The 65,521-nt window shown below is 43.6% G+C and overlaps 3 non-coding genes across 3 annotated transcripts; 2 read left to right on the top strand and 1 right to left on the bottom strand.

Annotated features, from left to right (window-relative positions):
• Positions 1 to 33,608: 33,608 nt before the first annotated feature.
• On the top strand, positions 33,609 to 33,681 carry Trnar-ccu. The gene has a single exon. It is a non-coding gene; the product is annotated as a tRNA-Arg (tRNA).
• A 15,554-nt stretch (positions 33,682 to 49,235) lies between these two features.
• Trnak-cuu lies at positions 49,236 to 49,308 on the top strand. The gene has a single exon. It is a non-coding gene; the product is annotated as a tRNA-Lys (tRNA).
• A 14,670-nt stretch (positions 49,309 to 63,978) lies between these two features.
• Trnad-guc lies at positions 63,979 to 64,050 on the bottom strand. The gene has a single exon. It is a non-coding gene; the product is annotated as a tRNA-Asp (tRNA).
• Positions 64,051 to 65,521: the final 1,471 nt, after the last annotated feature.

Genomic DNA, 65,521 nt, shown 5'->3' with positions numbered 1-65,521 from the left:
GAAAATTAATTTAGTAGTATTAATTCAATGATAAAGTTTTATGAGTTGTTAATTATTAGGCTGGTCGGAGACGGGTATCAGTTTACTTTGAATTTTACATAGAGTTCGAATCTGTGCTCAGAATTAAAGGATTAGTGTTATTTCTCTCTCTTGTTTTATGGTGAGGACTAGTCTGGACAGATGCTGTGGCGTTGCCACGTGCTTGACAAGTCCAGACATGTGATTTACCTATCCCGTAATCATTATACTATCCTGTGTAACCAATGTATTCAAGAGATAGTTAAATTACATATTAATGCGAAACACTTGTCATGATTTTATCCCCACGTTTTCAGGAAAGATCCTCAACATGGACCCTAACTGCACGAACTGAAATTTTTTGCAATCTGACATTCCGAAAACAACGCTTCGTTTAATTATGAGGTACAGTTAGTTGTTTTAAAAGACACACACACTGTGTGAAATGCCATAGTCGCCTCAAAAGATTGAACTTTGAGCTGGCGAAGTTTTTCGACTAAAAATGAGGCAATGTTTAATTAAACACTACTTAGCCTAAGAAATTATTTGTTTTTTACTACTTATGTGTCTCCTAAGATCCCTACACTTAACTTTCAGCCTCAATTTCGCAACGCCCTTCTTCAAAATGAGAATAATTTTTCTTTGATTTATCTTACAATTTAACCATTCCCGTTTTTCCACTGTTACAATTGCCTCTCGTAACTATAGTTATGCTCGAGAAATTTGTATTACTTGCAGAAAATAGTAGTCAATAGAAAGAAAACAAGACAATAACTCCTCTTTCTTCCTATTCCCACCATAATCTCCCTCCACACGTCCAACAATGAAACGAGTCTTTGATTTTAATAACGTGCCGCTTGGAAACGTTTCATTCAACCGTCGGATCCTGACGATAACACTGTACGCTTTTGAAACTGAAATTATTTGCCATTGTTAAAGTAACCAGAAATGTATGTTGGTTGCTGTAGAGAAATAAATCTAATTAAACTTAATCAAAATATTTTAATATTAAATTCCTAGAGTAATATCCCATACATGTGTACAAAATTTAAAAGTGCCTGCCGCACACGATCTTTTGCTGGACAGGTAGTAACCCTGCAGATCCCGAGTCACGGCCACTGTTTTGTACGTATCTGCTGTTCTGCATTGCTTCTTTTTTTTACCGCCGGTTGTTCAAAAATACCCTTCTTCTATGATTCAACGAGGAACGGTTATCGCGTCTTTCTTTGTTTAGGTTGGTTAAGTCCATGGAATATAAGGACCGAAGTTGAGAATCTTACTGAGGTAATGCTGTGCCATCCTCAGGGCACCACGCTACCAAGCCTAACCGATCAATACGAGGGTTGGACCTTTATAGAGGCAACTATTTATTTACAATTCGTACAAAATAGATACATGTTTTAAAGTTTTACTGATATTCAGAGTAGTCACCAGCATTGTGTATAACCCGTTCCCAGCGATGTGGAGGTCGTAGGGTACTCTTAGCAGTGCCAGTTGTGTTGACAGGTCGAGCGGTGCGGTCTGTTGCCCGACGAATTTGTAGCATTTCTGAAGAGAATACCGTGAAGTGTTTTCTTCCGTTTAGAAATCGAGTTGAACTCACGAGGGCTTCAGTCAGGGGAGTGCAGTAGCTGGTATAGCACTTAGCAGCCCCATCAGTCAAACAAATAAGTAACAGCTTGCACTGTAAGTGCTTGAACATTGTCCTGCAAAATGATAGTCAAGTCATGCAGAAACTGTCATCACTTCTGTGTCTAAGCTGGTCATAGGTTGTGTTCCCATGTAGGGAAAAGTGTCGGCTTAGTTGTTCAAAAACATTTTCTGAGCGAGAGAGACAAAATATTTTTCAAGAGTACTGGAAAATGCGAGACTTACAGAGGCACCGTGATTACATCGCTGCTAACATGACAACCGTGCAGCCAAGGTACCGCTATCAGAAGGAAGATAGTCGGCGTCGTCTTTACACTGCTTTTCATTTTTATCATAATGGTGGAAAAGCAAGAGTTTGTAAACAGTTTTTGCTGCTACTTTAGATATAAGCGGACGAATGCTCGAATTGTTGAGGAAAAGAGAACTTCTGCTGAAGGAGTTATTTCCACTGATTTACGGGGAAAACATGGCAAACAACCGACTGTTCAAATGGCTCTGAGCACTATGGGACTCAACTGCTGAGGTCATTAGTCCCCCACAACTTAGAACTAGGTAAACCTAACTAACCAAGGACATCACAAACATCCATGCCCGAGGCAGGATTCGAACCTGCGACCGTAGCGGTCTTGCGGTTCCAGACTGCAGCGCCTTTAACCGCACGGCCACTTCGGCCGGCTAAACAACCGACTGTGTCAACAGAAATAAAAGAATACATTTGAATGCAGATCAGCTCAGTTCCGAAGATTCCTAGTCATTACTGCCGTGCCAGAACTTATAAACATTGCATTGAAGGTGGTAAAACAATAAGTGACCTTCATAGAGATTACAAAAAGATTTGCGAAGAAGAAAAGTTGGAGTATGGAGATCACCTCATGTGTTACACAATTTTACCAGAGAATTTAATCTGGCTTTTTTTTTTTTTTTTTTTTTTTACCCCGAATAAGGATCAGTGTAAGCTCTGCATAAAGTCTGAAAATGCATCTAATAAAGAAAAAAAAAAATTTGCAGTGCAATATGAGAACTTGAACGCTAACCACTCGGCTGCCGGCGCTTCCTGGTAAAAAACGGCCACGCGCAGGTATATATATATTTGACGATCGAAATTATCTCGAGATTTTCTCAATAACGCTTGTGAAGTACGCGCTACTGCTTACACATTTTGTTATCCTAATGGAGTACTACGAGTGTACGAAGTTTGCAGTAAATCCGCGATCCAAACGTCGTGGCCTCCCCTTGTGCGTTTGACCGACGGTCGAGTGTGATGGCCCGGAGGCTCGGCACGAGAATTTCGGAAACTGCACGACTTTTCGGGTGTTCCAAGAGTACTGTTGTTACTGTTTTCAACATGTGGCGAAACCAAGGTGAAACCACGTCCAGGCGTCATGGGGTTGGGGCGGCCACATTTCATTACAGACGTCGGACGTCGTAGGCTGGGCAGACTGGCAAAACAGGAAAGGCGGCGACCTGTGTGGCGGAACTAACGTCAGACTTAAATGCTGACCAGAGTACAAATGTATCTCAACACACAGTGCACCGAACACTCATAACGATGGGCCTCCGCAATCGACGACCCATGCACGTGGCAATTTTAACACAACATCGGCAACTGCGCCTGAGATGGACACGTGACTATCCGCGCTGGACGTTGGCGCAGTGGCAGAGCTTTGCATGGTTTGATGAATCCCGATACCTTCATCATGCCGATGGGAGTGCGCGAATCCGTCGTTCTTCCAGAGGAACAGCTCAGACATCTGTAATACGGGACTGAAACAAGCTGGCGATGACTCCATTAAACTATGGAGAACATTCACATTGGCCATGACAGCCAAGAAGCATCGTACACTGGTTGCAGACAACGCACACCCCTTTACGAAGATCAAGTTTCACGACATCGACGCTATTTGTCAACAAGATAATGCACCATGTCACAAGGCTAGGAGTTTGATGGAGTGGTTCGAGGAACACAGTGGCGAGTTCCAGTTGATGTGCTGGACCCTAACTTGGCGGAACTGAACCCGATCGAACGCATCAGGGATATGATTGAACATAGCGCTGGAGCTCACAGCTCCTCTCCTCTGAATTTACGGGAATTAGGTGACTTTCGTGTGCCGATGGGGTTCCAACTCCTTCCAGCGACCTATCAAAGCCTCTTTGCTTCCATGCCACGACGTGTCACCGCTGATATCCGCGCCAAAGGTGGACATACCGGCTGCTGGGTGGGTGGTTATAATGTTCTGGCGGTCAGTGTGTACCAGGACGGCGAGCAGAGATTTGAAACCTGCTCGTCCTAAAAATGGACCCATTGCCTTAACTGAAGCGCCACCTGTCTCGCTGGCAAAGACGTAATGGTTTTTTATAGAGAAGCAGAGGACCACCTTTGCGAAGTATCCAACTTAGTTCACTGTGGATAGTCCTGTGAACCTCGAAGATGTGGTTATAGTTTATTCGAGTGTTTCGCGCATTCATAAAACAAATCTCTTCCTTAATTTTACAAGCAGCGGCAGTTTCCATTCCGGCGCACAGGGTTTCTGGGTTTACAGCAGAGTTACCATTTTCACTTCACACAGTATTTCGACAACTTCTCATGTTGCCTTCGTCAGGTATCGAATGCAGATTTCGGTGACTGCTGTTTGGAATGCAGTCAGTACGAAATCTTCGCTTCTAACGTCCAAAGTTCACAACTAAATGTGAGTGTCCGATAACGAGGTGTTATGCAGCCAATAAAAAGGATAATGCGTAATTTCGGTTTATAGTGCAGTATACTTGACCAAACTGCTTAGCATTTACCTGTGGCCGCTCCAGAACCGACAGGAAATAAGACATTGCGTATTCCAGGAACCAGGAGGAAACCATTACTTGGTATTACCAAGCAAAAGTACAGTACAGAATTATGAGCTTTCCCGTTTGAAGGATTTCTCGATACACGGATCAACTAGCCACAAGAAAGTAGTCTTCCTGGTAGGGACACTTACTTTCGTGCTCCTGGCAAATTTAGTCATCCCCCTACCGTATTAAACAATAATATAGGAAACCGGATTTGACGTCCTGCAAGGAAATTGTCTTTTTCTGATACAACCACCTCTCTGTATGTGATAAGCAGGTGTCCATATTCGATTGTTCTTCCTCGACAGCCGTTAGCCGTCCGCATACCGTTGCTCTTTGTGAGTCACGCAGTTCACAGCCGACTGCTATCAGCGACAGTTGTCAGTCTGCGTAACTGAGGAACAAAATGGTTCTATGTCACATCAGCCTTATGTGTTATAAACAACGAGCTCTTACAAAGAACAGTAAAGTATCCTGAGTTAAGTCAAAATTTAGCGCCCAACGTGGGGCTCGAACCAACGATCCTGCGATTTAGAATGTCATGCCCTACCAACTTCTTTTATTATTATTATTATTATTATTATTTATTATTATTAATTTTTACCTTTGCCTCTAGCGGACGAGTGCTCTACCATTTTTTTAAAGAAAGGTAGGAAAACAGAAACCTGTATTATTCACAGAACCATATTACGTCCTCATAAATTATAACTTACCTGTCAGGAACCTCGATGCCGTCCTACCGCGCAGCATGAAATAACAACAAAGTGGGGCCACCTCCGGCACCCTTTAAAAAAGTATTTATAGATATTAAAACAAAATTCGAAGAAACATTCCATTGCTAACTGTGCTAGTGCTAGTTCTTCCTGGGTCGCATACTCGGCGTAGATTTCCTTAGCAGATCACTTACTTTGTCGGTTTCACAACGGCAGCACCGCCGCTCATCTTTGCGCACCCAGCACACCCCAAGTATATGGCGGGTCCGTAAATACCGTTCCTAGGAAATTGGCATAACAGTCCTTGTACTTCCGTAGCCGCAACAGTTTGTGTGTCCACCTTGCAAGTATTACCACTAATCCAGTACGCTCAGATGTGTTTTTCGATATTTGTAATGGACCGTCATATCTGTGGTCCACGACACAGCGTTTTTATAATGACGCGAAAAATACTTTTCCTCTGGAAAAAATACTATGTCCGAAGAAATTGCTGCATGTAAATGGCTCTGAGCACTATGGGACTTAACTTCTGAGGTCATCAGTCCCCTAGACCTTAGAACTACTTAATCCTAACAAACATAAGGACATCACACACATCCATGCCCGAGGCAGGATTGGAACCTGCGACCGTAGCGGTCGCGCGGTTCCAGACTGTAGCGCCTAGAACCTCTCTACCACCTCGGCCGGCATTGCTATATACAGGGTGTTTCAAAAATGACTGGTATATTTGAAACGGCAATAAAAACTAAACGAGCAGCGATAGAAATACACCGTTTGTTGCAATATGCTTGGGACAACAGTACATTTTCAGGCGGACAAACTTTCGAAATTACAGTGGTTACAATTTTCAACAACAGATGGCGCTGCAAGTGATGTGAAAGATATAGAACACAACGCAGTCTGTGGGTGCGCCATTCTGTACGTCGTCTTTCTGCTGTAAGCGTGTGCTGTTCACAACGTGCACGTGTGCTGTAGACAGCATGGTTTATTCGTTAGAACAGAGGATTTTTCTGGTGTTGGAATTCCACCGCCTAGAACACAGTGTTGTTGCAACAAGACGAAGTTTTCAACGGAGGTTTAATGTGACCAAAGGACCGAAAAGCGATACAATAAAGGATCTGTTTGAAAAATTTCAACGGACTGGGAACGTGACGGATGAACGTGCTGGAAAGGTAGGGCGACCGCGTACGGCAACCACAGAGGGCAACGCGCAGCTAGTGCAGCAGGTGATCCAACAGCGGCCTCGGGTTTCCGTTCGCCGTGTTGCAGCTGCGGTCCAAATGACGCCAACGTCCACGTATTGTCTCATGCGCCAGAGTTTACACCTCTATCCATACAAAATTCAAACGCGGCAACCCCTCAGTGCCGCTACCATTGCTGCACGAGAGACATTCGCTAACGATATAGTGCACAGGATTGATGACGGCGATATGCATGTGGGCAGCATTTTGTTTACTGACGAAGCTTATTTTTACCTGGACGGCTTCGTCAATAAACAGAACTGGCGCATATGGGGAACCGAAAAGCCCCATGTTGCAGTCCCATCGTCCCTGCATCCTCAAAAAGTACTGGTCTGGGCCGCCATTTCTTCCAAAGGAATCATTGGCCCATTTTTCAGATCCGAAACGATTACTGCATCACGCTATCTGGACATACTTCGTGAATTTGTGGCGGTACAAACTGCCTTAGACGACACTGCGAACACCTCGTGGTTTATGCAAGATGGTGCCCGGCCACATCGCACGGCCAACGTCTTTAATTTCCTGAATGAATATTTCGATGATCGTGTGATTGCTTTGGGCTATCCGAAACATACAGGAGGCGGCGTGGATTGGCCTCCCTATTCGCCAGACATGAACCCCTGTGACTTCTTTCTGTGGGGACACGTGAAAGACCAGGTGTACCGCCAGAATCCAGAAACAATTGAACAGGTGAAGCAGTACATCTCATCTGCATGTGAAGCCATTCCGCCAGACACGTTGTCAAAGGTTTCGGGTAATGTCATTCAGAGACTACGCCATATTATTGCTACGCATGGTGGATATGTGGAAAATATCGTACTATAGTGTTTCCCAGACCGCAGCGCCATCTGTTGTTGAAAATTGTAACTACTGTAATTTCGAAAGTTTGTCTGCCTGAAAATGTACTGTTGTCCCAAGCATATTGCAACAAACGGTGTATTTCTATCGCTACTCGTTTAGTTTTTATTGCCGTTTCAAATATACCGGTCATTTTTGAAACACCCTGTATATAGTGCGCCACATGAACGCTATTAACTTCCATGCTAGAGTCCAGACAGCCAATGCCTCGCCGCATGTAGCATGCTGACACATGAGCGAATCCGCTAAATGTATTGCGTACTTTTTGTCATTCGTTGGGTATTCCCGGTTCACTACAATGAACCATGTTGACCTGACTGTTGTAGGTAGGTGCCGGCCGCGGTGGCCAAGCGGTTCTAGGCGCTTCAGTCCGGAACCACGCGGCAGATACGGTCGCAGGTTCGAATCCTGCCTCGGGCATAGATGTGTGTGATGTCCTTAGGTTAGTTCGGTTTAAGTGGTTCTAAGTGTAGGGGACTAATGACCTCAGCTATTAAGTCCCATAGTCCTCAGAGCCATTTGTGGTGTACCGTGCGCCACACAACGTGCCAATTAACTGCTGGATGTTTCCGTTCCACCCTGTTCCGGGCGATCTGTCGAAGAAGCAGATGGTACACGTCCTGCGATGTCGAATGTCGGGACGTCAAACGCTCTCGAATGTAACTGTGTTCAACGATGAACGTGCGCACATACGTTAACGGGGGCGATATATGGCCGACACTGACCGGGGGAAGATGCTATGTCGGTACTAGTTCTTCGATGATCGTCCCCGTAAGCAAGTGAATGCTGTTGTGCCACCGTATTAGCATAGTATTAATATACACGGCACGCGCCTTCTCGTAAATGCTCACTAGACCCAACATCCCCTTCTCGCGCTGGGAGGGTAAGCGTGTTGTACCCTACCTTAAAGAACTATCACAGGCTTACATAGTACCCAAAAGCCGCCTAAATCCTCATAGCCATCGTGCACGTCAAGGGGAGAAGGTGTGTCAGGTGGCACATCATGGGAGCGAGATGAGGGTTGACGAGTGACACTCGCTCAGCATATTCATCGACCGTAGGGCGTTTAGTTGTACTGACGTGCTGACTGAGCAACAGTCGTCGGTAGTTGTCCCGCAGTCGTTCCTGCCGCCTCCTTATGAAAGGTGACACCCAAACATCGGAGGATTTGCACCACAGGTGATGGTCCTTCCGATCCTGGGTCTCGTCCACGCTCCACGTTCATGAATTGTGATTTTCAGAAATTGACCTCGTTGCCAGCTGCCATCCCATACGTCTGTAGCCAATCCAGTGCTGATTGAGTCTCCCCCTCATTCCGGACGAGGAACACCATGTCATCCGCGTATGCTCTACATTAGAATGATAGATGCCGCAGGGAGATTCCGGTAAGACGGCGGCGAAGGCCCTCGGGGCACGGTCATAAGGCGATCGCATATATGAGGATCGACAAGGGGCAACCCTGTCTGACTGATCTAAGATCTTAAAATACTCTGTTCCTCCTCCGTTGATCATCATCGTTGATCTGGCGCGGTGCAACAGCCGCATCACTGCAGTGGCCAATAATGGCGAGACACCCATACTATTCATCACCGCCGCATGTACACATGTAAGCTTATCAGTCCGTCGCTTACATAGAAGACTGCAAACCTTCTTTCCTTCCGGTCTGGGCAAGCTGTGCAGTGACTAGAGTACATGTAAAGCTTACTGGGACAGGGTAAATGCTAGTTACAATGAAGTCGATAATTCGATCGTAATATTGGCACTTTAATTTGATATTCCCCACAACTGACAAAATTAAAAAAAAAGTGAATCTTTGTCCACCCACACACACCTGAGAATGGCATATTAACAATTTGCAGTTACGCGCCCCTATTACCGGCAGCTGCGTTGATAAATACTCGGCACCTCGCGAGGATAACTTCTAGGTCGAGAATATTAGGTAAGTTGTTGGAAGTGGTTAGGCGTTGGTGAAAATTTCGCTTCTGAGCACACAAAGAGCTCTAACCGCAGAACTTTGCACGAAACACGCGTTGTTGCAATGCTGCGATACAGACCGTATATCTCCCTTCGAAGACGATGGCCAAGACGCCGTCTCCAAGTCCGTACCGCTCAATGGCTGAAGGCGAAGTCCTTCCACAATTCTCTCGTCTCCCACTTGTACGAAAACGCGGCGGAAGAATACTCAGTTTCGACCAATGTCGAACGCTCTATCATCGCCGAAATTCCTCCACTGAGATCTACCCAATGATCGAGTAGGTCATAACGCCCCTAGGCAAACGAAATTCTCGTCTTCGCCACGTGTTGCCCAGCACAGATGGCTCCGGATGCCGGGCTATCCCCAACAGCTCCGTATTGTCCCGCGTTTCCGGTGAGCGCTACATGCCGCCCACGGCGGCCCGGCGAGCTACGGCCATCTGCAGACTTTACATTACACAATCCTCAACTTCCGATACTTTTCACCAACGCTTTAAGTTAGTGGCTCAATCATGCAGACATGCAGGGAATACTGCTCTAGGGTGCCTCATATTTATCATAATTCAATAGAGTCATGATCTGATGCCCTTGCCACTCCCTTTATTATTAATAATTTTTAATTATTTATTATTAATACTAATGTTGGTAAGCAAACTTGTGAGTGCCCATGTCCTGGCACTTTACACGCATGATCCTTTCGATCAAAAGCATGATAGAAATCTGCAGCAACCAGTGCCTCCCGGAGGTGGCATGCAGCCGCGAGGGCGACGACGTCACGTTAGTCTCCCAAGGCTGTGTGTACATTACTGATGCCACCAAGCCAAGTCTGATCGGCCTGTATTCAATCCGCCAGAGACGTTTTGATGCGGCTGCCCAGTATGTGCATAAAGATCTGTAGTCACTATTAAGGAGGGTCAAGGGGCGATAATCACAAGGCCGTTTGCCACTACGGGTTTTGGGTATTGGGATCATGAGCCCTTCCGTGAAATTAATGGGAACCGGTACTTCTTGCCGCAGAAGCTCATTAAACATGCATAACCATATCGGTGTCATAATGGTCACAAAGGTACGGTAAAATTTCAACGGGAATCCGTCTGGACCTGGGGACTTTTTGCAGGTACCTCGTGAAATCGCTTCCTTCAGCTCCTCAGACGTAATTTCAGACAACACGTCCGCTTCGCCGTTCACACGCATCGCGTCTGGGATCTCTTTCAGGGCGTTCTCCAGGTCCCTCTGGCCCTCCCCGTCGCTCGCATAGAATCTGCTAAAATGATCCGTAGACGCCTGTACTATTCCCCTTTGTGTTGAAAAGCGACGGCCATCACCGAGATCGATCTCGTGAATTAACATTCTTCGTATTTTCCTTCTTTCCTTTATCACATAGTGCATCGAGGAGAGCTCGTTGGGCAGGCAATCCTGCGACCTCACGCGTATCAACGTACCCGCCATCCTTAGCATCGCAAGTAGTACCAGCTTCTCCTTGACTCGGTGGACGGCTGTCTGGCGTTCTGGTGTAGGAGGTTGAGCGGACAGTTCGCGCAGGGCCGTAAAGTAAAACTCAGTGGTCGTGAGCTGCCATTGAGAAACCACCTTCCCATAACCTATTAACGCCCTCCGTGAAGCTGATTTCGCGCACTCGATCCACCACTGTAGTACAGAACCATAAGAATTTCGTTGACGGAGGCAGCCATGCCACGCGTCCTCCACCATGCGTCGGCATTCTGCATCACGCAGGTGGGAGACGTTCATGCTCCATACATGCTGCCTATCAAGGTTAACCGTATAAATATGACTCATGGTCTGTAAACGCGGTCGGCCAGATTTCTGCGTCCACCGTCGACATCGCTAACGCCTTTGAAAAAGATTCGATCTTTCGGCTTGCGGAATGGCTCGTAAAAAAATGTATATCCTGGTTGGTTGCGATACTCCAGGTCGCATGTATCAACTAATTCCGCCCCGATGACGACCAGCTCCCGAAGTTCTTGGCTAGGAGTGTAGTTAGGATACTGGTCGTTTCGGTCGAGCACACAATTAAAATATCCGCCGAGTATGCAAGCATCGTGTGTAACCTCATGGGCGTAAATATCGCCTCTGTCCCTTCTGTTACCATTGCCTGACGGTGCGCGTATATTGATCGAAGGTATTCCACCTATGGCCACCGCCGTACCACCGGCAGAAGGCAAATACTCTATTCTGTCTGCACGTATCCCTTCCTTCAATAGTATCACAGTGCCAACGCCTCTCTTGTCACACGGGGAACAGTAAATATCGTAACCGTAAAATGCAAGGGGGTGAGGGGGGGGGAGGGAGAAAAGCACTCGAACTTCCTGTTTTAGCGCTGTGCCTAAATCTGCAGCCTTTATCATCTCACTGAGCATCTTGGTTTTTACCTGCGTCCCAATGGTATTGATGTTAACAGACCCTATCCGATAAAATTGCTGCATGGCTGTCAATGTAGATAGGCCACCTTGCGGTCGCTAATTCTTCCGTACACAGGCTGCTTTATTTCTAACGTCCCCCGCCGTCCCCTCATATGGTCTGTCGTTATTCCGTGCACTCTTCCGGTCTTACACCGGGACGCACGGGGTGGCCGTGCGGTCTAGGGCGTCTTGTCACGGTTCACGCGGCTCCCCCCGTCGGCGGTTCGAGTCCTCCCTCGGGCGTGTGTGTGTGTGTGTGTGTGTGTTTTGTCCTTAGCGTAAGTTAAAGTTAGTGTGTAAGTCTAGGGACCACAAATTTCCAAATTTTTTCTTACACCGGGAGAGTGTGTGGGAGCATTTCCTCCACCATCCTCTGTTCCCCGCGGGGGGTGCGTCTTCCGACCAGTCCCCTACCGTTCCATCGTTGTCGTGCGTTGTAGGCGCCGTAGCCTCCTCAGTAGTCTCTTGCCGTCGATCGAACACCTCCGCTGTTTCTGGGGAATCGTCTTCGGTAGGTCGTGTCGCCGTCCTGCTGACCACCCTTGCATCCACGCTAGGCAGTTCTGTCTTCACAGTAGTCTGCTCTGTACCAGAAAACGCCTCAGAGTTGCCTGCTGGATGAGCCGGCCGAAGTGGCCGTGCGGTTAAAGGCGCTGCAGTCTGGAACCGCAAGACCGCTACGGTCGCAGGTTCGAATCCTGCCTCGGGCATGGATGTTTGTGATGTCCTTAGGTTAGTTAGGTTTAACTAGTTCTAAGTTCTAGGGGACTAATGACCTCAGCAGTTGAGTCCCATAGTGCTCAGAGCCATGAAACTTGCCTGCTGGATGAGATTGGTCGTCCTCCACCGTGAGGCGGCGCTTCTTCTGGCGTTTTGGTGATCGCTGTTTTCGTTTCCGAGCCTTGGAATCAGATTTCATCCCGGCCTCTTGTTGGTCGTGGGGGAGGTAGGAATTGTGCACCGTCGAATCATCGACGTCTGTGCGTTATCTGAAGGGGCCGCGAGCGGCACCAAAGAGAGGGCGTCCTGTGACTGCTCCAGGCGGTCCAGCGCAACGTCGATCTTCCGTGGATCGCCACGATCTGCCTGTCTGTCTTTCTCGCGGACTAAGTCATTGCGGAATGCGGCGACATAGGTCATGGGGAACACAGTGGATGCGGTGTGAGTGGTGGATCATCCCGTGGCAGCTGTTAACAACCTTTGTTGAGTACACTCACAAGGGAACCTCCCCATCGCACCCCCCTCAGATTTAGTTATAAGTTGGCACAGTGGATAGGCCTTGAAAAACTGAACACGTATCAATCGAGAAAATAGGAAGAAGTTGTGTGGAACAATGAAAAAAATTAGTAAAATATACAAACTGAGTAGCCCATGCACAAGATAGGCAACATCAAGGAGAATGTGAGCTCAGGAGCACCGTGGTCCCGTGGTTAGCGTGAGTAGATGCAGAACGAGAGGCCCTTGGTTCAAGTCTTCCCTCGACTGAAAATTTTACTTTATTTATTTTCCTAAAGTTATGATCTGTCCGTTCGTTCACTGACGCCTCTGTTCACTGCAATAAGTTTAGTGTCTGCGTTTTGCGACCGCACCGCAAAACCGTGCGATTAGTAGACGAAAGGACGTGCCTCTCCAATGGGAACCGAAAACATTTGATCGCAAGGTCATAGGTCAACCGATTTCTCCACGGGAAAACACGTCTGATATATTCTATACGACACTGGTGACGGCATGTGCGTCACATGACAGGAATGTGTTTTCGACCCACCTAACTTGTACACTTGGCGAATGGGTAAAAAGATTCTTCTACCTTGCCCGATTTAGGTATTCTTGTGGATGTGATAACCACTCCCAAAAAGTGATGAAAACATAAGAGTTTGTCACATAAACTGAAAATAAAAAATTAAACTTTTCACTCGAGGAAAGACTTGAACGTAGAACCTCTCGTTCCGTAGCTACTCTCGCTAACCACGGGACCACGGCGCACCTTGACTCCCAGTGTCCTTGATGTTGCCTATCTTCGCATGGACCACACAGTTTGTATATTTTACTAATTTTTTTCATAGTTCCACACAACGTCTCCCTGTTTTCTCGATTGATCTGTGTTCAGTTTTTCAAGGCCTATCCACTGTGCCAACTTACAACTAAATCTGAGGGGGGTGCGATGGGGAGGTTCCCTTGTCAGAACGTACGTGTCCCTCTTTCCCACATCCAGAGCACACCCTTTGTTGTCCGTCGTAGATGACAATAGCCCTACAACCAGCGATGTACAAGTATGACGGATTTTCGGAGTTCTGTACGTATTTGTCTAACGCCATTGAGGACAGGATACGTTGTGAAACTCGCTCATTTTTCAGCCACATGGGATAGGACCGTTTCGTAAGGATGCAGGGCGTCTGTCGCCAGTTCTTCTGGCACTTCGAATGGAAACTCATAAGACACAGATCGTTCGTAGTCCCATGTCGACGTGTTCAACTGTAACCGCTCCAACATTCCCATCCGAATGACAGAAACGAAGTCCTTGTCAGTGTCGGAGTAATAGTTCGCCACATGCAGTTTCATTAATGAGCTTGACACAGAGCACGCTGCTGACTGTAGATAAGTGTATTCCAACTAGAACGTCAGGTTCGATTTTTTACCTCGTCCCGTAAATAACGTTCTATCTCGTAAGCCTTCGGTCGAGCTTATTCGTTAACAAAACTAAATTTCAATGTCGATTTGCGGAACGACCTCTCGCGCACACGTGCGGCAGGGACGTTAACACCGCCCGAACCGCTGCGCCGCTGAAGACCGACTGAGCTAGCCCGGCTGTGCTAATAAATGGGTTACAACTACATTGACATAGAAAATACCAAAGCCGAGGTAAATCATTTGACGTGCATTCCGTCACTATACACTGAGCGCGAATTAGTTTCCGTCATTGTATGGTGACTGAAAGTGTTACGCCTTAGCCGAACCAATCAACCTGTTACCTCAGTAGCCGGCCGGTGTGGCCGTGCGGTTCTAGGCGCTACAGTCTGGGTTTAAGTAGTTCTAAGTTCTAGGGGACTGATGACCTCAGATGTTAAGTCCCATAGCGCTCTGAGGCATTTGAACCATTTTTAATAACACACTATTCAGGATTCTGTAGCAAGTTCAACTGCATTACAATGTTAGCGAAATGAATATTTCTAAATTCTGCTGTATTTTAACAACAGAAGCAGATTTTAAAGTGGTAACAGGAGAAGTTACGTATTCCTCGAAACTCATCACAGTCCTTCATGAATCAATGTCTCCTCACAACACTCTTGGTATTACGGCTGACAACTCAAGACGAGCCCTGTCGTCTAACATTTCTAGTGGCTTGTTTTATCAGTATTTCAATCTCAGCCAACGTAAATTTCTTGCTGTTTCTTGCCACATTACTTTGCACGTAGGCCCATATACTCAGTCGGATTTAAATGAGCATAATACATATGAAGCCTGATTAATCTATATCCTTTACCTTTAGTCAGTTCGTCGACGTGGTAGCGTGACGTTTTGTCTTGTACAACACTGAAAGCTCCGTTAACTTCGCCTTATACATAGTAGGTTAAACTATGTCATGGAACTTTTCTTTGTTCCCAGAGCAAAATACCCGCTTTTGTTCACTGCATTGTCGCAGCTTCATGGATCACAACAGAGAGGGATGGCGTTTTGTCGATTACTATTGTCGAATTCCGAAAAATGTTTTGCAGCAGAACGTTATCTTCCCAGCCTGTGAACGTGTTCTTGGGCGACTTTTTATTGAAAATCTCATGTTCAGACGTGCTGCACTGTTGTCGTTAATGCAAGGCCAACACAAAACACTTGTTCACAATACCTGACGACTACAGAACACTTCAGTGCCAGAAAATACGACTTTACTACTAGAGCTGGCGAACGTTAATGCCTCTAATGCGTGAAACCACGTAGTACTGTTGACTCTTGGTATTTCAACAGGGGTGCTTTACCAACTTAACCGCCGGCGGTTTGGTAGGGAAAGCCGTCTCGCCATTGGTGTTACATGGACATCGCCGTCACGTCCCCCTCCGGTCAGTCAAAAGTCGTAAATAATTTTAAATGCGCAATAAAATACTCTCCTTCTGCACCTCATCTCGTTCCTGAAGTGGGACCTTATAGACCAACTTTCTGTGCGCAATGGTGACAGACAAATACAATGTCTAAAATTTATACAGCTCGCCAACTTTTTATTTTTTAATTATTTGTTTTGATTCGTAATGTTTCTTTTTTGGACAAAAAGGCCCTAAGTTTTGCAGAGGATTCGGAAATCCGTCCCGATATACCTACATTTTGGAAAAAAGAGCCAAAAGTTCTACGCGTAGGGTCATGTCCTTACGGTTGGCAACTAAGATGGCAAGATACAATTCACTCATTGCGGTGCTTGTCACGCTGATACCTGCTGCCTCCGCCCACTGCGGCCTCTCAGAAGTACCTGCCTGAATGCCTGCCCTGAACAAAGGGACAGGCAGGTGCTCACAAATACAGTTGCAAAGTTCCCGACAGAGAGCAGCTTCTACCGGTCAGGTTCACCTGCCCAGTTCAGTAGATTCGGTACTAGATGCCTCTGGGAGTGGCAAAAGCGCACGGGAGACATAATTATTGGTGGTACTTCCCTGTGACGTCACTATGACGTATGAATGCCCACACTTGACCGTTTGGGGTGTCTATCGACTTTCATGGTCGTATCGAGTTCTAACGAGTGGGAGAATCGATACGGGATTTCGTCGTTATAGTTAAGGTTCGTATTTCGTTAAGTTTTAAATTATAACGTATGACCTTCAGATACTGAGCATATCTCGTAAACGCATCGTTACTGGTAGGATTTATTACAATTAAATGTAAGGCAAAGACTTATCAGCGGTTACAGTCTTCGGCAGGTATCCGTGAAAAGTAAATTAAGAAATTGGGAGTGAGTGCGATGGCATAATAGGGAAGTCAGGTTACGAAGAGAAATGTGACTAGTGCGCGAACTGGAATAACACAAAAAAGGTCCTTGTACATCCAGTTTCTCTCACTTTCGCCTTTATAAAGGTTCTCAGACCATCTTATTAATTTAATGAAAATATTTTATATAATATTCGATGTTACGCACAAATAAGAGCGCTCTCTCATAGAAGTGAATTGTCATTGTCAATAATTTACAAATTAAGCATGAAACATAGAAATGATAGTAATATCCGAAAGACGTTGATCATCTGGTAAAACAAACGAGGCACCAATTAGAAACAGAAGCATAAAAAAAGACGGTCACATTTGAAAAAGAATTAAAGGTAATGCAGTCTCCGCCGTATATAAAACAATTTACGACCTAGTTATTGCAGGAGTCTTCTTTTCCAAACAAGAACATCTCAATGTTGGCCTACATATGGTACAGGAATGTTCTTGCTGCTGTTTTCTGTCGTTGTTTCAGTAACTGTCAACTGCAAAGTAAAAACGTTTTTCTTGCAGTAAATTGTAGTTTTTCGCACAAATTAAAACATAATTCAAATAACTGGGACTCTTTTACCAGTTACAGAGCTTAAATTTAAGTACTTTTCGTAATACTACGTAAATAACGAATATGAAGTTGGAAGGTTCTCACTTTCAGAGAAAGAAAAGATAACAATAGTTTCCAAAATTGTAGTGAATATACCAACTGAGGATATTAGTTGCTGCTTTAATTTATGCGCAAGAATTCCTGTCAGTCACAACGATACTCCGTATTTACGAACCTTTTACGTATTCAGAAGAGCGTTATGGAAGTACTCTCTGTATTATTATCCTGGTGTGCAAAGGACATATACTTTTGTATATGTAAGTAGACAACATTAAGTTATGTATATAGTCCACAAATGAATAAACAGATCAATTAAAACGTAGTCAATAAACAGCTCAAGATGTGACTTACGCATTGGCACGCAACCTATAAATACGGATCCATTTATTAATGATAATGAGGCACACACAATATTTGTGCATGTGCAGCAGCATTACCTAAATGAACACAACCTGGTTAGCCATACACTACTTTCATGCTCGGAAGTAATTAGGTATTGAAAAGAGCAATTAGTTATATTTTTTCTAAGAATAATTAAGTTGGACTCCCAAATGGTCGAAATTGGGCACTGAGATGGATAGTGACGTCACGAAGAGGTGTCACCTCGATGAACCTAACGTCTTCCAGATTGCACAGATAGCTGTATTGGAATGACTGCAGTGCAGAACGAGCACTGACGCGATGGGTTCAAGACAACAATGTAGCAACAAGAGTAGGCACCTGTCTTTCCAGGACTACACGATGAGAAAATCATAGGAGTGTTCGACTAGACGAAAATACGGATGACAACAGCTGAAATCCGGGCAGAGGTTACATGCAGATTGTTACAACGAACCGTTGAGAACAGATTACTGATAGTTCGGTTGAGATATCGAATTGACAGGCGTCGTTTACCGCTGAAACCGTACCACATACAACAGAGACTTGCTGGCGCACAGCTAGAGTCATCCGGGAGATTGTATGTCACTCTGTGAGGTTCAGTGATGAGTCTTGCTTCTGTCTGCTGCGGTCAGATCGGTACTAATATGTCCGTAGACTACGTTGCGTGCGGTAAAAGAAAGCAGCGATTCTCGAGATCCATATCTATAACTTACTAGGGATGATACAGGGGCTGATTTGGCAGTTGTTAAAGGAGCGCTAAATATTCTGCAGTATGTGATAGTAATGGTAGATCCTGTTTCATAACTTTCATCACCACGTGGCATATTCCGTCAGGGTTGTGTAACCCCCCAAACAGCTGTTCACTTCAGGAAAGCTTTGAGGATTTACAGATCCTTGACAGTCTTGAGTCCTGCCCGATCCTCTGGTCCATAGAGAATGGGAAAACTTTTACTTTTTTGTTGGCCTCTGGCTAGCAGTCTTCATGAACTTGGACATCATTTCAGTATGCCAATAAATTCTTCAGGACGATGTTTGCCTTCACCCCACAATTAATGCAAGAGCGTATTATGCACACCTGTAGGGGACACACTTCATACTGCTGTTGGTTAAAATGGCTCTGAGCACTACGGGACTTCTGAGGTCATCAGTCCCCTAGATAGCGATACATCTGGCTGATGTATTAACTTATCTAACCTCTCCTATACATGTACACTGCATAAAATCGAAGAGACTACCAGTATTTTGCTGCAAAAGCTACTCATAATTGCATCATGTCCTCATTAGTTCAAATGGCTCTCAGCAGTATGGGACTTAACATCTGAGGTCGTCAGTCCCCTAGACTTAGAACTACTGAAACCTAACTAACCTAAGGACATCACACACATCCATGCCCGAGGCAGGATTGGAACCTGCAACCGTAGCGGTCGCGCGGTTCCAGACTGAAGCGCCTAGAACCGCATGGCCACCACGGCCGGCTTACACAGCTCAGACTCTCCACTTTTACAAAAGATGATGAAATGATGCGGAAAACATAAACACCCAGTCCCTGAGCGGAGAAAATCCCCTAATCGGCCGGGAATCGAAACCGGGACCCCGTGATTCCTAGGCAGCAACGCACAAAGTTTCATGAACATAGGACTAGTGCTTCATGGGCTATCACCTACCCTATTTGTCAGTCTGTTTCCCGTATCTGGGGATGGACAATCTAACCTTGTTACCTTTGCGTTTCCGGTATAGATATTCTGTGGGCTTCTGAAAACACTGAACTTCAAGAATATGTCACTGCGTATGCTTCTGCGGCCAGAGACAGTTGTCACAAAAGTTTTTTAGTTTGTTACCGCGTCATTATGCAAAAAAAACAGTCCCGGAAAAACCTAACATTGCGACCAATGTTGCAGTGACCTTCTTCTGGATATACTGACAGACCTAAAACAAAGACCACTGTAACCGTGGCCGAAAAGTGTGTTTCTCTACTGCAGTTTTTAACAAATCATATCACGGTATCACACTTAGTTTTATATCATATCAAGAATATATGCCACCACTTCGTCAGATTTATATTTTCTGTTAGACAATGACCAAACACTCCTTACTAAAATAACCCATTCTACTATTTCCAGCATTTTTTTACGATTGCAGTAACATGCCATGATTCTGTTTTGTAACTTTTGATGATTGACTCCTGTGTATCTGGGTGATTTGAACCCGAAAATGACCTTAGTTCTGTTCCATCACCTCAGAATTTTTTGCAAAACGCATTTTGCCAAGTGTAGTATATGTCGAAAACTATCACGAATATGAGATTTAATGAAAGAGTGAAATATGTTTGTTTCGTATAAAAATGTGTGTGAATTCCTAAGGGACCAAACTGCTGAGGTCATTAGTCCCTAGACTTACACACTACATAAACTAACTGAACGCAAAGGGCAACACTCACACCCATTCCCGAGGGAGGACTCGAACCTCCGGCGGAAGGGGCCGCACGTTAGGGACATAGCGCCTCTAACCGCGCAGCCGTATCAAAGTATAACTTGCGGCTTATAGTTGACAATAATATAATAGAATATAGAAAATAAAAAACTCCCTATTTTAGTCGCCGTCTCGACATCTCTTTGGGCCAGCCGAGCTTTGTTTCAGGCCTTTCCGTGCATGTGCTCCTCTGGGATCATCTCGCTAAAAGACCCAGCAGTAGTCCGCCATCATTGTACTATTCCATCCTCCTTGGTAACGCTTTTCCATTTGTTTGATGCCCGGATGGGATCTCTTCTATCTTTTCACTAATAGATCCAGATTCTCACGAAAGTAGTCCTGATGTGAATGCAGGAATGAACCTTCAGACTCATGGAACAGTCTAAATTTTGGTACTTCTGCAGTATAACCTCAACAGTAGACTTGAAATTCGAATCCTTCTTGTTGCCCAGTAATTTGGTTACTTAGTCTTTAAAGGCGATCCACGGTTCTTTTTCATCAGCTTTCATTTCCTTTTCAAAATTGCCATATTTCCGAAGTTTTCTTATGTCCGAACCCGTAAGTCGCCCTTTTTTATTTGTGGTTGACAAGACTGGAAATTTGTTACAAATGTATTGGAAACAGCCTTTTACCAAAGCTTTCACAAATTTCTTCATCGATCCTAATTCAATAGGTAAAGATGGGAAGGAGAAATTTCGTCAACACGATGACAGGTTTTTGGAGCACATTTTTTACTCCAGATTGTAATGAAGATCGCTGTCGCCAATGTGTCTTTTTCCAAAGATTTTTTTTCCTGCCTCTGCTATCCCACTCACATAAAAAAAAGGAAACTGTGTACCCGCTTTGCTGTCCAAGGATCATCGATATTGCTTTGAGATCACCACACACAATGCACTTATGATCGTCGTATTTAATTTTCTGGAGAACAATTGTAAATTGATGTACCGTTCTTTTAAGTGTGTAGAACGCGGTGTGGGTATTGACGCAATCTGTTTCCATTGTGAAGCAGGAAAACTTAACGGCTTCGCTTCGACGAATCGATTAATAGTCTCCAGTCAGAGCATTCGTACGGAATGTTGAATGTCTTTAACGCACACATTAATGCAGAACACATAAGTCTCCTTTTTCCGAAAAGTACGGAATAAAATATTTTTCTCTGTACATGAACAAGAAAAACGAAGCGCCATCTGCGAACAAATTCTTATCTTTAAGCCTTGAACTGCTCAATTTTGAAACCTGTTTGGTCAGATGTAAGTCGCGAATCAAATTTTTCTGCCTCTAGACTGGTTTGCAAAAAAGCTGACGTGATGGGAAAACTGTCAATTTTGGATTGAGCACACAAACATTACATACATAGGAATCCATCATCAAAACTTGAAAAACATGATACAACTGAAAAAATGCAGGCTACTTAACATTTGACTGCCTCTAGACTGAAATTAACACCAATTGCGGGCTATAATAAGTCTCCCTGGCGTAAATAAACAGCTGAAAATTGCAGACCATTATCCTTATCAGTTTCCTGCAGTACTCGAAAGCATATTCTGTGTTCGAACATAATAAATTTCCTAGAGACCGAAAAAATCATCTCCACGAATCAGCACGGCTTTAGAAAGCATCGTTCGTGCGAAACCCAACTTGCTGTTTTCTCACATGATATAGCCTACTGCGAAACTATGGATGACGGGCAGCAGGCTGATACCATATTTCTAGATTTCCGAAAAGCATTCGACACGATACCTCAACTGCAGACCGTTAACGGAAGTATGTGCATACGGAATAGGCTTCCAGATATGTGAGACTGGCTCGAAGACTTCGTATGTAGTAGAAGCCAGTGTGTTGTCCTCGACGGCGAGTGTTCATCGGAGACCAGGGGTAACATCAGGAGTGTCCCAGGGAAGTGTGATGGGACCGTTGCTATTTTCTATATAAGTAAATGATCTGACAGACAGGCCAGCTGCTGTGATGTACAGGAAGGTGTCGAAGATAAGTGACTAGGTTGATACAATATGACGTAGCAAAATTTCTAGTTGGTTTGTGAGTCGCAGCTGGCTGGCTCTTAATGTAGAAAAATGTGAGTTAATGCGGATGAGTAGGAAAAACAAACCAGTAATGCATTAGTAGTATCCTACTTGCATTAGTAGTATCCAATTTGACACAGTCACGTCGTTCAAATATCTGGGCGTAACGTTGTGAAGCGATATGAAATGGAACGAGCACATGAGGATTGTGGTAGGGAAGGTGAATGGTCGACTTCTGTTTATTGGGAGAATTTAAAAAGGTGTATAACTTTGCTTCCGCCGTTTCTCCCCAACATTTGAGGTTTTAATGACACATTTTTGTTACACATGTATCATGCGAAGTATTTTCCATTGCTGGCCACTACTTTCTCCCATCTTTCGGGCAGTGTACGAATCCCGCGTCGAAAAAATTGTTCTTCTTTTGAAGTGATCCACCAATCGATTCAATTTGTGATGTCTTCATGAGATCGGAAGTTTTGGTCAGTCAGGCCATGCGCCATTGATCCCCCCTGCGGGTCCGGGGATTAGAATAGGCCCGAGGTATTCCTGCCTGTCGTAAGAGGCGACTAAAAGGAGTCCATCCCCCTCACGGGGGTAGTTAGCGCCTGCGTCCGGAGACGGACGGTTTCACGACCTATAATCGTGGTCTTTTTGGTTTTTCACTTCTCGTTTCTTCCTTCCTTTTGTTGGTTCCTTTCTTTGCTCTTCTCCACTTCACTGTCTTCCTTACTCTTTCCCTTGACTTCTCCTTGCCTTCTCATTGCCTTTTTCTCCTTGCCTTCTCATTGCCTTCTTCTCCTTGCCTTCTCATTGCCTCCTTCTCCTTGCTTTCTCATTGCCTTCTTCTCCTTGCCTTCTCTGGTCTCCGCCTCGGCGTTTGAGACAGTCTGTCCTCTTTCTCCCTCTCTCTTCTTTTTCCTCTTCTTCCTTCCTCCCTGTGCGTGTCTGAAGGCCGACCCACGCGTTCGCACGCGTAGCCGGTGACGGGGTAACGCGTAAGTCCCCGCCCTGGGTAGACATGTAAGGCACGCGCGTACCCCCTGGTAAAGGCCAGGCCCGGGGAGGGGTGATTGCCTGAGCTGATACCTTCTGACCATGCCGATTGGTCCCTCCGTCTGTTTCTCGGGAGGTGTGACCTGAGGTGTAAACATTCACCTAAGGCGGGAGTGCCCTCTGAGAGGGTCCCCACAAGGAAGGAGCGCGCCATCGGAGACGCTGGCAATCATGGGGGATTCCTCCGCAATGGATTCTACTCCATCGCTTTCGACTTCGACCCACAAACGGAAACGTGACCAGCCAACAGTGACAAAAGTACTACCGCCTGCCCCACAGTTCCTCGTAGTTTCTCGATCTGAGGACGGAAAGGATTTTTCCTCTGTCAACCCTTTCGTTATTCAGAAGGGCGTAGATGCCATAGCCGGATCTGTCAAATCTTGTACCAGGTTGCGTAACGGTACCTTATTACTAGAAACTGAGAGTGCCTTTCAGGCACAAAAACTGCTTCGGGCCACACTCTTGTACACGTTCCCTGTCCGGGTGGAGGCCCACCGCACTTTGAATTCGTCTCGTGGTGTAGTCTATAGTAGCTCTCTCGACGGATTGACTGACGAGGAGCTTCAATCTTTCCTCGCTGAGCAGGGCGTGACGGCTGTCCATCGGGTCATGAAAAAGGTCAACAATGACCTTGTACCGACCCGGACACTTTTCTTAACTTTCGATAGTGTTAAGCTGCCATCGCGCATCAAGGCGGGCTACGAGGTTATTTCTGTTCGCCCCTATGTCCCGACACCTACGCGCTGCTACCAGTGTCAGCGTTTCAGTCACACTCGACAGTCTTGCTCCAATGCGGCTAAATGTGTCACTTGTGACAGGGATGCCCATGAGGGTGACTGTCCACCTCCGTCTCCTCGTTGTGTGAACTGTCAGGGTGACCATGCCGCATCCTCCCGCGACTGTCCTGTCTATAAGGAAGAACGCTGTATCCAGGAAATTCGAGTCAAAGAGAAAGTGTCCACCTCGGCTGCTCGCAAGCTATTGGCTAGTAGGAAGCCCACGCTGCTCCCAGCGGGGAAATACAGCACTGTCCTCGCCTCTCCTCGGACTACCCGGGAGGTAGCAACCCAGACATGCGATCTGACCTTCAGCACCACGGTCGTCCGTTCGGCCAGTGCTAAGATCGCGCGGTCGACGTCTCCTCTTCCTCCCATCACCCCACAGACACCAGCCACTTCCTCAGCTTCTGCTCAGTCGAAGACCCCGAAGTCAGATGCACGGGCCTTCAAGAAGGAACCATCCCGTGCAGACTTCCTCCGTCCCTCGACCTCCCAGCCTTCGACCGGTACTTCCACCAAACGTCCTTCTAAAAAGGCACATAGGAAGCACAGTTCTCCTTCTCCGCCGCGGCGCCTTTCTTCTCCTGCGCCACCCAGCGGTTGCCGCCCCAGGCCGTCATCCGTTTCGCCTGGCCGCACCGCTGGTAGCCGAACATCTGGCCGTTCACCGGCGGAGGAAGCTCCCCCTCCCGGCCATCCTCCCGAGATGGCCGATGACCCTATAGACCCCATGGACGATGACTGTCCGCCTCCTGCTAGCGGCGCCAGTGCTCGCTCGAAGCCAGGCCCTAAGCGGCCTTCGAGGTGACCCCTTCTCTCATCTTCCTTTTCTTACGATGGCACTTATTAACTGGAATATTCGCAGCATTCGCTCCAACCGAGAGGACTTGAAGTTGCTGCTCCGCTTGCATCGTCCGCTCGTCGTAGCCCTCCAGGAAACGAAGCTACGCCCATGCGATCAAATTGCCTTGGCACACTACACCTCTGTGCGTTTTGACCTACCCCCTGTGGTAGGTATCCCAGCTCATGGAGGGGTTATGTTGCTGGTCCGGGATGATATTTACTACGATCCCATCACGTTGCACACCGGCCTGCAGGCAGTTGCCATCCGCATTACTCTCCCCACTTTTACGTTTTCCTTTTGTACCGTTTACGCTCCATCGTCATCTGCCGTTACCAGGGCAGACATGACGCAACTTATTGCTCAGCTACCTGCACCATTTTTGTTAACTGGAGACTTCAATGCCCACCATCCTCTTTGGGGCTCTCCAGCATCCTGCCCGAGGGGCTCCTTGTTAGCAGACCTTTTCAACCAGCTCAATCTTGTCTGCCTCAATACTGGCGCCCCTACTTTTCTTTCGGACACATCTCATACCTATTCCCATTTAGACCTCTCTATATGTACTCCCCAACTTGCACGCCGGTTTGAGTGGTATGCACTTTCTGATACATATTCGAGCGACCACTTCCCGTGTGTTATCCATCTCCTGCAGCATACTCCCTCTCCGTGCTCCTCTCGTTGGACCATCTCCAAGGCAGACTGGGGGCTCTTCTCTTCCAGGGCGACCTTTCAGGATCAAACCTTCACAAGCTGCGATCGTCAGGTCGCACACCTCACGGAAGTCATTCTCGCTGCTGCTGAATATTCCATCCCTCACCCTACTTCTTCTCCTCGTCGCGTACCGGTCCCCTGGTGGACCGCAGCATGTAGAGACGCTTTACGTGCTCGTCGACGTGCTTTACGCACCTTTAAACGCCACCCTACAGTGGCGAATTGTATTGATTATAAACGATTACGTGCTCAGTGTCGTCGTATTATTAAAGAAAGCAAGAAAGCCAGCTGGGCTGCTTTCACAAGCACCTTCAACAGTTCTACTCCTTCTTCTGTTGTCTGGGGTAGCCTGCGCTATCTGGCACTAAGGTCCACTCCCCAGGTTCTGGCTTGAAGGTCGCGAATGAAGTCCTTGTGGCCCCTGAGGCTGTCTCCAATGCCTTCGGCCGCTTTTTCGCCGAGGTTTCGAGCTCCGCTCATTACCACCCTGCCTTCCTCCCCCGCAAACAGGCAGAGGAGGCTAGGCCACCTGACTTCTGCTCCTCGAATTGTGAAAGTTATAATGCCCCATTCACCATGCGGGAACTCGAAACCGCACTTGGCCGATCACGGTCCTCCGCTCCAGGGCCTGATTCTATTCATATTCAGATGCTGAAGAACCTTTCTCCTGCGGGTAAAGGTTTTCTTCTTCGTACATACAATCGCATCTGGATTGAGGGACATGTTCCCGCATGCTGGCGCGAGTCTATTGTTGTCCCGATTCCTAAGCCGGGGAAGGACAAGCACTTGCCTTCCAGTTATCGACCTATCTCGCTTACCAGCTGTGTCTGTAAAGTGATGGAGCGAATGGTTAACTCTCGATTGGTTTGGCTGCTCGAGTCTCGACGCCTACTTACCAATGTACAATGTGGATTTCGAAGGCGCCGCTCTGCTGTTGACCATCTGGTTACCTTGTCGACCTTCATTATGAATAACTTCTTGCGGAAGCGCCCGACCGCGGCTGTGTTCTTTGATTTGGAGAAGGCTTACGACACCTGTTGGAGGGCGGGCATTCTCCGCACCATGCATACATGGGGCTTTCGCGGTCGCCTCCCTCTTTTTATTCGTTCCTTTTTAATGGATCGACAGTTTCGGGTACGTGTGGGTTCTGTCCTGTCCGACACCTTTCGCCAGGAGAATGGGGTGCCACAGGGCTCAGTTTTGAGCGTCGCTCTCTTCGCCATCGCGATCAATCCAATAATGGATTGCCTCCCAGCTGATGTATCAGGCTCCCTTTTCGTGGACGATTTTACCATCTATTGCAGCGCGCAGTGTACACGTGTCCTGGAGCGCTGTCTTCAGCGTTCTCTTGACCGTCTTTACTCCTGGAGTGTCGCCAATGGCTTCCGTTTTTCTGCCGAGAAGACGGTCTGTATTAACTTCTGGCGCTACAAAGAGTTTCTCCCACCGTCCTTACGACTCGGTCCCGTTGCTCTCCCACTCGTGGAGACAATCAAATTTTTAGGCCTTACCTTTGACAGGAAACTTAGCTGGTCTCCACATGTGTCATATTTGGCCGCCCGTTGTACCCGTTCTTTAAATGTCCTCCGTGTTCTCAGTGGTATGTCGTGGGGAGCGGATCGAACCGTCCTACTTCGTCTATATCGGTCGATCGTCCGCTCCAAGCTGGATTATGGGAGCTTCGTATACTCCTCTGCACGGCCATCCATCTTACGCCGCCTCAACTCCATACAACATCGGGGTTTACGACTTGCGATCGGAGCATTTTATACCAATCCCGTAGAGAGTCTTCATGCTGACGCTGGCGAATTGCCACTCACCTACCGGCGCGATATACTGCTTTGTCGGTATGCCTGTCGGCTACTGTCAATGCCCGACCATCCGTCTTATCGTTCCTTTTTTGACGACTCTCTTGACCTTCAATACGGGTTGTATGTCTCTGCCTTGCTACCCCCTGGAGTTCGCTTTCATCGCCTCCTTCAACACCTTCATTTTTCACTCCCTGCAACCTTTCGAGTGGGCGAGAGCCGCACGCCACCTTGGCTCCAGGCTCAGGTCCGCGTTCACCTCGACCTCAGCTCGCTCCCAAAAGAGGTCACCCCCGGTTCGGTCTACCACTCCCGTTTTTTGGAACTTCGTTCGAAGTTCAACAACATGACTTTCATTTATACAGATGGCTCTAAGACCAATGACGGGGTCGGGTGTTCCTTTATTGTCGGGGCACAAAGTTTCCAATACCGGCTCCATGGCCATTGTTCGGTCTTCACAGCTGAGCTCTTTGCCCTCTACCAGGCTGTTCTTTACATCTGCCGCCACCGACATTCTGCTTATGTCATCTGCTCAGATTCCCTGAGCGCCATCCAGAGCCTCAGTGATCCGTACCCGGTTCACCCTTTCGTACACCGGATCCAACGCTCTCTTCAGCAGCTGGTGGACGTCGGTACGCCGGTTAGCTTTATGTGGGTTCCTGGCCATGTCGGTATCCCTGGGAACGATGCTGCAGATGCCGCGGCCAAGGCTGCGGTCCTCCAGCCTCGGACAGCTTCTTGTTGTGTCCCTTCGTCCGATTTTAGCAGGGTCATTTGTCGGCGCGTTGTGTCGCTGTGGCATGCCGATTGGGCTGCACTTACCGACAACAAGCTTCGGGCCTTAAAACCTCTTCCCGTGGCTTGGACGTCCTCCTCACGCCCTTCTCGGCGGGAGGAGGTCGTTTTAGCAAGGTTAAGAATTGGACACTGCCGGTTCAGCCATCGCCATCTGCTGAAGGCTGCGCCGGCGCCGTTCTGCCCATGTGGGCACTTGCTGACGGTTAGACACATTTTAATGTCCTGTCCAGATCTTAACACACTGCGCCTCGATCTTAACCTGCCTAATACTTTAGATGCCATTTTAGCGGATGACCCACGAGCAGCTGCTCGTGTTCTTTGTTTTATCAATTTGACAAACCTCGCTAAGGACATTTGATGATGTTTTTTAATCCTATGCCTGTCAGTCTGTCTTTTATTGTGTTTTCCCTTTTAGTTGTAGTTGTCAACTTGTGCCTCGCGGTGCATTCTTAGAGTAGTCAGGGCGCTAATGACCATTGAAGTTGTGCGCCCGAAAACCACAAAAAAAAAAAAAAAAATGCGCCATTGATCTAAAAAGGTGATAGTAGGAGGGCGGATAAGATAGGATTCAAATTTTAACATTTCAAAGCACGTTTTGACCTCTTTTGCAACGTGGGGTCGAGCGTTGTCGTGCCGCAAAATCACTGTATCGTGCCTCTCGCTGTATTGCGTCCGTTTGTCTTTTAATGCTCTGCTCAAACACATTGAGTTCGATAACGAGCACCTGTGATTGTTTCACTTGGTTTTAACACCTCATAGTACACGACGCCGAGCTGGTCCCACCAAATGCAGAGCATGATCTTGGAGCCGTGAATATTCGGTTTGGCGTCGACGTGGAAGCATGGCCGGATATCCCCACGATTTTTTGCGTTGAGGGTTATCTTAATGAACCCATATTTTGACCCCGGTCACAATGCGATGCAGAAATCCCTTCCGTTTTTGACTCTGAAGAAACTTCACAAACACAGAAACCCCGTTCAACGTCTCCCGGTTTCACCTCACACGGGACCCAAGTTCCTTTTTTCTGAATCATGTCCATAGCCTTGGAACGTTTTGAAATGGCTTGCTGTGTCACTCCCACAAATCGTGACAATTCTCCTTGAGTTTGACGCGAGTCTTCGCTCAACAATGTCTCCAGTTCTGCAGCTTCGAAAACGTTCTCTCTTACACCACTCTACGACGTCAAAATCCCCGTCTCCAGCCACCCTGATTTAGGTTTTCCGTGATTTCCCTAAATCGTTTCAGGCAAATGCCGGGATGGTTCCTTTGAAAGGGCACGGCCGATTTCCTTCCCAATCCTTCCGTAACCCGCGCTTGCGCTCCGTCTCTAATGACCTCGTTGTCGACGGGACGTTAAACACTAACCACCACCACCAACCACGTCAAAATCACCGTTCTGGAAGTGTTGAAACCACTCATGACACGTTCTTTCACTAATAACGACCATATCACAGGTACATAAGAGCATTCGATGAGACTCAGCCGCTGTTTTCTTCATATTGAAACAAAACAGTAACACCTCCCGCAAATAACGAGAATTAGGCTCGTAAACTGACATTTTCAATCAAGAACCACTTTGTGATGCATACACAGATCGACTAATGTTTGAGTGAGGCTATGTTGACCGACGTCCAAGCTAACTGCCTGACGTCTGCGATCTGTTTCTTTCGACCGCCACTTACCGTTGTCGCCACCTATCGGCAAACGGCGGAAGCAAAGTTGTGCACCTTGTAGGAAAATGTGGTTCATCTATAAAGGAGACCGCATATAGGACGCTAGTGCGAGCTGTTCTTGAGTAGTGCCCGAGTATTTAGGATCCGCACCAGGTCGGATTGAAAGAAGACATCGAAGCAAGTCAAAGGCGAGCCTGCTAGGTTAGTTACCGCCAGGTTCCAACAGCATGCGAGTGTTACGGATATACTTCGGGAGAGCAAGTGGTAATCCCTGGACGGAAGAAGACATTCATTTTAAAGAACACTACTGAGAAAATCGAGAGAATCGACATTCGAACGAGACTGCAGAACGATCCTACTCCGACCAAAATACATTTCGCGTAGGGACCACTAAGATAAGATACGAGAAATTATGGCTCATACGGAGGCATATAGACAATAGTTTTTTCCTACGCAACGAACGGTGGTATGTGGAGTATGTATGTAGATGGAGATCACCTTTAAATCTGCTTAAATACTTCACACACAGACCTTATCACATAGCTGTGATACTAGTTCCTGGAACAATTAGTTTCATAGCAGCATTGTTAATATTAGAAATTTAGTCTTTCTTGTGGTCGCTTCAGATAAAGAATTTATTGGTAATTATCTGTTACGTTACTAAGCAGATATCATCGTAATAGCTTCTTAAAATTCTATTAAATTCAGCGCAAGGGGGAAAAATTGCCGATATCTGCGGAAGAGCGAGAATGAGAGTACGTTCTACAACTGCAGCATACTAATTCACACACAGATTGGTATGAAACCTTCTGATTATTCAACTGCGCGGATTTTGAAACGAGAAACATCCAGCTGTCACTGTATCTTAATCTGTCACGAAGTATCGAATCTTCACTAATACCACTTCATCTTTTGCCTTTGCAGATACGCGTTCGCAATGTGACTATTACTACACCACAGTTCTGTTTCTACTAGATTGATCACCCAACATATATTTCAAGTAATTATAAAGTTTTCCTTTGGGGAAGCTGCTTTATATGAACGGTCTAGCAAGGAAGTGTGTAACAATAATTTACACTAGGCTGTGGTTTCTTAGGCTTACTGTTAATTTAAAAAAATAATTTTACCATCAATTTTATTTTTCATATTATGCAGCGCACTCATTGTCTTAGCTGTAAGCGATATCAGGTTGTGCTGGATACAATGGTAATACTGTTTTGTTGCACAAGTAGTACTTTAGAAGATACTATCATCTGCTTCCATCGAAAATAAAGCGTCGCAAATCGCGTAATTTCCAATCTCTTAGAAAGTGGGAACAGACATTGCTGCCGGTAAAAACATTCTGATTAATGCCCAAATAAAATTAAGACACGAACGTATTTGCACCAAGTTCAACTCGGGCCGTGGAGTGCTGAACAATTAAATTGCATATCCGAGACAGCTTAATTTGTACTACACTTTTTAACTATTATTGCGAGCTCGCACTCAATTTTGAAATGGGCATGATTTCCAGATCTTTAATCGCGACACATAATTTGCGTTTATTTAAAAATGATACCCAACACGCGCCATATCTGTTGCAATTTTGAAAGGGAACGACGTATTACTGACAGCCAGGAAACGGCAGTCTCTATTGAGCAGATGTTTGGCTACTTACAGTGAGGCAGAGCATGTGTGAAGTCAGAGTCTCAGTATTCATAATATTAGATATTGCTATGAGTTCTCCGTGTGTAATGATGGAAATACTTTTGTATGCCTAGTTTAGAATGTACCGACCGTTATTACGCATTCAGATTTCCTATACTATCGTTCAGTACATGTTTCGACACACAGTTTCTTTCCCAAAGCTAATGCTTAAAAATGATACTGTGTATCTCTTTGATGGCACTCTACATTTATGGGGAAATGAGTTTATTATTGCATGTTACGTTTTACAGTGGATAATTTATTAAACTTGAAGACAGAGAATGCTCCCTCCCCTCCTCCCCCCCTTTTCCCCTCAGTGCTTCTTGGCCTCGTTTTGTTGCATTTGTGTGTCTGCCGGCGCGGATACAAACGACTGAGGTTGCGATTTCTTAGGCGGCTTTGCGTGCGTGCGTGCGTGCGTGTGTGTGTGTGTGTGTGTGTGTGTGTGTCGCACGTTTCTTCTTATTTAAAAATCCGATCATTTCTTTTAATCAAGTGCAGTTTCTTCGTTTTATTAAAATTAATTCGATGGTTAACCTTCAACAGTACGTTGTTCACTTCCTATTACAAGTGAAGCACTAGTTTAAACGAGAGAACACCGAAACTTTTTATTTTTGCTATAAAACTCCCGTTATATCAACGAAAACTCTCGTTATATCAACGAAAACTCCCTTTGTATCAACAATATATTGCGCTAACGTGATTTAAGTGAGTATATGGGAAAGAAGGGACCATGGGGGTAACAATTTCAACATGTTGTTCCCTATCAGTTATAAACAATGAACTTCTGATTTATGTGAGTCATCTTCGAAAACTGTGACGATTTTTTCTTTACTAGCTTTCTGTATTCCAACGATGTATCAAACTAGCGTGAAGTTACATTTATATATTCAGGAGAAGACCACGTGGGCGTATTAATTTCTTAGTAGTTGCTTGGAGCATTTTATTGATATTTGTGCTTCTTCCAACTTAAATATGCTGATAGCCATAATTCCTTTTATGCACAGTGAATTAACGTCCCTTAATTGTAGATGGGGCTGGATAAATTCATGACCAAAAATATATTACTTTCGTAGTGAACACACTGAAAGGGGGGAGTTTTACCTGGATTATAGACTTGTACGGAAGTGAAACGTGGACGACTCATATTAGTGATCAACGTGTAATAATTTTGTGTTAAACCCTTATCTGAACTATTCGCTGTCATAGCAGGCAAGATGTTAGGTACTGTTATGTGGTATATATCCAACAGTTAAGAAACTTCATTGAAAGATTGTCCTTTCCTACTGCTATAGGCTTAAATAAAAAAATCTTAGATGTGGTTAGTTTTAGTAAGCTAATCAAAGGGAGTAAACTAGTTCTGCTATTTGGACGACACACAGCAGATAAACCGTTACTGAAAAAAGAAATTTTTATAAATTTAGGTGTTACAAAATCTTTTCTGAAGCTATTTGTTTGGAGTGTAGTCTTGTGCAGAAATGAAACTTGAACTACACACATTCCAGCCAAGAATAGAATAGAAGCTTTTGAAATGTGATGCTACAGAAGATGGTGAAGAACAAGTGGACCGATTGGAAAATATATCGAATGGAATTTTGAAGAAAAGAAATTTGTCGCACAACTTGATTTAAAGAAGACATCATTTGATAGGACAGATTCTGAGTCATCAAGGATCGGCAATTCGATAATATAGGGAAGTACAGAGAGTAAAAATTGTAGATGGAGACCAAGATTTGACTGCATTAAGCAGGTTCGAATGGATGTAAGTTTCTGAGAAACTGGGAAGAGGGGTTTGCACGGGCACTGCTGATAACCTGACGTGGAGAGCTGCATCAAGGTTCTTCTTATTTTATGTCAGAAGCTTCACGTATGCTGATCATAACTTAGTGGAACTTCTCTCGAAAATAAATAGCAGCGGCGAGGCTGGTCAGTATTCCATGATTGTCTTTGAAATCTCTCTGTGAACAGGATACGATTTGACTCACGCGTTTCTTGCGTGTTATTCTCTCCTTCAACACAGCTACCAAGGGACAAGCGAAAGCCGCGTACACTGCAGTGGTGGGGAGACACCCGTTACCGTATACAGCTTCCTGCTCTGTCTGACGTCATCCTCGTCTGGAGCACCTTTATCTCGTGAGCCCCTGTGGCCTAATGGATAAGGCATCGGTCTCCTAAACCGGGGATTGTGGGTTCGAGTCCCACCAGGGGTACACATTTTAGTTTTCATTGTTAGCCCGAGAAGCCAAAAATTCTGGCGAGAACATACGCAAAATCTCAGCTGCTCGCTCAGAGATCCCAAGGAAATGTGTATAAATCTTCTCCGAACCCATTCCGTAACTGCACAACCTGCTGCGTGTTCCACTATTTGTGTGTTCAACTATTTTTTCCGCTTTACTCGCAATATCATCTACGTTTACATTTTCAATACTGTTTCTCGTACCTCCTGAATTACAAAAAATTCTGTTTAATTTCGCATAGTTCGTCAAATTTTTTCGACAGTCACATTACTATTTGCCAAAAAATTTGAATTATTACTTTGCCGTTGTCCATCGTGAGATTATTGCAAGTTGAGAAAAAATTTCGCTTTCTTTGCGAAGCACCCTCATTGATGATTCTGTAAACATTTGAATACATAATTACCTTCGATATTTCGATAACAATCCTAGTTTGATGTATTGCAAGTTATTTACATCGTTTTCGTGTCCTATGTTAAATGGAGTTTGTTTTCTTTCTCAGCAGAGATTGGAAAGCAAAAGTTGCGCTGCATATACACTTGTTCCTTTTATCCAGCTTTTCGAAACCTTTGTTTCTTTAGTTGCGTTTGGTTGTTGTGCACTTCACTTTCAATTTTAAATCTGAATTACACGCATCCTTTGTAGGAATACTCAGAGAATAACTGAACTGAATTGGGGGAGCGGGCGGGGTTTATTGGCAACAGTAATGCCACTGCTAACAAAAACTATATTTTTCTTCCTTCATAGGTATAAGCATGTGTCAGTTTTACGTGCTACTGATCTTGAAAACAGAAAGTTAGCTTAATTTTGATGCACCGCGATAGGACACTTAAATTATTGCCCCATACAAACCTGGGGAATGCACTGCAGTTCTGCACGTTGCAACTTTGCTTGAAAAACGACGTAACTGTAAAACTGCTCAGACAGGCGGTCGATACCGAGGTGTTGCGAGGGAAATACATACAGTTGTTGCCCAGTAGTTCCATATTTAGTTTATTTTCCACGTAATATTGGTACAAGCAGATCCCTAATGTATACGCCGAATTTGTACGCAGTGGCACAACTCTGCAGATCACGGATGATTCCTGCATCCTTTCAAGTTGGCTACAGGCGAGGCCATCAATCTTAGCGATCGATAATATGTAAAACTATCACTAATAAATTCAAGGTATCCCGGGAGGAATGGTTTACATTCAGGGATACGACAGAAACGCTCAATCGAAGAAAAATAGTCTAATAAACATGGGCTCTAAAAGACATACATTAAGAGCTGTCAGTACTTGTCCATCTACGCTACTGTGAAACACATTTCTTCTATTCAACAAGTGGTCATAGCTCTTAAGATATGCATTTTAGAGCCCATGTTTAATGGACAATTTTTTCTTCATTTGGTCCATACTACCTACTCCTGAAATCTGGAAAGCAAGTAGAAGTGGTTTGTTTCACAGTATCGAAGAAGGTATGCATTTTAGATTTCATTTTTACTAGACTTGAATCGAATGGTCGTTGCTGTCATATCCTTGAATGTTGACCATTCCTCCTGGGACACCCTGTGTAGCTGACGGAAGAAACAATTTTCTTTCAGTATTTAACATATGACGTGCCTCCTCTGCGTGACAGAAGTGCACACAGCAAGACTGCAAACCGCCACAGATCATACCAGACATGTTCTGTGGGATTCAGGTTAGAAGATAGAATTGGCCATTCCAAACGCTATATATTTGACGAAGAAACAAGTCCTATGATGTCAAACGTTGACTTTCGTAGAATGAAATCATCATCAAGGATGTCATCTTCACACACCTGTACAGACACAATGTGAAGTGAGAGGACGTTGATTCAGTACGCCCTCTTCAAGCCGTCCTGTACAACGCACACATACTGCCTTTTTCCCAAGACATCATTATTGCGGGTGCTTTATGACGATAACAAGTAGCATATCTACTTTACGATTTTCAACGTAAATCGTATGTAAAGACTGGGATCCATCATCGATGTGTTCATGTTGACGTAACCACTGCAGTCAAAAATGTTCTATACAAAGCGGCATCGTCGTGTCGCAAAGAGTCGATGACAACCCTTTTCCGACACTTGAATTAAGAACTGAATGTGACATGTCTTTTAACTAAATGCCGATATTTGATCCAATACCTTAAGGGCTCAATTATGAAATTGAGTGAGAAATTAGTAAGTACGACAGCGTGACTAAAATTGGAGACAACGTTATAGGATATCGTACGAGTCGTAACGCGGCCTAAACAAGTACTGCTCGTCACGTCTTTCATGCGACGTCCAATGTCGACAGAAAGGGTAGTTTTGTTTCTTGTTACAAACAAAATGATTTTTAATGCGGAATTCTACGAGACTGTTCGATAGAGCCGTTCCAAATAGTCTTGTGCGATATTCGTTTTATCAGCATATACAGGGTGGTCCATTGATAGTGACCGGGCCAAATATCTCACGAAATAAGCGTCAAACGAAAAAACTACTAAGAATGAAATTCGTCTAGCTTGAAGGGGGAAACCAGGTGGCGCTATGGTTGCCCCCCTAGATCGCGCTGCCGTAAGTCAAACGGATATCAGCTGCGTTTTTTAAAAATAGGAACCCCCATTTTTATTAATATTCGTGTAGTACGTAAAGAAATATGAATGTTTTAGTTGGACCCCATTTTTCGCTTTGTGATAGATGGCGCTCTAATAGTCACAAACGTGTAAGTACGTGGTATCCCGTAACATTCCGCCAGTGCGGACGGTATTTGCTTCGTGACACATTACCCGTGTTAAAATGGACCGTTTGCCAATTGCAGAAAAGGTCGATATCGTGTTGATGTCTGGCTATTGTGATCAAAATGCCCAACGAGCGTGTGCTATGTATGCTGCTCGGTATCCTGGACGACATCATCGAAGTGTCTGGACCGTTCGCCGGATAGTTACGTTATTTAAAGAAACAGGAAGTGTTAAGACACATGTGAAACGTCAACCATGATCTGCAACAAATGATGATGCCCAAGTAGATGTTTTAGCTGCTGTCGCGGCTAATCCGTACATCAGTAGCAGACAAACTGCGTGAGAATCGGGAATCTCAAAAACGTCGGTGTTGAGAATGCTACATCAACATCGATTGCACCCGTACCATATTTCTATGGACCAGAAATTGCATGGCGACGAATTTGAACGTCGTGTACAGTTCTGCCAATGGGCACGAGAGAAATTACGGGCCGATGACATGCTGATTTCCCACGTGATGTTCTATCGATGTTACTAAAAGATGTTTCACTGCATGACAGAATGGCGATGTACTTCCTACATGATGGATGTCCGGCACATAGCTCGCGTGCAGTTGAAGCGGTATTGGATAGCATATTTCATGACAGGTGGGTTGGTCGTCGAAGCACCATACCATGGCCCGCACGTTCACCGGATCTGACGTCCCCGGATTTCCTTCTGTGGGGAACGTTGAAGAATATTTGCTATCGTGATCCACCGACAACGCCTGACAACATGCGTCAGCGCACTGTCAATGCACGTGCGAACATTACGGAAGGCGAACTAAAACGCTGTTGAGAGGAATGTGGTTACACGTATTGCCAAATGCATTGAGGTTGATGGACATCATTTTGAGCATTTATTGCATTAATGTGGTTCAAAATGGTTCAAATGGCTCTGAGCACTATGGGACGTAACATCTGTGGTCATCAGTCCCCGAGAACTTAGAACTACTTAAACCTAACTAACCTAAGGACAGCACACAACACCCAGCCACCACGAGGCAGAGAAAATCCCTGACCCCGCCGGGAATCGAACCCGGGAACCCGGGCGTGGGAAGCGAGAACGCTACCGCACGACCACGAGATGCGGGCCATTAATGTGGTATTTGCCGGTAATCACGCTATTAACAGTATGCGTTGTCAGAAATGATAAGTACACAAAGATACATGTATCACACTGGAAAAACCGAAATAAAATGTTCAAACGTACCTACGTTCTGTATTTTAATTGAAAAAACCTACCTGTTACCAATTGTTCGTCTAAAATTGTGAGCCATGTGTTAGTGACTATTGCAGCGCCATCTGTCACAAAGCGAAAAAAGTGGTCCAACTAAAACATTCATATTTCTTTATATACTACACGAAAATGTATTAAAATGGGGTTCCTATTTAAAAAAAAACGCAGTTGATATCTGTTTGACCTATGGCAGCGCCATCTAGCGGGTCAACCATAGCGCCGTCTGGTTTCCCCCTTCAAGCTAGACGAGTTTCGTTCTTTGTTGTTTTTTCGTTTGACGCTTATTTCGTGAGATACTTGGCCCGGTCACGATCAATGGACCACCCTGTATTAACGGGAACAGTAAACCACAATGAATGAACACTACTGCAGCACTGACAGGCCACCATGGTCCGCGCTGACTGCTACCACAATGCACCAGCGCTGCTCAGTCGCTGCTGGAGTATGGTTACTCTTCGTGTCTTACTGTCTCTGTTAATACGTACCGCCAAACCGAATATCACACAAGACTAATTTGAAACAGCTCTGTCGAGCAGGCACGGAAAAGTGCCGATTTAAAAATAGTTTTGTTTGTAACGCGAAAAAACCGGCACTTTCCGTCGACACTGGACGTCGCATGAAACAAGTGATGAACAGTTTTTGTTTGCGCAAACGATTTTTCAGGTATCTTCCGACACATCAGAGAAAACACTCCTGACAAAGCTTAAGAGAGACACCATATGTACAGGGGGAGACCGACAAACTACAGGGGCGGATTCCTGGCTGGAAAAGGAGGAATAAAGATACTATGAACACGTGTCCGGAAATGCATCGTTGCCACGGTAGATGGCGCTGACGAATCCTCCTCTGACCGTGAGCGTGCGTTGCAGGCTGTGAGATCGTCGCAGCGTACCGTAACCAGCGGAGTGGTCCGGTATTCGTGTCGGGAACGAGCCGAAATGGTGTTTGAGTACGGCCAAGCAAATGGAAACGGTCGAGAGGCAAGCACGGTTATACCAAAACAAGTACTCTCACAGACACCAACGATATAACACAATACTTGAAGCCCGCTTTGGGCGGTGAGGTGATCATGGGGCCTTTCAGACAGACGAATATGCAGGGAGGCGGCGGACTGTGCGCACAGCAGATCTAGAGGACTGGGTTCGACAGGATACGCAGACGAACCCTACTACAAGCTCCAGACATCCGTCTGTCTGAAAGAACCCATGATCACGCAAACTTCCAAGAAGGGCTTCAAATTTTGTGTGATGTTGTTGTTGTTGTCTGTGACGGTACTTGTTTTGGTATAGCCTTGTTCCCTTTCGATCGTTTCCGTCTGCTTGGCTGTACAATCGCTAATCTCATTTCTACTACTCCTCATTAATTTCGTTTTTGCCGCGCGAGGTAGCCGCGCAGTCTCTGCCGCCTTCTCACGGTCCGTGCGGCTGCCTCCGTCGGACGTTCGAGTCCTCCCTCGGACATGAGTGTGTGTGTGTGTGTGTGTGTGTGTGTGTGTGTGTGTGTGTGTGTTGTCCATAGCGTTAAGTTAGTTTAAGCTAGATTAAGTAGTGTTTAGGCTTAGGGACCGATGACCTCAGCAGTTTGGTCCCATAACACCTTACCAAATAGTTTAAAAAAAACTTTCGTCTTTGACCAATTTACTCTCAGTTCAACTCTGTGTTCATTAGATTGTTCATTCTATTTTGCAATTCTGTAATTCGACAGGTACGAAAGACTGTATTCCTATCTTCTACACCCTTTTTAATCGGACAATTCGTTCTTGGGCTTCCAATATTGATCCTTCTTGGTTCTCTAACATATTATGTACCACCCGCACAGAACAGGAATTTGTGGCCAAATACGCAAGAATTTGTGGCCAAATACGCAAATAACGGTTGTGAAAGTGGTTATTTCGTCCATATTGGACTGTGATTCGGAAACTGCCAATTTTCGTAGGTTATTGCGTAGCGACACCAAACTGCTACATTCAGACTCACAACAGTAGGAATTTGATTCCCTATGATAACAACCATCTGTTCAAGAACGAGTTGTATTATTCGGATTTATACACACATCAAAAAAAGTTTTGCATCATCCCGGTTCCCAGAACTCTTTGAGACATACGTTGACTGTGGATATTGCATCACGGACACAGTCCCTTTGACTGTTCAGAGATGTCACTAAACCCGCACAGAGATGTAAACAACCATGTATGAGCAGCACCTATTAGACGGAGGGAGTCCGACAACCGATCAGTTCCAGTCATTCCACCAGGAAGGAGGTACACGGCTCGTGTTGTCTATAGTTAAAACATGCCTAGACGATCAACACCGCAGTTCGATCGCGTCCGCATTGTTACTTTGTGCTAGTAAGGACTCTCAACAAGGGAAGTGCCCAGACGTCTCGGAGTGAACCAAAGCAATGTTCGGATATGGAGGAGATACAGAGAGGCAGGAACTGTCGATGATATGCCTCGCTCAGGCCCCCAAGGGCTGCTACTGTAGTGGATGACCGCTACCAACGGATTATGGCTCGGAGGAAACCTGATAGCAACGCCACCATGTTGAATAATGCTTTTCGTGCAGCCACAGGACGTCGTGTTACGATTCAAACTGTGCCCAACAGGCTGCATTATGCGCAGCTGTTCTCTAGACGTCCATGGCGAGGTCCATCTTTGCAACCATGACACTATGCAGTGCGATACAGATAGGCCCCACAACATGCCGAATGGACCGCTCAGGATTGGCATCACGTTCTCTTCACCGATGAGTGTCGCATATGCCTTCAACCAGACAACGGTCGGAGACGAGTTTGGAGGCAACCCGATTAGGCTGAACGCCTTAGACACATTGTTCAACGAGTGCAGCAAGGTGGAGGTTCCCTGCTGTTTCGGGGTGGCATTATGTGGGGCCAACGTACGTCGCTGGTGGGGCACCGTAACGGCTGTACGATACGTGAGTGCCATCCTCCGACTGATAGTACAACCATATCGGCAGCATATTGGCAAGGCATTCGTCTTCATGGACGACAGTTCGCGCCCCCATCGTGCACATCTCGTGAATGACTTCCTTCAGGATAACGGCATCGCTCGACTAGAGTAGCCAGCATGTTCTCCAGACATGAACCCTATCGTACATGTCTGGGATAGATTGAAAAGGGCTGTTTATGGACGACGTGACCCACAAACCACTCTGGGGGATCTACGCCGAATCGCCGTTGAGGAGTGGGACAGTCTGGACCAACAGTGCCTTGATGAGCTTGTGGATAGTATGCCACGACGAATACAGGCATGCATCAATGCAAGAGGATGTGCTACTGTGTATTAGAGGTACCGGTGTGTACAGCTATCTGGACCACCACCTCTGAAGGTCTTGCTGTAAGGTGGTTCAAGATGCAATGTGTGGTTTTCATGAGCAATAAAAAGAGCGGAAATGATTATGTTGATCTCTATTCCAATTTTCTGTACAGGTGATGCAAAACTTTTTTTCTGTAACGATGGTTTGTCTGAAACAGTTGGGGTAGGTAATAATTAGGACCGTCTGTTTTCTTCACTTTAGTGAGAAAGTAGTAAAAAAAAAGACTACTGGGTACGTGGCTCTGTAGAAACAGTCGATAACGCACCATTTTATTTAAATTTGCTGCATTTTGCTAAAAACGAGCCCCTTCTGTGCTATCGGGAATCCCTGCTAAATTCACGATGATGATGATGGTGGTGCTGATGAGTTTGTGGGACGCTCATCTGCGCCCATACAAATTTCCAACTTGTACACAGTCCAATCTAGCCACTTTCACGAATTATGATGGAATGATGAAGACACACACACACACACACACACACACACACACACACACAGTCCTCGGGCAGAGAAAATCCCCAACCTTTATAGACTTTTATTTAGAAAATAACAAATTTCGTTTTACAAAAGTTTGCATTTTAAGCTTGTCAGTAGACAATATTCTGTTCTTGTTTTTGTTATTGTCCTGGTAATTGTTTACACTGGTCTCTGTATTTTGCAAGTGTCTGTCAGGCTGTGTTTGCTAGTACTTGATTACGCTGTTTACTATTTTAACTTCAGCATTTTCTGAAGCTTGATACATTACATTTTAATAGAAGGAAGTTGGAAAGAAACATTGATTGCAAAAACCGAGCTGAGTTACACGAAAGAGTAGAGAAATAATAGTGATAGCAAAGTCTTTTTACTTAATGCTAGTTTGGTTAAAGTGATATTTTATGTTGTTTATGTTTGTATGCATTTAAAATCATGTTGTATTTTAACTATTTGCTTATTATGTCTAAATGTTGGGGAGCAAAAGGAAAAACACGCTACGCTGGGCCATGAAACAACCCATGGTGGATTTTGTAAGATCGGACGAGGAAGAACACTCCAGGAAGCGGTGGTCAGATCAAATGTAGCGCTGATTTGACAATGATGACGAGCGAGAGTAAAAGTGACTGGAAGGAGAGGGAGGAGGCTATTCATGGTGGAGGAAAGAGCATATTAAAGCACACAGTTTTAATCTGCCAGGAAGTTTCATATCAGCGCACACTCCGCTGCAGAGTGAAAATCTCATTCTCATATTAAAGCATGTGAACACTACTTGCCTTAACTGTTAAACTGTATTGATATAGAGCTACTCACTGTTCGACACACGTATTGATTGCACACGAGTGAAGATAAAAAAAACAGTAAAAACAAAAACAAGGTTAACGATGGCACTGTAAGGAGAACTTTAAATACGAGAGAAAAAAAACACTTTTCACTGTCACTGCTTACCTTTCGTAACAACACGCATCACTATTAGCGATTTCGGGGTGTGGGAGGGCGTCGGCGGCGGCGAAGAGGGCGTGGTCGTTGTGAGGGTGGGCGGCGGCGGTCACGTCACGTGGCTATTTCATAAATAATCTACAAACTACAACAGTTACTATGTGGTTTCACTTAAATAGCCTGCTGTTATTCTGTTCTTTCACTGAACTATACAGAAAACTAGTTCATTTCATCGACTGAAACAACTCACTAACGGTTGTCAACAATGACATAAACGTTTATACATTCTTAATGGCAAGTAAACAAATGATAATGATCTTTACTTCTCTTAGAAGGGTTGTGTTTCAAAGTACCGAAGATCAACAGGTATTCATAGCTGTTACGGCATGCATTTTAGAGCACATGTTACTGCACTTTTTTTTCTTGTTTTGGTTCATACAACCACTGCCCAAAATATGGAAAGCAAAGAGCCTACAGTAGAAGAGATTTGTTTCACAGTACCGAAGATCAAGAATTGCTCATAGCTCTTAAGGTATGCGTCTTAGAGCCCATATTTACTTGGCCTTTTTTTGTCTCGAATGATCATCCCTGTCATATCCCTGAATATTGACCATCACTTCTGGAACACCCTGTGTATTAATTTTGGTATTTCATTCACCGACGTCCTGATATGGTCTTTCAGTTTTCTGCATAACTGCACCTTATCATTTAGAGTCTGCTTTTATCTCTGCATTTTGCTCTTGTCTTGGGTATACCACCATTTGTTTAGGAAAACATCATTTCATTTCTTTAGATATTTGGTGTATAATTTATTAGAGCTATTCAAGTTTCGCTCCCGTACATAAAATGGAAAGAAACACCGGTACTCATAATTGTTCCGAGAATTTTAGGCTTATTTTGTTCTATTTACGTTGTAAAGTTCGATGGATACACAAATTTAACTTAATGAAACCTATTATCTTATGTTGAAAACCAATGTATTTCGTGTGATACTTTATTTCCAATGTGTTTCAGATTTGTTTCTGGTTCTACTATTTTTTTTTCGTTTACTACTGTATTGTAGACCTAATTTTGTTTTCTGCCTTATGTATGTTGGTTGTTCTGTATAATTAATGAGCTGCAGTTTCTACTTCATTTCGTTATTTGCAGTAATACCTTCTTTATCTGTAAATACCATCGTCAGTACATTGTAGGATTTTTAGGATCAAAAGACTAAAACGACAGAACTTTTTTCCGTTGCAAAAGGATCTTGCTTGTACTAGTATGAAATCCACAGACGATTAACTGCATCCTCGTCTTAAACCTAGGTTGATATGCTGGCTTACTTCCGTCTACAAGTGAAAGGTGTTGCTAACTATCATGGGAGTTATCGACGAAAGACTGCAATGAAAGTTATATGAATGATACGCGCCCTGACCCAAATTCCACCAAGAGCCTTTCAGTCTTGACCATGAAGATATTAAAGCAAGCATCTCGCCAAATAACGGAACCACCTCAACTTGGCGGAACTTTTATTGGATTCAACTGTAACTGATGAAGGGGTGGATAGCAAAGCATTGCTGTTATAATGAACAGAAAGTGGGGCGCCGTGGCCCACATGCATTGTGACACTGGATAAAAGTTATTTGCGATGGGGAATATCGCAGCAGGACTCATTTAGACGAGAATTTTTTCACGATGACTGCAGAGTGAGGAGATCTCGCCTAAAATGGCGGCTGTTTTGTAATTAACAGTTGGTTTGACGCTGCTAATAGCGCAAAGTGGCCAGTCTAAAACGGCTGAGAAAATAAAGATACACATCAGCTTTAGACTGCTCATTGATACACTTACAGATCAGACATTTCGATTAAACGCCTTTAAAGTGTTCGGTTTGAGACTTCAATCTGAGATGACACGTAGCGTTTTTCTCATGAGCGAAGACTCAAGCTGTCAACCAGACGTTGCAGATACAGTGTAGTACAAGGCAAGTAGAAATTTAAGGTGTATGATGCCATGCTGCCACGGATTCCTCCCCTGTGTCAAACCTTTTCATCTGAGAGTAGCACTTGCAATCTTCGTCCTCAGTTATTGGATGTATCCCAGTCTCTGTCTTCCTCTACAGTTTCTGCCCTCTACAGCTCTCTCTAGCACCGTGGAAGTTATTCCCTGATTCATAATACATTTCCTGTCATCATGTCCTCCTCCTTGTCAGTGTTTTCCATATATTCCTTCCCTCTGCGGAGAGCCTCTTCATTTCTTTCTCTTATCAGTCCACTCTTGTACGGTACAAGAAATATAATGAAGCGCAGAATATTACAAAGTTCTCGCAGAATATGATTGACTTACCAGTGTATATGTTTGTAGGTATAACTGTAAATGTTCTGGAAAGGAATCGTGCGTGCGTGTGTGTGTGTGTGTGTGTGTGTGTGTGTGTGTGTGTGTGTGTGTGTGTGTGTGTGTTTTGGAGAGACTGGGAGACTGGGGACTGGGAGAGAGAGAGAGTGTGTGTGTGTGTGTGTGTGTGTGTGTGTGTGTGTGTGTGTGTGTGGGTGGGTGTGAGAGAGAGAGAGAGAGAGAGAGAGAGAGAGAGAGAGAGAGAGAGAGAGAGAGAGAGTCAGTTGGGACATTGACTTTCATATACAGCAATTACTAGATAATGGTTCGTTCATTACTCAGGACTGGACGGACTACGTCAAAATTACACACGTGCGTTAATACTGGTACATAAAAACTGTTAACCGTTTTTCATATAACCTACATGTGTGTAGAAATTTGTTCACAGTGAAGTCATACATAACAAACAATAACAATATTATTTTGTCCATTCATTGCTGAAAAATTCTCCAATAGAGTATAATGGGCAATATTCCTTCTAATTAATCCTGGTGGCAGAAGTTGCACTTCTCGAGCCAGTGTGTTGTACATTGTTAGAGCAACCATTGATTGCTAAGCTATTCTGTGTGCCAGACAGTCGACAGCTTGGTATTTTAACGTTCATCTTGTGTGTTTCTTGACTCAAGCTGATGAGACGTAAACACACATACTGACTGAAAATTGTCATAATTATTCCTGATCGGGTGAGTATAGGCTTGCAGTGCTCCAGTGTTTTGCTTGAAGTGATGATCCTGACAGCTTTTTTGTAGCATTAACATGTTCTTGCAACCAGAAGAGTGGCCTCATAACAACAGGCCATCTTTAATTTGGCTATTAAAATGGCGCATAATACACTGTCATAAGGTACTGGTCGGTTAATACATCCTTTAGTCTCCTCCTCGAAAGGCATGTTACATGGGAGAGCTCGGAGCAAGAAATATAATGAAGCGCAGAATATCACAAAGTTACTGTAGGATATGATTGGCTTATCAGTTTATATGTTTGTAGGTTTAACCGTAAACGTTCTGGAAAGGAATTCTTTCTCTCTTAGTCCTGTGCTTAGTCCTTAGTCTTGTGCTCGTTCATTGATATTTTGCTGTGAGCTGTGGAACCCAGTACTTTGACAGCCTCCATGTAATCCTGGTATCCAGTGTTGCCCAGGCCGCAAATCAGATCTTTTTTTCATTCATTTCTATTTAATTGTCGATGAACCACTCTCTGATGTTTTCAAAGAACATATCTGTTGCTTAAAGAGCTGGTGCAGTAGTTTTTCTATTGGCAAAAAAGTTGGTGTTATTTGCAAACCGTAACTTGTGGTTGGTACAGCCTATATCACCGACATAAATAAGGAGCTGGAGAAGTCCTGTGATGGGTCCCAGCACCCCATGTTTTCGTTCTTGGGAGATTGCTCCTTGGCCGATACTACCTGCCTTCGATTTTCAAGGTAAGACGGAAGAGTTGCCATAACAGTACCTCAAATACACCATTTTAGCTTATTAAGTAGTATCTTGCGCGAGATACAGTTAAATGCATTGCTGAGGTCACAGAGTGTCAGTGCCACATTTCCTCTCTTCTCAGCCCATTGCCTTATCTTCGTAATTAAATCCAGTGTTGCTGTAACTATTGATTTTCATTTTCGAAAACCACGTTGTCTGCCTGGACGAGTTCATTGTCTTACAAATAACTTAGTATCAGGTGTTCCATCATAAACCCCACAATTTTAGCTGAAATAGGGATTATTAAAACAGGTATAAAACTGGGCGCTTCACAAGGGTCACATTTTTCGTAGACTGGTCCTGTCCATGCCAGTTTCATGAATTCTGGGGAGAGTAAACATTTGTTGGATACTATGGCTACTGGTGGAGCAAGCTGCAAAATAATTGTCTTCAGGGCTGTGTAGGACATGCTGCACTGTCTGAATGTTAATATGAATTCACTATTTTTCAATGTTCTTAGAGTGAACTTATTCTAGTTTTTAATAGTGCAAAAATTTACATTTTTTCTGTATGAGCTGTAGAATATAAGCCCCAGTCTGTAATCTAACTTAGTGTTTTTGACTATCCTAACAAAGTAATTATTGAAGATATGACTTCATTAATTTAAGGCAGAGAATGACCTCAATATGGGAGAATTATATGAAGAGTTTTGCATCTGTAAAATTGGTTTACATTATATTTGTGGATGTGTACAAAGTCACTTAGCAAAATGGACTGTTGTTTTAATGAAACATGGTGCAGCAAACCTCAGTGTTCAAGAAGTTTGTGTCCTTTATATTTTATTTATTTTTAGTGCTCTTGATTTGGCCAATTTATATTTGCTCAACGTGAAACAATGGACAAATAAAAAAAAAAAACACATGTTCAGCTTCTTTGATTAAGAGAGAGCTTATGATTAACACCATTAATAATATGCCTTGGCAGCCAGTGACCATGTTCTAATTTACTGTAGCACATTGTAAATATTGCACTAAAATTAGAGAGATTTTTGAGCAATAATTGATGTAGTGGTATCGAGGTACAGTAGTTAAGTGCACCACACTAGCAGTTCGTTAGCTTGGATTTCTTTCTCACAGCTGCCACAGTTTTTCATCATTTTATTTTATCCTTCGCAATAAATTATAAAATTGAAATATATTCAAGCATATTTTATATATATATAAAATTAAGAAATTCAATTTAGCCATGATTACTAACCATGTAACTCAAATAACTGTAGGTCGAAGTAAAAAGACCAAATACACAAGGAATTTTAGTGAAAATAGCTAGATCTGTGATGTACACAATGCACTTCTTTTACTTTCCATGTTTGTTTTTGGGAACATTGATATGTAGACTACAAAGGGAGTAAAACATCTAGGACATATTAATGCACTAATAAAAAAATTATGGAAATAATAAACATACAAACAATGTACTTGATTTTAGAGCATTAGGTAAAGCTAATGCCACAAAAATAGTATTCATGCATTTATTTTTGTCATATTGTAGCACAAAGGTAAAATATTGTTCAAGATGCCACTGATCATGTCTTGCAAGGAATTGTATAATGTCCTGAAAAATGGCTTTACACTCATGAAAGCAGCTAAATCTAACGAAATACATTTTTAAAATTTTGGCTGTCTACTTGAGGAATAAATCAAACATTTTAAGATTAATTTTCCTACACTATTTTCTTAAATTATTCTAATTAATGATGTAAAATGTGTAACCTTATTGTTGAGTGTCTAACCTTCATATTTTCTGATGTAGTGTTGACAGTTCTTAAACATTTCAATGTTTTTGTGAAATTTCTCTTATTTATAAGCTTGTTTGCCATATTTCATTGTTGAAATGGTGGCTACCTAAGTGTGTGTGTGTGTGTGCGTGTGTGTGTGTGTGTGTGTGTGTGTGTGTGTGTGTGTGTGTGTGAAAGAGAGCAATTTCCTATGAGAACTTGAAACAAAACTATGCAGACTTATTAAGATAATGTTGGTCAGGGTGTTAACATCTGAAAGATGATTTTTTTCAGGATCTAACCAAATGACATGGTACATATAAAACTACCCCCTCAAAATAACTGGTAGCATTATGTGGGATAGAATAAAGGCAAAAAAAAGCGTTGAAGATGTCACAAAAAATGCTGGAATATTTTCGGGTGGAGCGTAAATAAACATTCTGTGTCTTGCTGAAAATGGAATTTCTTCCTAATTCTTCTTGGCAAGCAGTGAAAGTAACAATAGCTAAAGCATCCAAAAGATGATTATATATGATTCCTTATTTTTATACCTAAATGATCCTACACTGAATTTTAATTTTTCTGCTTGTGTACAGTCTGTCGTCTCCAATACTTGCAACGTAGACTTTTATTCGCCGTTGTCAGTATCAGTAACACTCTGCTGGAAATGTGGCCGTTGTGTTCATTTTATCGAAAATAAGTCCTCTATGTAGGTATAAATGATGTAGAAACAAATGAAAACACTATTTCTAGTCCTGTTAAAACCACCATCTCATACTATGATGCGGACAGTTATGCCATCCATCCAGAATTCAGAATAAAGTAACTACGTTAGAACGTTGTCTTATCGTGCATGAAACTGTTGGAATATTTATTCTTGTGGCACGTGTATAGTGCGTCATCAAGGCAGCACCACCAAAAGAGTTTCGGTAATCAAAGGCGAACGCAAAATGCTAACAGTACGATTAATCTACACTAAGGCATCATTGGAAAGATCGCGGTGTGCGGAAGGGTGCTGTGCGGTGACGCTTACAGGCTTTTCGAAGGAGAAAGCGGACTCGAAATAACTAATCGAAAAAAAAGAATGGAGGCATTTCTTATTGCACGCTGAAGGAAAATACAATTTCAACTTACTACGGAATATCAAAATACTAGTAGTAACTCATTACGGAATATCAAAATACTAGTAGCATGAGTTACTTAATTAATCCACGTTGCCCGGCTAGCTCAGTCGGTAGAGCATGAGACTCTTAATCTCAGGGTCGTGGGTTCGAGCCCCACGTTGGGCGAATAATTTTTAACATCGCTTTGGAATTTCTACAGTTTTTCTTCGGAAAATGCGATATATTATGCAACAAATGGAGTTGACTTGGTGATGTGTTCCACCATATTATGCAAATCTCAGTTACTTTATTTTACTTTTCGCAAACATATTTCAGCACTTTCTGTGCAACCATCAGTGGGATATTTTTATGTTCTCGTCTGAAAAGTAGTGTGATACTGTTACATTTCAGTTTCAGCCTAATGTTTTTTTACATACGTATGAAGGAGTAATGACTAGGCATCAATTTTCCATAGATTTACATACGTAGTTAACTGCCCATGTCACCTGGCTGATACACGAAGTATTGCATGTTTTCATTGTGGAGAAGATAAGGCCTAGAACACAGGCGTGGATGATAAATATTTATACAGTTTTGCGCTTACCTCAAATAACACTAATAAGGTGCATTTATGTTGGTAGACGCGTAATTGCCATAGACTAGGGGTAGCTATATTTTCTACGTAAAAAAAAGTAATATTTCTGAAAAATAGAAACGAGAAAACGGGACATTACGTTCAAAGAAAATATACACCATATATATGCCAGCACTGCTTGAAAGAGACAAATGAAAACTAACGTTCATACACGGGAATAGGAATTTATTTTAACAACGTACTTTAAAACATACGTATCATGACGCTGAATCATATTCTAATACATAAATTTTTCCAGGAATTATGCCAGAATTCAAAACACTAAGAAAACAGTAAACAATATCGTAGATATCAAATGCCTGCTGAACATGAACTTCTGGATCGTGAACCAAGAACATCATTGTTAACTTTTTACTTATCAGAAGACCTACCGTCTTGCAAGAATTTTGGATAGCGTAATAGCAGGTTGTAGAATTCATTGCACGTAACGTATTGTAAATGAGTTAACAGTTGCAATCGCGTCAGTAATTTCGGTAGTAAAACGATTTTTTCATCAGTCCAAAGGGAGTTAACGACTGGAAACACTTCTTCAGCAACAGCATTTGTGCCTGCTATCCAGCAAGAGAAAAACTCAGAAGTATTATATATTTATACATGAAATGCCTACTTTTCAAGTTTGTGGAATACATCAGTCATCTAGTATCAGTATCTACATTATCTTTTCCCCATTCTTCAAGTTTTCTACGAATAATTTTGTTCACATGTCCTAATTCATCAAATAATGCGTCTTCATTGACCTGAATCTTTGAACCTGAATCTACTGTCTTCAGAATTGTCAGTTATTTTTAAAACCTCATTCCAAGATGCAAATTTTTCTGTGTCATCCAATGAAATGATTTTAGAATATTATATAGAGAAACACACTTTTCTAAATATCTTAAACTATCATAAAATAAATTTGTAATACTTTCATATTTGATTGAGTGAAAATACCTTCATATTCTAAGTTAATTAACTTTGAAGAAATAACTGCAGTCTTAAACTTACTATGTTTCCTGTTAATTTTTTTCTTTAAGCAACTGTTTCCTGTACTGATTCAGTAGTAGAAATTTTGTTTCTTCCCAATTTTTGGATTGAATTTGAGAACATTTTCAATTTGCTTTCTGTGAAATGAAGACAAGGAACTGACTGGTTTGTCAAAAAAACTGTTTTGGCAATGTAGGAGACCTATCGTGTGAGATGAAATAAGACTTTAGAGGGGCACACATATCAATAAGTTTTGTAACCCCTGGCAACAATAACAACCATCTGGTTTTAACACTACCTAGAAACTGAACAAAAAGCACTACCTAGAACCTGCTTATATTCAGTAGCAACAAAATCACAAAATGATTTCAGTTCTTTCACATGCTCAATATAAAAATGAAAATATTGTAGTAGTTTATTTGCTACAGTTTCTGCGTCGGTAGGCAGAATGTCTGCACTCTTTTTTACAGTGGTGTGTACGACCAATGTTTTGAATGTTCATTTGGAGCACACTGTTAAATTTGTAATAAACTTTGAAATGTTGTTTGTCCCAGCCTTCTTTTACCCACCAAAATTAGAGATACGGCTGTCTGCACAAAACGCAACAATCTTGTCAATTAAATTCTTAAGATGCCCACGAGGTACTAGCTAATAGTTCTGATGGTTCTCCACCAGTGTTCTGAAAAAAGATTATTTTGCACTGAATACCTTTGGTAGGAGTGATACATCTAACTATAATCGGGACTAATTTTATGCTTTTGTAATTTGCATCAACCATCACAGACACGTACTTGGCGTCTTTAAGTTCTTATTATTCTTCATGCATTGCATATGGCGATAAAACATTCACTAAAATCAACTCGCCCTTTGTCTTGAAAGATGTGAATGTCTTTTCAAAAAGTACTTTGTAGATAAGAGCTGTGCAATCCATTGAACGGAATGAGTAGTTGTTTTGCCGTGTGAAAGACAAACAGCCATTCTTCAGCAGCGATGTATTGATCCTGCTCAGTTTTCAGTCGATTCGTTCTTACGAGGGAAGTTAAACTACTGGAAGTTCTCGCGGAAGCTGCCAACGCTTGCTGCTTCTTAATGTGCTGTTATATCGGCACATCCTCCATGTTCAGTGGAGAAAACTGAACGATGTAAAGCACATTCTACGTTCGTAGATGTTGCCTTTTGCTTCCAGAAATGAAACTCTTTAGTTTTGGAGAAAGTGTGTTTTCTTTTCCCCATATTAACACGGACTTCTGTCGCGAATAAAGCGAATAACAAACAATAGAATGCAGTGGCGGAAACCCGCCGTGTCCTAATATTTAAAAACTTCTAATTCTTATAAGTTCTTTTCGGTAGAATTCGGAAGACTGAACCGCTTGCTGTTACTGCCAATCTGAGATATCCAACAGTGTGTATTCATTATTATAGATAAGCGCGACTTTTGAATATTAACACCGTAGAACGGCATTCAAACAACTTTGCTACTTCTGTGCATCTCTACTATTAAAAAAAAAAAAATTAGTAGAAGTCGTTGCCATAGTTGCCAGCACTGAGGCTCATTGATTGAGTAAGATAGCGGAATGTCTTCTATCCGTACCTCTACTGTCACCGTGTACTTTCGCTCCCCGCTCTTGTTACGCTCAAGGGCCAAGAAAACTTTATGCCTAAAACATGACAGCTAGCGAAATATTGTGTTCCGTTGAACATTCAAGTTGGGCCTGGATCTTCGTACGAAAGTATAAAAAACGTATGGGACGAAACTGGCGCGTACAACAAATAACCCAGGGAGAACTACATGAAAAAGTTACAATTATTGACAAGTAAGAGCCTACGGAAAAACGGGGCATTTGTCGTCCAGTCAAAAATTTGTCAGAACAACAGGATACGTAAGGAAAAAAGGGACAGTCCGTTAAAAACGGGGCGTCTGGTAACCCCACCACAGGCGTTCTTACAAACTGTCAACAAAACAAAGGTTTCTGTTTCTGTACCATTTCAGATCGAAACCCATGTTATTTATATTGTTACTTACGATTTTTGCTTCTTCTAGCCTTTATTCCCGTTATTTACGGCGTGTTGAGACACTTATTTTCTTTTTAAAGGAAACTTTTAAAATGAACTGCATATGTAAGTCAATGCAAAGCTGATGCCCAATCATCAGTTCTTCAAATGTATATGAAAAATTTCCGGTACAACTGTTTAATCCAAACCTGTATTTTGAGTCTAATTTTCGCCATAACAAAAACCATGCAATATTTCTTGTATCAGCTAGGTGAACATTGACTCTTGACGATGTATGTGAACCAATGCAAAATTGGTGCCTAATTATCATACATCGTACAAGAAGTCAATTTCAGTAGCTACAGTGTAATAGTTATTTGTTTGTGTTTAGATACTTCTGCACAACAAGCTTGCCCGTTTTGGCTTACAGTGCCATTTACAAGTGCACCTGTGGTTGTTGACAATAATGAAACTTTTTTACATCTTACTTATGATAAAGAACGTATTTTTATAGATTACATTTCTACTTATGTTCAGGTGAAGTTGAGGATCGTATGACATCCAGCAGCCAATTTTGAGCTTTCTGTTGTGAAATATTGTTATTTTCACGTGGCTGTTATAATATGAATTTTTTTTCGTGATAATGATGTTTCAGGTATTTGACAGTTGGGTTCCTTAGGTGCTACATGTTTACAGATTTTCTATCTTTGGAAGTCAGGGATGGTGCGTTTGCTGCATAGATATTATATGGTTAATTTTTCGTGTGTGTAATCTATTATTTCATATGTCTATCCTTTCTAGTGGCCGAAAATTTAAAAAAAATTCTAAATAGGGCTTGTGTTTCAAGTGAGTTTGTTTATAGAGTAAGTCGTCGGGAAATTTTTCGTATGAGTGTATATTTCCAATTTTTTTCAAAACATTCATACCAAGTCCTTTATTTTTATTATTCGTTTACCAGATGTAGAAGTATGAAACCGGAATGCCCCTATAGATGGTGCTAGCCGTCAGTGTTGGGCCCGTGAGACCGCGTCTGCAACGTCATTTGCTTCCTGAAACGGCTGACGACAAATGTCAACACACAGTAACCCGAGTTTCATACATCGGTACCTGTTTCAAACCCGTAAACATGTCGAGCAGGCAAGACAACTGCTGTCAGTAAACAGTTTTAACAAATAACTTTAAAAGGCAGCAAGGTCTAGGATTTCTAGACGAGATCAGTGACCACTAAATGGACAATAACAGACAGTTAACTGCACTAATTTAATTTAGAGTAATATTTGATATGCAACTGCTATTAATTATAAAAAACCTTTCACACACTGAAACGAAGTACAGGTTTCTTCTTAAGTAACAAACAGCTGATTTTAAAAGAGGGGGCGCAGACAAGACAGCAGGCTTCAAATAAACAGGTATAGCAAATAAACTTATTGCAGTGGGATTGATCACGTCTGAAAGTAATACAAAACCCACCGAAGGTGAAAGACGAGAAGGAGAGCAGAGTGGCAATTCACTTAACTTGGGCAGGACGGGGTCGTTCTTCCGCTCCTTAGGACGTCAAGAGACCGCGCTGCCTCCGCAGGCGTCGAAATGATCAAAACAACTTCAAGTAGCTGTTGGATCCAAACCACGCTAGGATGGCCTCTAATAGAAACCACTTGGTGGGACAGACAGCTATCGCATGTTAACTAGACGCTCCACCTCCACCAGGCTTGACTGTTGGGCCCCACACCGTCAAAAGCCTCGAGCCGCTCGCACTTCCAAAACAAACTCCTGTTCCTCAAATGGTTCAGATGGCTCTGAGCACTATGGGACTCAACATCTGAGGTCATCAGTCCCCTAGAACTTAGAACTGCTTAAACCTAACTAACCTAAGGACATCACACACATCCATGCCCGAGGCAGTATTGGAACCTGCGACCGTAGCGGTCGCGCGATTCCAGACTGAAGCGCCTAGAACCGCTCGGCCACACCGGTCGGCAACTCCTCTTGACGTATGTAGAAATGTAATCTATAAATATACGTTCTTGAGCATAAGAAAGGTGTAAATTTAATTATTCACAGTACCCACTGGTGTACTTGGAAATGGCATAGTAAGCCAAAACAGGCAAGCTTGTTCTGCAGAAATATCTAAGAGACGAGCGAATAAATATTAGATTGCAGCTACTAGAATTGACTTAATGTAAAATGTCGTATTTCGACGTAGTTCATTCTGCAGGCCCTACTGACAAAGAACTATCACTCACTCAGTTATATATGTGTGTGTGTGTGTGTGTGTGTGTGTGTGTGTGTGATAGTGATAGTTCTTTGTCAGTAGGGCCTGCAGAATGAACTACATCGAAATACGACATATATATATATATATATATATATATATATATATATATATATATATATATGAAGAGAATGGAGGTTGAAATAAAAATGTAACTGTATTATAGTAATTTTGAGACTGTAAATTAAACATCTCCCGTTGATGATAGCACAGAAAGTGCAGAAATATGTTTGGGAAAAGTAAAACAGATAAAGTGTCTTGTATAAGGCGAAATATCTCATAAATTTTTCTCAGCAAGCACGCAAAGGAAGAAGAGCATCAACTGTCAAAAGATGATTAAATGGAATTGAAATAGGAGAGACATTTCGTTCGGAACAATCCACGAATCAGTTTGGCACTAAGAGCAGCTAACAGAAGAGTGACTCACTACTTGGACAAGGGTAATCCAAGTTGGGACTCTGCGCACATCTTAATGGCAGATCGGGGGTTTGGCATTTTTTTTATTGTTTCCTTCCGAACAGGCAGCATGTAAAGGCTGTGTTTGCTTTTTGCCATTAGACGCATTAAATGCTTGATAACTCTACGTAGCACTTTTTCGTTGGATTAATAATTTATGATTCCTTGTGCTGGCGTGCACAGGCATCGTGAAGGTCAATTTCAGCAAGCTGGAATTTTCAGTCTGGCTTCTCACGAAAAGGGTCAATTGTTTTAACGATAAGCAGCCACGACAAATTTCACAGAATTTGATACCGTAGTCTGGCGAACAGGTACCCATTTTCGCTACACGTAGCTCAACATTTCAAAACTGTATTAAGATTACTTGCGTTTTGTGATCTGAAACGTAGTCGAATGGTCTAGGGTGTTTGGGCACATTCATCTAATGTGTACAACCACTGGTAGATACAAGTACAGTAAGGTACAAAATTCCCTACCTAAGGGGAACGCTCCTGTATCATAGACATTCCAAGATTTTGAAATAGGATTTGTGGTAGGTGAGACACGCAGGCGGACGAGGTTTGGCAGTATGGTCAGTTCGTTTATCTGTGGAGATTTTGAAATTAGTAAAGCAAAGCTGTCTTCAGTGCGAACACCACAGTGTATTAGTAGGCATTGTCATATTGAAGGTGACAGTCTTTCATTACACTGAAATGCAGTGAGCTAAAACTTCGTAAAAATGTTGAGACAGATCTTGACAATCATCCACACATTCTTCAGGTTACCTGTACTGAACAAAGAATAAAAGAATAAGAGATAAAAAAGGCTGACGGTATTCACATACCACTATGACATGTCGTTATCTGTAAATGTCGTATGTGGGAGGAATTGATGTGCGTTGGGGTTGCCCGGACACAAAAGACTGAGAAAAGCTTAAAAATTGTGCTCTGCCTGCAATCAGATTTAATCCTCCCCTCCTCCTGCAAATTACATCGATTTTCATAACACATACTTCAACAAAGGTGATGTAAGTATTATACAGCAGCACTATATTAAAGCAAGCAAGCAAGACATACATGTTCCAATCCTGGACAGTGTCCTCATACACGCAGAATATAGATATTACTTTATTACGATTGGTTCTCACAAGCAACGTTATTCCGTAAGTATTAAGGAGGAGAATCAATGTGTTGAACAGGCTTAAGCCATTCCCTGGCTTGTTCTGTGTGAGAGTAGACTGATCCCACATACATCTGCCATAATAGTGTGAAGCCGGGATACTATAGAGGCGTGGTGCAAGGACGAACTCGCTATATTATGCTCCACATCAGCAAAACTACCTAACGTGATACCATGACTTCTGTATGCAAGAGGAAGGCTACCAGGTCCGTGGTGGTGCTACTGTAAACAGCAATAAGACTTTCATTTCCTTTGGCTATTGATCGTGGTGTTTACTCCCTTGTATGAAGTCGCTGTTCCTCTGTGCTCATTTTCGTACAGCAGGGTGTGGGTGGTAAATCAATGCATCAACTAACGAAAATATGCATGTCGTTTTTCCTCGTCAGGCATGGCAGCATGTATCAAAACATCTACTACTGCTAATAATCACGACTGACGTGGGAAGCATAATTGAGGGTGTGTACATTTCCAACTTACATGACGTATAAAATCTGCAATTTCCTAGGAGACAGAACAGCAGTCTCCTGACTTCGTTCTAGTGGGTTTATAAGCAGTTCGAGTGGTAGACGTACACCGATGATACCTTTGCAGTGTGGTATAGGTCAATCACTTCCAAGGACCCGTGAACAGTATGGAAGGAAGTAGTTTTATCATTTTAAAGTTTGTCCCCATAGTGATCGGAGTAAAAAAGTTGCAGGGTGGTTGTATGTCAGATGATGCTTTAGAGTATTAAGAGGGTTGTATTTCGCGTAACTAATACTTTGGAAACCACATCGGTTTAACAATATAGCGTTGGTAGGTGCAGAACTGTGTGCTCTTGGGAGTGCGTGTGTTTATGCTCTACAATCATCTCTGTGTTGCCGGTAGCTCCCTGGAACTGACTGCAGGCACTAGAATAATGGTCCAGAATTGACATCATCCATCACTAGAATAATGGCCCAGAATTGATATCATCCATCCGTCTGGAGCTCCATCATGCATAAATCACAGGTTTGTTCGTAACCATCTGTTATATCACCACAACATTCTCATGTCTACTATACACCGTTGAGGGGTGCTAACCTCCTCAACATGCGTGCATCTGGAGAGATCTTGCGCACCTCGAAGAGCGTCATAAGTAGGACTGGTACGGAACGGACTTCGCTGAACAGTAGTTACAGATTCAGATCACTCCGTTCCTTCACGAGATGTGGTGTGGAATGTAGTGGATATAGTACCCTCCTACTTCTGGTCCGAAAGGTGTTGCAGGGAGGCCTGGTCAAGGATATTGCGGGGGTATATTTCAATCTCAGACTTCATTCTATGAATGCAAGAATACTCTGTAATTCCCGTCCACATACGGAAACATCGTACTTGTAAATTCTGCACTATGATTAATGTGCTAGAAACGTGTAGATAACCTAACTGCATCGGTGCGTGACACTGTCTGGTGTACTTTGGTGTATATATGACCTAGTGGACGTACGGTCACCTATCTGCACTCACAGTCTAGTATATGGTACTCGCCATGTAGTAGAGGGGTGATTTAGTGATGGTACAGAAACTGGGATGCATTCTGCTCCGTCATTGACTGGCACTGAAATTATGGAAAAACTGGTAAAATTGCTAAAATTGACCATGCTATCAACTGCAGTGCTTACTACAGTGCATTGACCATACCGATGGTGGCTTTTCCATCCCATCCGTGTATTGATGTGCTGTTGTTTACCACATAATGATTGATTGACACCACTTGTTTGCGATGGAGAAAGTCTCGGCAGAACACTGGACATCTGATACTTGTCACTGTGGACATTGGATTAAATGTAGAGGTCATCACCTTCAGACATCTGTTGGAGACATTCCTCAATGTTGCAGCCTCCATGTGCTGTAATGCTTGCCTCTTCTTTTTTTCGCAAATAAGTTAACAATACCTCTTTTCATTTCTACTATCCTGAGTGTAGGGGTATCTGTTGAGAGGCCAGACAAACATGTGGTTCCTGAAGAGGGGCAGCAGCCTATTCAGTAGTTGCAGGGGCAACAGTCTGGATGATTGACTGATCTGGCCTTGTAACATTAACCAAAACGGCCTGGCTGTGCTGGTACTGCGAACGGCTGAAAGCAAGGGGAAACTACAGCCGTAAATTTTCCCGAGGACATGCAGCTTTACTGTATGATTAAATGATGATGGCGTCCTCTTGGGTAAAATATTCCGGAGGTAAAATAGTCCCCCATTCGGATCTCCGGGCGGGGACTACTCAAGAGGACGTCGTTATCAGGAGAAAGAAAACTGGCGTTCTACGGATCGGAGCGTGGAATGTCAGATCCCTTAATCGGGCAGGTAGGTTAGAAAATTTAAAAAGGGAAATGGATAACATCAACAAAAGCAAAACGAGGATAATGGGATGTAGTCAAGTTAAATCGGGTGATGCTGAGGGGATTAGATTAGGAAATGAGACACTTAAAGTAGTAAAGGAGTTTTGCTATTTAGGGAGTAAAATAACTGATGATGGTCGAAGTAGAGAGGATATAAAATGTAGACTGGCAATGGCAAGGAAATCGTTTCTGAAGAAGAGAAATTTGTTAACATCGAGTATAGATTTAAGTGTCAGGAAGTCGTTTCTGAAAGTATTTGTATGGAGTGTAGCCATGTATGGAAGTGAAACATGGACGACAACCAGTTTGGACAAGAAGAGAATAGAAGATTTCGAAATGTGGTGATACAGAAGAATGCTGAAGATAAGGTGGGTAGATCACGTAACTAATGAGGAGGTATTGAATAGGATTGGGGAGAAGAGAAGTTTGTGGCACAACTTGACTAGAAGAAGGGATCGGTTGGTAGGACATGTTTTGAGGCATCAAGGGATCACAAATTTAGCATTGGAGGGCAGCGAGGAGGGTAAAAATCGTAGAGGGAGACCAAGAGATGAATACACTAAGCAGATTCAGAGGGATGTAGGTTGCCGTAGGTACTGGGAGATGAAGAAACTTGCACAGGATAGAGTAGCATGTAGAGCAGCATCAAACCAGTCTCAGGACTGAAGACCACAACAACAACAACAACATCCTGAGTGTGTTCTGAACAGCACCTTCTGGGGATCAACTACCCTCCGCTATCGTGTCAGTGTGAAAGATAAGATTAAACATATACGTCATCACCTTCGGACAGCTGTTTGGAAACGCTTCACAATGCCGCAAACTCTTCCAGTTTCCATATGTTGTGATGTCTTCGACGTTTTTGTCAATAGAAAATATCACCTCCGTGTTTTATTTCTACCATCCTGTGTGTTGTGGTAGCAGCATAGCATACACCATGCAATATGCAGCTTTCTGTGAGAGCCAATGGATCGAAAATTGTTTAAGTCAGTTTAGTACTTGACACAGATCTCAAAGTCACGGTAGAAAAACAAAATTTATGGCTGTAGTCATATATTTCTTGGATGTGTTACAGCAGAAAACAATGTTATCAGACTGCTTGTGAAATAACACAGGGGCCCTCTCTTGTGATTGATAGTCTGTGGGATATGATCTTCCTCCAGTACAGGCAACAAAACTTTACATAGGTTTGTGCAAGCGACTTTTATCACTGGCCACCTGGTCCAGTGAACCAGTGCAACATGAATATGTAATATGACCAATGTCAACACTCTGATGGTATTTGTTTTTCGATGTATCAGAAGAGAGAGAGAGGCGGTAAAATGTTATACGCGGTTCTATTACAGTGAGTGATATGAGTGGTTTATGTGTGGATGCAGATAGTAGTTTTTTTTCTTTACCTGCCCTGTATGTGTCAAAATAACGATGAGAAGTGCTATCGAACGTAATAAGTAACTGCATGGACGCTGATGTGTATTGGTATTTCATACGTCTGAAATGAATGTAATGCCCTCATGTATGACAATTTGTAATTTGAACATGTGAAATGTTCTCAAACTCTACCGATTTTACTCATAAAACTAAGGGAAATCGACTGTATGTATTTTCGTGGAAACATGACTGTTTTTATGATCACGATTACAAGTTTAAAAAATGTTTTACCACAAGTCGTGTGTTATTTCATACTCGACAGCCTTTAATGTTAGTAGACACCACTTGAATAATAGCTTGTTGTAGAACCTAGAAACAATGTTTTTCCCTACATATCAATATATTGCGTAAAACAGGCTGTTCTGTGATGACCAAATTGCTTATGAACCTACAGCACAAGTATCTGCTATTGCAAATGATGGTCCGGTTGGTAACAGAAACTTTACGCACAGGTCGGTAGAGGCGAGTTATGGAGCAAATGTGCGAATTGTCAGCATGCATACAATATTTGTTTTCGATGTATTGGTGGAATCTTACAGAGTTCTCTACTAAGTGACTGTAGGAAGTTCTGTTACAATCCATGTTGTCACAACTTGTTTTTTACGTTTCTTAAACATGAACGTGATACAGCATCGAATTGGTAATACGGGACCTGCCATAGTGTACCAAAACAGAGACGACCTCTTGAATTATAACTTGTTGCTGCTGAATGTACAATGATATTTCTTTTCCGACCTATGAGCAGGTAGTTTTATTTATTTATGGCTGGGGCCCCCCCGTCGGGCAGACCGTTCGCCGGGTGCCGGTCTTTCAATTTCACGCGATTTCGGCGACCTGCAGTCGATGAGGATGATAGGAGGATAGGACGATGACAGCACAACACCCAGTCCCTGGACGGGGGGGGGGGGGGGGGGAACTGTCCGAGAAATACACAAGCTTATAGGAAGTGTCCTCTTCTTGAGTCTTTTGTCCATCTGTGACTGATTTCTGCAGACTGGAGACAGTATATCACTAACACCAGATGGATCTCTTTGTGGACCACAGTGGAAAGATAGAACTAGTCTGTATCCCTACCTATGGTGAGGAGAGGGAGGGATAAGGGATGGTAAGGGGGGAGGTAAGACTGGCTCTAAGCTGGTTAGTTTGTGACTAGATATCGATGCGAACACAGATGCAGCTGTATCCCGTCTCTCCTTGTGCGATGTTTTGGGGTCGGTTTTTGTGGTAGTTGTGTTATTACGATAATTTTTCTCAATTCTCAGTACACGTGTTGCATTATGACCCGTTGTTTACGAGTGCTGGCTTTATTTCACGACAATTTCAATGAGTAATTAGGAGCGATCTTTGTAATCAGTAACCTACTTAGGACCGATCTTTACTTCAGTTTCCCAAACACAGTACACTAACCTAAATTTCTTCTTCTGCATGTGGATAGTTTCCCTATTTTGGGGGATGCACTTGGGCTTTCCACCCAGAACTCCCGGAAAGGTGACTGTCATTTTGAATTTTCCGCCAATTCCCGCGCGGTGGCACATCAGCAAAGCCTTGGGACAAAGAAATTTCCGCCATTTTTGAAACGTCCAGCATTTTTTAAATTTACCGCCAAAATTCGAAATTTCTGTGAATAGAGCAGATGGGGGAGGAGACCCACAAGCCGGTTGGGGAAAACCCATGATGTCCTGTAGGGTTGGCCGGCCGCTGTGGGAGAGCAGTTCTAGGTGCTGCAGTCTGGAACCATGCTGCTGCTACGGTCGCAGGTTCGAATCCTGCCTCGGACATGGATGTGTGTGATGTCTTTAGGTTATTTAGGTTTAAGTAGTTCTAAGTCTAGGGGACTCATGACCTCAGATTTCAAGTCCCATAGTGCTTACAGCCATTAGAACCATTTGATCATCTGGGGTTGGGGTGGAGGTAATGAATTCATCCATTTAACTGATCTGCATATTAATTTGATATCACTTGTGTCCTAGTACTGCCATCATCCCACTACTCGTATGAATATCTGCGATGCTATGGTTTTCCGCTGAAAGAAACTCAATCACATATCTCTGCCTGGAACGCGCCTCTGTTACAGACGCCGTTTGGAAGGCTATGTACAGTCCTGCAACCTTCTGTAACTTCATGAAACTATAGGTGCTGAACGGTTGAACTAGTTCTCAGTTTTCTCCGTGAGAGTAGTTTGTATTCTCAGTTATAAGGTTGTAATCTATCTCTGGAGGCGGGCTGGGGTAGCTGGGAAGGCGTCTCCCGCTGTTTGGGGGATCACCGACGTTACCTACTGTGCTTTACCATGCTACTCTTTCATCCCTCTTTTTACTCTATTTTGATCCTTTTCTTCTTGTTGCATGCAGAGCTCTGGGGCCCAAGTGCTGACTTCGCCATCTGCTTCGCCTTACTTTTATTACTGACGCTGCAAAATATGTCCACACGTTTTTAGTCTTCTCGCTTTTACTGTTGTGAATCTCCCGACTAGATCAGAAAACATTCTCGGTGGATGTCTGTGCTTTTGGATATACCACCACGGAGTTATGACCTCTTTGTTCGGTCCTTTACCCCCGTCCCACGTTCCCAATCAACCTAACAACAAACCAGTTAAGGGCCCTAATGCTTTCCAGGCGAAGCTGAACACTTCCTTCCGTCACCCTAATAATGTTTCCCCAAAAAATTAACGCATACGGTCAGTTTTCCCCTCCGACAGAAAGAAAAGCAAATGTTACCATCTTCTCCCATTTATGCTTCTTGATCTTCTCATTTCTCAGTCATTCACATCACATTCTTTTCTACAGTATTCCTTAACTGTTTATTCTCTGTCTCTCCTATCAATTATTGCTCAGCTCGTAGCCTGTTGTCGAATTTTCCAATGGGCAGACAGCATGTAGATAGCCACCACGGCTCGTAAGTGGTTCAAGGGAAACTGCTGGGAGCTGGTAGGCGGCTCCAAACACTCGATGGGCCGTCTCGATCTCCACCAGTACAAACAGAATTCCCTCAATCCAAAATCTTAGTCTTCTTCTTTTGAGACTTCATAGATACCTTGATCTACAACTTCTTTCTTGAGCCTTGTCTCATCTAAATACCTTCAACCTGCTGGATGGATTTTTCCTTGAAAACGACTTTATTCTGCCCGCAAGTGTCAGCGTAGCGTCAGTCGAGACAAGTCAAGCTGAGAGCTGTAGGAGATGTTACGCAATTAAATAAAGGCGTGTGAAAGCGACGCAAACAACACTTTCCAAGTGTCCCACGTCACGTGACGAATAGCCAGTACACCTCCGCACAGCAGAGTGGCGCAGTGGAAGCGTGCTGCGCCCATAACCCAGAGGTCCGTGGATCGAAACCACGCTCTGCCAAAATTATTTCTTTTCCTCATTGTGTCGAGCTCGATTATTACGCCTAGAGTGTCGGCTGGGGGGCATTGATTCAGCGTCAACAGCAAACCCCGTAATTCTGAAGTGTGAAGAATGCGAGAACCACTTCCTAAGATGTAGCTATTTTTTAAGATTTTGCAGCAAAGTTAATGCTCTTCAGCCCACACGCGCAACACTCGAGCCGTTTTGTGAGATAAAAATCGCATCTCCCCGGCGGGGAATCGAACCCCGGTCTCCCGCGTGACAGGCGGGGATACTAACCACTATACTACCGAGGATGCGCTGCAGGCAGCTCCCTGTGTGGGATACACTTGCAAGTAGCCGTAAACGTTATACACTAATTTCGGCGAGTGATAGTGCAGTAATTAAAAATCGCATGTGCCTCCTCGGCGGGGAATCGAATCCCGGTGTCCCGCGTGACAGGCGTGACTAACCACTATACTACCGAGGAAGACGTAGCTAGCGAATAGAATGCACATTAATCTTACTCAAATTGCTGATACATCTCAAACCTAGCCACAGGGTGCTGTCAGAGACAGCTGCTACGAAATAAAAGTATGCCCCAGGTGAGGCTCGAACTCACAACCCCGGCATTGCTCACGGCTACTGCCTTATAAGTACCGTGCGCTAACCACTGGGGCTACAGCACAGTGCTCTGTTAGCGGTATTCACTTTGCTGCAAACCAGTAGTGGCCACTTCGAAGTGAAGTAACCCAGCAGGCGGGAAATTTCACATCCTGCTGTATCCGAAGTAATTGCGTATAGTAGCAGATTAGGGTCTGTTTTTGCAGATCTGAATGAAAGAAATGAATTCAGTTTCAGTACCAGTACCAGATAACTCTTGTAATGTAAAAGCTGTCGCAATCAAGTATTCTTCGTTCTCCTTGATACTCGTTGCTATCCCAACCAGCAGCGATCTCTTCTCAACGAACTTTAAATGTGTTACTGGTCGATGCTTATTTGGTGTAGTAAATATTAATAGACTGTCTCGTTCACTGCTTCACCGAAATTAAGTAATTCGTGTCCATTAAATTCACTTCAAAAGTAACTAACACACTCACAGGCGTAATTTGAGTTCACCGGAGATGTTACAGCCCGACCTTTCGTTGACAAATGCTGCCTGTGAAAAGCAAAGTTATTAATTCCCCAGAGTTAAAAAAATAAACGTGTTTGCTCGTCAGACGGAAGCACAATCCTTTTATCGCACTTAAACGCATAACCAAAATGTCAATTTAGCAAAAAGTCAAATGTAAGCCCACTTCCCAAGAAACTGGTTAACTTTTATTGCATGCCACTGTCCCTATTTTATCTTTAAAGTTGCCTGCCACAAACTTATTGGTCTCTAGGTAGCCGAGTATTCTACCGTCAAAGATATGCATGCATATTTTCCTGCACCCAAATTTAAGCTTGAATTGTATTTCCATTTGTCAGAATTTCACCCGATAGGATCTATTCAAAATTCTTTATAAATCACAGTACCGATACTGGCAGTTTTTCGATAAACGCTTTTTCATCCAGTTTTATTGACGTAATACTTACATCCTGTGCGCGCACGCAATACACACTTCATGTACCCTGAGGTGATAAAATTCGTGGGATAGCGATGTGCACATACACATATTTCGGTAACCAAATTTCAGGTAGTAACTCTCACTACGGACGCGCAGCAGCCGACGGCCTTCACTTAACGACCGAGAGCAGCGGCGTTTGCGTAGAGTTGTCAGTGCTGACAGACAACCAACACTGCGT

The sequence above is a fragment of the Schistocerca americana genome, chromosome 8, assembly GCF_021461395.2.
Source record: "Schistocerca americana isolate TAMUIC-IGC-003095 chromosome 8, iqSchAmer2.1, whole genome shotgun sequence".
In the NCBI taxonomy this organism is placed as follows: Eukaryota; Metazoa; Arthropoda; class Insecta; order Orthoptera; family Acrididae; genus Schistocerca; species Schistocerca americana.
This window is presented reverse-complemented; position numbering and strand designations above follow the sequence as displayed.